The 72,089-nt window shown below is 36.0% G+C and overlaps 2 protein-coding genes across 2 annotated transcripts; both read left to right on the forward strand.

Moving 5' to 3' along the window:
- The first annotated feature begins 40,152 nt into the window (after positions 1-40,152).
- Positions 40,153-54,553, forward strand: cyp2ae1 (cytochrome P450, family 2, subfamily AE, polypeptide 1). Its single transcript, XM_079399989.1, has 10 exons — positions 40,153-40,237; positions 48,942-49,150; positions 49,223-49,385; positions 49,507-49,656; positions 50,387-50,547; positions 50,711-50,887; positions 53,080-53,218; positions 53,310-53,497; positions 53,575-53,716; positions 53,786-54,553. Exons 2-10 carry the CDS (start codon positions 48,953-48,955, stop codon positions 53,959-53,961), a joined length of 1,494 nt encoding a protein of 497 aa, XP_079256115.1. The 5' UTR covers positions 40,153-40,237; positions 48,942-48,952; the 3' UTR covers positions 53,962-54,553.
- A 9,658-nt stretch (positions 54,554-64,211) lies between these two features.
- LOC306859130 (cytochrome P450 2J4-like) lies at positions 64,212-71,685 on the forward strand. Its single transcript, XM_079399990.1, has 11 exons — positions 64,212-64,271; positions 65,643-65,684; positions 66,204-66,406; positions 66,486-66,648; positions 67,333-67,482; positions 67,614-67,774; positions 68,751-68,927; positions 69,163-69,301; positions 69,390-69,577; positions 69,799-69,940; positions 70,455-71,685. The coding sequence occupies exons 3-11, from the start codon at positions 66,209-66,211 to the stop codon at positions 70,628-70,630; spliced, it is 1,494 nt and encodes a 497-aa protein (XP_079256116.1). The 5' UTR covers positions 64,212-64,271; positions 65,643-65,684; positions 66,204-66,208; the 3' UTR covers positions 70,631-71,685.
- Positions 71,686-72,089: the final 404 nt, after the last annotated feature.

The following is a 72,089-nucleotide window of genomic DNA, read 5'->3' on the forward strand; positions in this document are numbered from 1 at the left end:
TTATGTCGAGATCATGAGAAAATTAAGTCGTGATAATGACAAAACAACTTTCGTTATGTCGAGATCACGAGAAAATTAAGTCATGATAATGACAAAACAACTTTCGTTATGTCGAGATCATGAGAAAATTAAGTCGTGATAATGACAAAACAACTTTCGTTATGTCGAGATCACGAGAAAATTAAGTCGTGATAATGACAAAACAACTTTCGTTATGTCGAGATCACGAGAAAATTAAGTCGTGATAATGACAAAACAACTTTCGTTATGTTGAGATCACGAGAAAATTAAGTCGTGATAATGACAAAACAACTTTCGTTATGTCGAGATCACAAGAAAATTAAGTCGTGATCACGAGAAAACAAGACAGAAAAATTATAATAATGCATGGCAGCTTAGAACTTCCGTAGTTTCCTCAAAAGATCAGAAAAAGCTAAATTCCTTCATGATCTGACCTATTAAGATAAAATTCTATGGTATTCTGGTATCTTTGCCACTAATTTATGCACTAATTCCAGTACAAACAGGTTTCAACCACAAAGTGCATTAAATGCATGATGTCTATGTATAGCATATATATGTTCATGTCATTTTCTGTAACCATAAAGTGTTTATTTTTGGCTTGTTAACTGCTAAATTGAAACAATTTAAAGGGACTGTCATCTATGAATTTATATTCTGTCATCCTTTACCCCACTTTTTTTCTTGACTTTATTTCTTCCATGCAGGTGAATTTCTGAATGTTTTCCTTTTGAAACTTAGAAAGATTAATCAAAAACTATCTTTTTTTTTTCTTCCATAGAGAAAGTAACAGCACATGGACTTTGGATGATTAAATTATTAAATTAAATTAGCTATTTAAATATTTATATATGATAGTGGAATTTTTTAAATATTCTATAATATATTTTAATATATTCAAATTAATATTTAAATAATAAAATACAATAATTTGTATTTAAATATATTATATTGGACCTAGCATATTTAAAAATAACTTAAATCTATTTTAGATAATATTTTAATATATTTAAATTATTATTTAAATATATATTTCTTTGTGGACAAAACTTGGCTTGTTGATCACTGCATTTAAATAATTTAAAGGAACAGTTCACGCATAAATGGGAATTTTGTCATAATTTACTCTTTTCTATTTCTTTTCAGGTGAAATTCTGAATCTTCCTCTCTGATGAAACTTGCGTCTTCCCAAATTCTCTATTTCTCCACCACAGAAGCAGCACATGGGGTTCTGATGACATGAGGGTGAGTAAATGATGATAGAATGGTCATTTTTGGGAAATGACCTATTTAGGTAGCTGCACGCTGGATTATTACCTGCATGCGCTCCCAAACCAGCTACTTTAATAACACAAACGTCTCTTTACATTTAGCAGAAGGAGCATTATAAAGAGTGCATTTGTGTGTGTGTGTATAAATTGCATGTGATTTAAATGCATCGTCTGGAATCCCTGAGCATGTGTTTGTGTAATATGATCGAGCAGCTGTGATTGAGGAGAGAAAGCCATTTCATTCAGCCATTTGTGTTTGTGTAATCATTACTTCCTTTTGGAAGCGTGCGCCTGATGGACTGATAACGAGGGTCATTATAACTCAGCCGTCAAATTACACAACAACCAATCAAAACGCAGAAAGAGGGCATGGAATTTACCAGGTTCTCACTATCACTGTCGCTCTCTCAATTTGTCCGTCCTCGCTCCTGATCTCTCCAGAGAGATGTGTGTTTCTGTGTGTGTTTGTGTCTTCTCATTTCAGAGAGAAGCCCAGCATTACTGTGAGGTGTCTGACCCTAATGTCATGAATATTCATGAGCGTATACAATCTGTCAGCTGGTGGACCGTCATTGTGTCATCTTTATCAGCTTGTGTGTCATTTCTCTGGCACTGGTTTGGAGAGGCCTGATTTGTAATTATGTTGCTCGATGCCATGGGACTTCAGTTATGAGACGCATAAGGATGGATCCCGGGCACAAGGACATAGTAAGAACTAGATGGAGTCAATTCGCCACATTAGTTGAAAGCCTATTATTTTTTTTGTTAGATTGGTGTATTTGTGAAAATGTCAAACAAGAAGTTATTCCGTACATTTTAAGGGGTCATATCATATCAAGTTGAAGTTGAATTATGCTTGATCTTTAGAAAGAAGAGAGTAGTTTTTGAGACTTTTTGGTGTAATATATTAAATGCTATAAATTATACACTATTCCCTAATATAAGTTAACCTTAGGGAAAAAATAATGACCCCTTAATGATAGATAGATTATTATTATTATTACACTAAAATATATTTAAATTTAAATAAAATATAGTACATTTAATTATCAATTAATAGTCACTAGGAAAAGGGACAGAGAGCGACTCGGAAAATTAGAAAATGAGAAGATTTCTCAAATATTTAAATCTCTGTGTATCTTATCTTTTTTCATGCTGACCATACAAACATGGTACACACATACACAGGCATTGTCTGTCCATATCTTCAGACGTAGATAAATTGCCGCTGTACCCAAAACAAATTGGGCCAGGTTAAAGAGAATACATTTGTGAGAGCGTATAGAGAGGTCGTTCTGCTCCGTGTCCCTGCAGTATTGCTGACAGTCATTTTACTTCAGCCAGCACATATTTCACATCTCTTCAGCAGCTCAGCAAGGATTCCATGTTCAGAGCTCATTACCTCGCCTGACAATTAATTAATAATAGTGGTCCGTGACTAGGCTCCGTCCGTGTGGATCACGCTCACACAAGCCCGCTCATTTGTGCTCTACATGGGACTGGGGTTCAGGTCATTGAGGTGTTTGTGGTTTGAAGGCCAGATTTGCTATGTATCCCTGAATTGGGGTACAGCACTAGTTAATTAATTAATTCACACTTGATTAATTTAAGAAGAATCTAAGAGCAATTTGCACAAACTTGTCCAAATGAACTCAAGACTCTTCCACAGGATTTATTTTATTTATTTGACTTTAATTTCATTAAATATTTTATATTTAATTTAATATTTTGTAAATATTTTACATTTTAGTTTAGTTTTAATTTTTTTTTTTTTTTACTTAATTTAGATGAATTTATTTTTAATAAATGGTTGCTAGGTCGTTTCTATGTGATTCCTAGGATAGGGTGTTCTGAGCAATTACTGGAACACATTTGTGGTTGTCAGTGTGTTGCTATGTGATTACTATGGTATTTCTAGTGGCTGCCAGGCCATTGCTATGTGGTTGCTAAGGTGTTCTGACCGGTTGCTAGAGCGTTTCTATGTGATTCCTAGGCTAGGGTGTTCTGGGTGGTTACTGGGACATTTTTGTGGTGTTTTGAGTGGTTGCCAAGATGTTTCTATGTGGTTATTATGGTGTTCTGTCTGGTTGCTAAGGTGTTTCTATGTGATTCCTAGTCTAGGCTGAGCAGCTGCCATGACATTTTATGTGATTGCTAGGCTGTTGTTATGTGGTTACTAGGGTATTCAGAATAGAAACAAAAATTCTGTCCACTTTATGATTCACCTAAAGACATCGATGCTTTAAAAAGGACTCGAGTTTAAATACAAAATTTGTAACAGCTATTTGAAGAGGTTTATACCAGTTACAGTAAGAGAAAATATAATTCTTAAGATATTTCCTGCCGTTCATGTCTCCAGACTGTGGCAAATGCGGATGTTTGCTAATGTGATTATGCACTTATCAAATAAAACGGTGGATCCTTACAAGCAGGAGCTGTTTAAATCACACTTTGTCTTGTCGCAGGCAGTAGCATTGTTGTCGCGGCGTGTTTTAATGATGGAAGTAGGCCACAGACTATGGGAGGGGGCGGACGAGGAGTGTTGCATTAGCCAGTGCTCGCAACACACACAGTTCGTGTGGCTGCGGATGCTCAGACTGTTGGCGGCGATAATTAAATTTCCCAGAATGAGCACTGGCACTGTGACACAGGGGTAACACCTAGAATATCTCCCCTCTCTCTCTCTCTCTCTCCTTCTCTCCATCTCTGGAGGAACAGATAGAGGCCGGGTGAAACAAATGCGTTTCATCAGGGGACCGCGTGCCTCAAAAAATCCTATTTGTTCCGAGTTGCTCTTTATCAGCGCTGAAGCTGAGATACGGGCGGCACTGGAAGGTCGTGAAATGACCTAATGAATCCTGTCCAAACTGCATGAAGGGGAGGCGAGACCTGCTTTTAGGCAGATATTGCAGAGAAAGATTTTGTCCAATATTTCTTTCTTTTTCTCTTCTTTAGTAAATTGTCATGACGGAAATGATTCCCCGTGAGCGCCGGCTCTTGCGCTCCTCATCTTTCCGTATTAAAATCCATGCGGATGATTCAATTTTCTCCTGCTAATTTACTGCGGCACAACTTTAATATTCTTTAACCTTTGGTGATTAAAGTTTTCTCAAGGTGGGTGGATGGGGAATGGCTAAATCAAAGACTGTTAATCTTCATTCTTAACTTATTATTTCCCATCTCACGTAGCGTAGCGGGTGTTCGGCCGTCACGCTATCACACACGTGATTACTTCACACAAAGCCTTGTGTGTTTGACATGTCTGTGATTGACAGCCTGAATGGAGAATCTTAATGACTGTACATACTTATCAGGTGAATTGTTTTTAAGCTCATGTTTACAATCTGTGCTATATTTCCTAGCTAATAGCAGGTCCAGATTTTGAAAATTGCATTTTTGTAACCATAACTAATTAAATTTATGAGGTCACCTTGAAAATGAGTTCATGTTAATGCAGTGCTTTTGAATGCATTTTAAAGATTTATTTAATTTAGATAGCACAGTAGGTGGACAGGAAGCGAAGTGGGAAAAAGAGAGGGAGTGGGGTCAGGAAAGGTCTGTGAGCTGGGACATGAACTCAGAATGCCCGAAGTGCAATGGCGCTACATGTCAGCACGCTGCCCACAAAGCCATCCCAGCAATGCTTTTGAATGCATTTAAACAAACCAAGAATTGGTTTATTTTTACATTCAATGGTACATGCATGGAATTTTTAATAATTTGAGATAATGCTTCCCTGGCATTTATGGAATATTTAATAGTTTATGAGATAATGCTTCCCCACCATTGAAAGAATTTTCCATCATTTATAAGACAACACTTTCCCACCATTGATGAAATTTGTAATCATTTATGAGACAACGCTTCCCCCAGTTAATGGACTTTTCCATAATTTATGAGATAATTCTTCTTTGCACCATTGACAGTATTTTCCATCATTTATGAGATAACGTTTCCTGCCATTGATGGTATTTTTCATCATTTATGAGATAACGCTTTCTTCCATTGAAGGAATTTTCCATCATTTATGAGTTAATGCCTCCCACCATTGACAGAATTTTTCACCATTTATGAGATAACGCTTTCTTCCATTGAAGGAATTTTCCATCATTTATGAGATAATGCCTCCCACCATTGACAGAATTTTTCACCATTTATGAGATAACGCTTCCTGCCATTGACAGAATTTTTCGGAATTTATTAGATAACACTTGTGCCAATTAAGGAATTTTTTGTTATTTATGAGATAATGCCTCCCACCATTGACAGAATTTTACGTCATTAATGAGATAATGCCTCCTACCATTGTTTGAATTTCAGAAGTCAGAAAGAGCTTTATTATCAAGTATGTTTATACACACAAGGAATTAGACTGAATTTTCCATAATTTATGAGAGAACCCTTCCCCACCACTGACGGAATTTACCAGCTTTCCGTTATAAAGTAGGAGGTGCTGTTGCACATATTTTGAAAGAGTGTTGAATATCTGGATCAAAACACGGTGAAGAAGAAGAAACCAACAATCTCGTATGTAAGCAGATGCATATGTAAAATAACATGATCACCAAACATTAAGTATTAAAGCATATAATCAAAACATCATAACATTACCAAATGAAATGATGATCCAGGAAGTGCTATAGGACTGTGAAGCTAGGGAGGTGTTGATGGAAGCACTCTGTTTTGATCATCATTCTGAATCCGATCTGGACAAAAGCACAATTCTCTCAGTTTACAGCGTTTGTGTGGTTGGCAGGGCATTGCTATGTGGTTGCTAGGATGTTCTGAGCAGTTGCCAGGGCGTTGCAACGTGGTTGTTATGGTGTTTTGGATGGCTGTGTATTCTGGGTAGTTGATGGGATGTTGTACATTTTGGGGGATCGATAGAAGCTCTACTTTCATTGTATATCTATTGATGTGTAATTAGATATACAATGAGTCAACAACTATATCTCTGTCAAAAACTGAATATATTTTGCAAACAAACCAACCGTCTGATTGTCTGTGATTGAAGATAAGATAGGAGCTGGAATCATTCATGTGACGGTTGTTAAGCAGCAATTAACAGTTAGCAGCTTAGCTGAAATATGCTGTGTCAGTAACTGTTTGTTGTGCTGATTTTATCATGTGTTTTGCTTCAGTTCAGCAGAACATCAATCTGCACAAAACAAATGGGAATAACAAGCATTGTAAACATTGGTAACAGTCTGTCTTCACTGCAATGAATTAAAATACAAAATACAGCACCGACAGATAAAGCTGATGTTGTGTCCTATCACAGACTGTTTAGTTTAACAGAATTTAATTAAGATTTGTGCTAGTGGCTTTGACTTTGAAGATTTTTAATTCAGTTGTGATGGTTTTGAAGAAAAATAATTTAGTTTTAGAAAAATTTCAAGCAATTAATATTTACATTTCTGTCCTGTTACTATATTTTGGCTGCAGGGCCCCGAATAATCATTTAGCTCTTAGTGTGTGTGTGTGTGTGTGTGTGTGTGTGTGCTGTAGTTTGTAAGTTTTAGCAAATATATATTTATTATTATCTGTAATAAATGAAGAGGAAACAACAGTGGACTAAAAGATTAAGTATCAATACTGTTATTTCTAAGTATATTTAAAATTATTTTAGGTTATGTATTTTAAAATAAATTCATTGTTTATATACACATATATATATATATATATATATATATATATGTATATAAACAATTAATTTATTTTAAAATACATAACCTAAAATAATTTTAAATATACTTAGAAATAACAGTATTGATACTTAATCTTTTAGTCCACTGTTGTTTCCTCTTCTTTTCTTTCTTTGCACATAGGCTATGTTTAGTATGAATTAAATTTAGTTTACATGTATTTTACCATGTGATAACCACTGATTTCTTCTCGATCTTCAGGGAGTTATGTGTTTTTTAGTGGCAGCATTTACACATCAGCCTTAACTGAACATGACAGGTGTCCTGTCACATGGCCGCATGGAGTTCCTGCAAAATTTAAGGCGAGTGCAGATGAAATGCTTCATTATTAGTGTTGTGTCAGAGCGAGGAGGAAATCTCTGCAGATGGACATGGGGACAAAGAGCCTTCAGCGAGAGAGATAGAAGAGCAGCGTGGGAAATGCATTACGGAGGTATTGATCACAGTGACATGACTATCAGCTGTGACTTCCACAGAAAAGGTCACACGGCTTGAGCCTGTCTCCCAGATTCTGAGAAAACGAGAGAATAAGACAGGGAATGAGGGAGACAGAGACATTCAGACAGCAAAATAATGTAGCCATGTTTGTTCATTTTAGATAATTGAAGATTTTGTAATCACTGGTGAATAAATGTTGATGAAATTTAAGTTAAGCTATCTTACGTGATTTAATATAATATTCAAACCTGTACAACTTTTTGTTTTTACTTTCATAGAACACAAAATTACATATTTTGCCTGTTCGGGCTGCTCTTTTCCATAGGATGAAACCATATAGAATGTAACCACAAAGAAGAATGTCAAGCTCCAAAAATGACAAAAAGCACCATACAATAGTCCATATTACCTATGTGCTGTATTTAAAGGGATAGTTCACCCAAAACCGAAAATTCTGGCATCATTTACTCACACGACATGAGGGTGAGTTTTTTGTCCAGTTCCATTTTTGGGTGAACTATCCCTTTAAGTTGTAATTGTGATATGTAAAGTCAAACGGTAGCCCTTTATTTTACTGTACGTGTACTTCCCTGGTACATACATGGTAAATATCTTGTACTTACAGGCAAATGAGTGGTAACACAAGGTACTTACCTGAAGTGTATGTACATGGTAACAAATAAGAAACACGGCTGTACTTAACAGTCGTACATGCATGGTAATTAGTTTGTACATACAGACAAGTGTGGTAGTGCCCATGGTAACTAATTAAATACTTTACTGTACCTACTAATGTATATACATGATAAATATGTAGTACTTACGGACAAGTGGGTACAAATAAGCATGTCTTTACAGTATCCGTATATGGTAACTAATAAGACACATTACTGTACATACTAATGGTATGTACATGGTAAATGTGTAGCACCTATGGAAAAATGTGCTATTATGTGGTAACAAACAAGACTCATATTGTACTTGGTATACACGTGGTAAATATGTAGTACTTACAAACAAGTGTGTGTTAATGTTAAATTGCTCTCCACAACAGTGCTTACAAAGTTTGAAGTATTGGTAATTCCTGATTAATGTTTATGTAAAATGGTGCACTTTATTTTACAGTCCTATTTCCATATACTTATTATGTAAGTACTGGTGTATGTACCTATTAGTTAATGTACAGAACAAGTTATGCGGTACTCAAATTGGCAGTATAAACATGGACCAAAGTACTTATTGAGTAATTGATGGTAGATGTATATAGTAAGTATATGGACTGTTAAGTACAGCCGTGTTTCGTATTTGTTACCACTCATTTACCTGTAGGTACAATATATTTACCATGTATGTACCAGGGAAGTACACGTACTGTAAAATAAAGTGCAATTATTAATTGTAATAATTGTTTGATCCAATCATAAGTGTTTCTGTAGGGCGGAGCCCCGCACCGCACGGCTCAGTTTTCCGAGCGTAAATGAAGAATATGTCCTAGCAGATCCCTATAAGTGTTTTAATCATACATTATGATGAGAAAAGTCAACTTTCATTCACACCGAATTATTGCTGACGCAACTAGCTTTCATTCAAAATCAAACAACAGGTATTTAGCATACCCAAAGTACATACCTTAATTCTATATACTACATGGGTTAATGCATCGATTAACATGCTACCTTCTAAATAATCACATCAAGTATATGAAAGACATAAGATACAACGTTACTATGTATTGTCTATTGAGTATATTGTTTTAATAGAAATAGGAATAAAGGAATATCTGTTGGCAGAGAGTCAATAAAAGTTTGGGTGTTCTTTGCACAAGAAAAAAAAAAACGCATTCCTTTGGAATGCAGGGCGGACGAAAAGGGGAGCTGTCCGGGGGTCATGAGTGTCCCGTTGGGCATGATCTGTGAGACTTCAATGCCCAGTCTCATCATAAAAACGTCTCTCCTGGTTGATACAATCATTGAATTACATGTTAAGCAGTCAGGAGGTCGTGTCCAGATTCAGAGGTCTTTGTCCTGTTTCTGGTTGAATTATGTTTAAGTGATAAGAAAGCCAAAGTAAAGTCCTGTTCTGGAATACGTCCAGATGCTCCCTCAAATTTATCCTGGTTTTTAGAGGTCTCCTGAGATAAGGCGATTTAGAGCAGGAAATCGACCAGCCAGTCAAATGCAGATGCTGAGAGTGGAAGTCTTAACTCCTGCTAAGGAATGTGCTGTCTTGAAATTATTTTGTGTGTGTGTGTCCTGGTCTACTAGGCACTACAGCAGTTTAAATCTCTGAAACCCTCTGGGCGTGAAGCGTTTCGTAAAACTGATGAATCTGCTTTTCATTATGGGATTGAAGAAGCCTTATCGGAGAAGCTGGGACGAGCACATCAGGCCCGGATGTGTCGGATTTCACTTCTCAAGGGGAATGTTTTGTTCTGCAGAGCCAAACCCTGACCCATAGTGACCGCGCTCACAGTCCAGCTCGAAAACACAAAAACCACCATAGACACATTATAAATATAGTCCTTATTTCTTGTGCACTATTTTCCAACTCTTCTGAAGCCACACAGTACTGGTCAGAAGGTTAGAACGATTAAGTTTTTGAAAGAAGTCTGCATTAGTTTAATCAAAAATAGTCAAAACAGTAATATAGTGAAACATTTTTACAGTTTAAAAGAACTGTTTTCTATTTGACTATATTTTCAAGTAGTGCTGCCAAATGATTAGTCGCGATTAATCACATCCATATATATATATATAAATACACCATGCATGTTTATTTTATTTATTTATTTAGTCATTTAGCAGCTGCTTTTATCCAAAGCGACTTACAAATGAGGACATAAGAAGCAATCAAAACCAACAAAAGAGCAACAACGTGCAAGTGCTATTACAAGTCTTGGTTAGCCTAATGCAGTACAGATAATTATATTTTTTTTTAAATAAAAAGACATATAGATAAAATAAAATTAGAATAGAGAGTGCTAGAGTTAGAGGGTCAAGTAAAGATGGAACAGATTTTTTAGCCGTTTCTTGAAGATGGATAAGGATTCGGCTGCTCGGATTGAGTTGGGCAGGTCATTCCACCAGATGGGAACCGTTAATGAAAAAGTCTGTAAAAGTGTTTTTGTGCATCTTTGGCATGGCACAATAATGCGTTGTTCACTTGAAGAATGCAAGCTTCTAGAGGGCACATAAGTCTGAAGTAATGAATTTAGGTAAAGGAGTGCAGAGCCAGTGGTGGTTCTGTAGGCAAACATTAATGCCTTGAATTTAATGCGAGCAGCTATTGATAGCCAGTGCAAATTGATGAACAGAGGCATGATGCGCGTTCTTTTCGGCTCATTAAAGATTAATCTTGCAGCGCCATTTTGGATTAATTGTAGAGATTTAATAGAATTGGCTGGAAGACCTGCCAAGAGAGCATTGCAATAGCCAAGTCTGGACAGAACAAGAGCCTGAACAAGGAGTTGTGTTGCATGTTCTGAGAGAAAGGGCCTGATCTTCTTAATATTGTATAATGCAAATCTGCAGGACCAGGCAGTTTTAGCAATGTAGTCTGAGAGATTCAGCTTATCATCAATCACAACTCCAAGGTTTCTGGCTGTTTTTGAAGGAGTTATGGTAAATGAGCCTAACTGGAAGGTGAGATTGTGATGAAGCGATGGGTTAGCTGAAAGTACAAGCAGTTGTGTCTTAGCTAGGTTGAGTTGAAGGTGATGGTCCATCATCCAGCAAGAAATGTCTGTTAGACACGCTGAGATGCGAGCAGCTATCGTCGGATCATCAGGATGGAATGAGAGGTAGAGTTGAGTGTCATCAGCATAGCAGTGATATGAAAAGCCATGTTTCTGAATGACAGAACCTAGTGATGCCATGTAGACAGAAAAGAGAAGTGGTCTAAGAACTGAGACCTGAGGCACCCCAGTAGCTAGATGTTGCGACTTGGATACCTCACCTCTCCAAGATACTTTGAAGGACCTATCAGAGAGGTAAGACTCAAACCACTGGACTGCGGTTCCTGAGATGCCCTTTCTCAATAGGGTTGACAAGAGGATCTGATGGCTGACCGTATCAAAAGCAGCAGACAGATCCAGCAAGATAAGTAATGAAGACTTGGAAGCCGCTCTTGCAAGTCTTAGGGCTTCAGCAACAGAAAGCAAGGCAGTTTCGGTCGAACGTCCACTTCTGAAAACAGATTGGTTACTGTCCAGGAGGTTGTTCTGTGTGAGAAAGACAGAGACTTGGTTGAACACAACTCATTCAAGTGTTTTTGCAATGAAAGGAAGAAGGGAAACCGGTCTATAGTTCCCTAAAAGAGTTGGGTTAAGAGTGTTTTTTTTAAGAAGTGGAGTTATACGAGCCTGTTTAAATGCTGAGGGAAAAATTCCAGTGTGAAGGGATGTGTTAACGATGTGAGTGAGTGCGGGTACAACTGCAGAAGAAATTACTTGAAGGAGATGAGATGGAATAGGATCAAGCGGACAGGTAGTAGGATGACTGGAAAGGATGAGTTTAGAGACTTCTGCCTCAGAGAGTGGAGAGAAGGATGTGAACGAGTGTATGTTTGCTGATAAGATGTGTTTGATAGATTGTGATGTGGAAAACTGTGCAGTGAGGTTTGTAATTTTATTAATGAAGAATGTGGCAAAGTCGTCAGCTGTTAGAGATGATGAAGGAGGGGGAGGAGGAGGACAAAGGATGGAGGAAAATGTTTTAAAGAGCATGCGAGAGTTAGGTGAATTGTTAATTTTGTCATGATAGTATATCCTTTTAGCAGTGGCAACATTAGCAGAGAAGTCAGAGAGCAGTGATCGATATAAATTAAGGTCAGTAGGATTTTGTGATTTGCGCCATACCCTTTCTGCAGCCCTGAGTTTAGAATTATGTTTTTGGAGAACATCAGATAGCCAAGGGGTAGAAGGGGTGGTATGGGCTGGCTTGGAAGATAAGGGGTAGAAAGTATCTAAACAAGACATCAGAGTGGAACGGAAAGTATCAGTAGCACTGTTAGCGTCAAGAGAGGATAACTGTTTAGGGGGAGGAAGCGAAGATGAAACCATAGCAGATAGCTGGGAGGGTGAGAATGAACCCAAGTTACGTTGAAAAGTGACATGTGGAGGGGTATGTGATGTGTCAGGAATCATGTTGAGGTTAAGAGTGAGGAGGAAGTGATCTGAGGTGTGTAGTGGAGTAACCAGCACATGATCAGTGGAGCAGTGTCGTGTGTAAATAAGTCCAGTTGGTTGCCTGATTTGTGAGTAGCCGTAGTTAGCACTCTCTTGAGATCAAAAGAGGCAAGCAGAGTGTGTATATATTGCATGTATATATTTAAGAGAAATATGCTACGTTTATATTAAATATATTTATGTATGATGGAATTTATATTAATATAAATATATACATGCAAATACAATTAAAGATTTTCAAAATATATACTGTATTTGTGTGTATTGTAGTTATGTATACATAATAAAAATACACAATACACACACATATATTATTCAAACAAAAACATTTATTTTGGATGCGATTAATCGCGATTAATTGTTTGACAGCACTATTTTCAAGCTGAATTTTCCAGTCTTCAGTGTCAAATGATCATTCAGAAATTATTCTGATATGCTGATTTGCTGCTCAAGAAACATTCATTATTATCAATGTCGACAACATTTGGGCTGCTTGATATTATTGTGAAATGCTATCATCGAAATTATACTTTTATTCAGCAAAAACTTTGATAATATTCACATAATTCTGAACATTGATAATAATCAGAAATGTTTATGCAAATCAGCATATTAGAATGATTTCTGAAGGATCGTGTGAAGCTAAAGATGTGAGTATTGATGCTGAAAATTCAGCTTTGAATGAGGAATATTTTATCAAATACATGCAGCCTAGATGAGTAGAAGAGACTTCTTGCAAAAACAGTCAAAAGTATTAAATCTTAGAAAACAGACATGAGGGTGAGTAAATAATGACAGAATTGTCATTTCTGGATAATGTATGATGCATATTTTCCCTCTGTGTGTGTGTGTGTGTGTGAGTGAGCGAGTGACTGAAATCTGGTTGGTGTGCATTAGATTTTCATCCCGTCTGAAGAGAAACGGCTTCTGTTAGATCTCGGTGCTGTTTCGATTCCCCCTCACGTCAGCGTGACATGCGGCTCTGAGTCATGGAGGCTGGGACGGCTCCGCAGTTCTGCAGCATCACTGCAGACTCTCTCACGCACCGACGCTTTGAGTCTCAACAGTACACGGTCACGCTGCTAGTATGTGAATGCTTTTCTCTTACACTTTATTTCCTGTTACTCTCTTCATGTTCTTGAAATCATTCATAGAAAAGAAATAGAAAACTACCAACAAAAATCCATTTTAATCTTCACATAATAATTATCACATGCTCTTGCACTCTGTTCCAAAATCTAGTCAGCTCCCTACATAGGCTGCTGCCTTCTAAGGCAGCATAAGTCCAAACAGAGTCTGATGTTAATACACAGTAAAAATGCTTTTGTAATTTTCAAAATTAATTATCTGGCAGAAAAATTATATTCAGACTTGATCCAGAAATTGCCTCAGAAATGCTTATGATGCCTTAAAATGATGTTTAGAACTTGTTAGATTTTGAAACTTTTTTTTTTGAAGAAGTCTCAGAAGTACAGCAAAAACAGTAAACCTGAAATATTTTTTACCATTTACAATAACTGTTTTCTATTTGATTATATTTTAAAATGTAATTTATTCCTGTGATTTCAAAGCTGAATTTTTTTAGTATCATTGCTCCAGTCACATGATGCTTCGGAAAACATTCTAATATTCTGATTTGGTGCTCAAAAAACATTTATTATTATTATGTTGAAAACAGCTGGGTAGAGTGACTAAAAAGTTCAGAAGAACAGCATTTACATGAAATAGAAATCTTTTGCAATGTCTTTATAATCACTTTTGAACAATTTAAAAAATCCTTGCTAAATAAAAATAGTAAATTCTATAAAAATCTTACTGTTCAAAAACGTTTGACTGGTAGTGTGCATATATATATATATATATATATATATATATATATATATATATATATATATATGCACATATATACACACACACACACATATATATATATACTGCCATCGGATACACTTTTGTAGTTGATTTGCAATTAGCACTTAATTTAAGACCCAACAGCACACGAAGTGAGCACTAAACGAGCCCCAGTGCATAAAGACAGAACAACCCCATGTCTCCCCACTGTCACTTCATAAGCACATTAGAGACAAGAGAGCTGAGCTAATTAATATCCAATTAATATGCATGACAGCACTTCAGCAGCCCTTATCGAATGAGAATGCACTGTTTAATGCTTTCACTGAAGGGTTTTTAAATCATGTGTTTCATTAATAGAGAGACAAGATGTAACATGTTTTTATTGAAACCTACACCTTCAAGTGTCAGCTCAACATGCATTTCTCTACTATAGATCAATACTTCTCAGTTATCTGCTGTATATTAATAGTAGTAAATAATCAGTAGTAAAAATTCTGTGCTGTATGAATTTGTCATGCACTCAATTAAAATTAAATAGTCAGTATTTACAACTCGCAATGCCGTTTAACTGTACTAGTTTGTAACATGAGTATGATTGGTGCTTGAATTGTTATATTAGTACTGTGTTCTTGTTAGCACTTAGGTACCATTCGCATACGATGCTTGTTTTCTGACATTGGATGTCTTTGGCTGATAAAATGCGTCTTGCTTTTTTTTTGTCAACTCACGCAATGAGTGCCGCATTTCCGCCACGGAGTAAAAAAATAAAATATATATTTTTTAAATTCCATGGCGGAAACCAAAAATTGCGAGATGTAAATTTAGAATTTCAAGAAAAGTTTAAATTATAAAAAATAATAATAATTAATAATCAAAATTAAATTCTAAATTAAAAAAAATCTAAATTGTGAGATGCAAACTCGTAATAGTGAGTTTGCATCTCACAATTTAGATTTTTTTTCTTGCAAATGATAAACTCTCAATTTTGACTTTTTTCTCAGAATTTTTACATCGCAATTTTGAATTTTATAATTTAATTTTGATTATTAATTATTATTTTTTATAATTTAAACTTTTCTTGAAATTCTAAATTTCAATTCTATTCTAATTTCTTGAAATTCTAATTTTTTTAGCTTGTAGTTATTTTAATCACCTTTTTTGCGTCGTGGAATCAAGATTCAATACAGAATCTATTATTTTTGCTCTCCTTTGATGTTTTGCTTGTATTTTAGTGAACCTTTTAGCTTTTGTTTTTTAGTGAGCAGTTTTTGTTCTTTTGCAAACTCATTTTTATTTTATTTATGAATGTAGTAGGTTATATTTTGAGCTTGTATGCTTTACTTATATCCCATAACTCTCTGAGGTGTTTGTCACAAAAAAAAAACTTTTTTCACTGTATATAGCATATGCAACTTTAGCAAGAAAACATCTAGTTGTTTTTAGTATTTCTCTTTATGCATGTACTTGTGAAATTGCTTCATCGTGCTATATTTTAGCTGCATTGTGAAACAGCAACTGCAGTGTTTCAAACATATAGAAGTTTGCCACATGGCAGAAATAAACCCTATTTCGAGTGCACTCAGTCCTCAAGAACAAATATTATCTATCACACCATTTCTTCCATCCTGCTTCTCTCTCTGGAGAACACAGCGTTTGTTTCATTGATTGAATGTCTTGGTTAGACGCATTTCACGCGATGCGATACCAAGCTGAGCTCCGTCTGCACCGCACTGCTACTCATATCAAAGGTAAATGTTTGCTTTCTGACGTAACATTCAAGCGAATATTTCATCTCTCTTTCCTTTTATATAAAAAAACTTCAGTGTGCATAAATAGATCAAATATTTCAGAGCAACTCCGGTGAAAATAACACTAGCTGTGCAGCTATTGGCAGCTGAACCTTGACAGAACTACAACAAAATGTACATTTGATGTTGCTGAACATGTGGCCTGGAGGGTAGTGCATGAATTTCAACGTTTATGTATGAGCATCCCATGGTATTTATACTGAACGCAAGTAAAAATTGACTTCAGCATGACCAATAATATATCTAACCTGACTCCTGCTGATGTAAAGTGATGTGAATGATTCAAATCAAAGGCATAGAAGCTCAAGGAAACATCTTCCTTTTTTCATTCATCGTTTTTTTAAGATGACTGATTTGGACATAAAATCAAATTTGAGATTCTAGGGCAATGCATGTATGAGTTGTGTATGTGTGCATGTGCTAATAATGACCAGTGGGAGTCTGAGACCTGTAGAACCAGGGAAAATTCCCTCCAAGGCATCTGGCTGGACTCTCCAGTCATCAGAGCTGTGATGGCGTTTTCTCTCTTTCTCATCCCGAGGGAGCGAGTGACAGAAGGGATGAGAGAAGCCGACTAAAATGTGTGAAAGAAATGTGCAGCGGACTCGAGGCTGCATCCCTTCAGCAACAGATGGGCTCCTAATGAACAATCTTCCAGCCAACAATGTGGAATGAGCTGAGCGACGTCAAGAGCCGCACGCGGAGACAGCAGGACCACCGAATGAGTCAGCGGGCCACCAGACTCCTAGTTCAGTCGTGGGTTGTTTTCCAAAGAGGAGAGAGGAGATGTCACTACAGGTGAACACAGGAGGTGACCTAAACCACCTGTCCACTGGTGTGTATCCTAGAGGCCACCTGTTTCCACAGCAACAAAGTGTTGATGGGTCACATAAAGCGCTGTCGCATTAACAAAATTTTGTGGGCAAAAAAACTCAACTGTCTATTTCAAACAAGCAGCTTTCTTTTTGTAAACATTACAAATTTTCATGACCGACTAAACGCAATACCAAATCTGTGTGAGGAAATCTTGCCCTTTCATGAAAAATTACTGTAGATTGCGCCTACGAAAATTCGCAGAAGAACATAAACATGACTGTATCTTAATTCTCACATTGCTGGACTTGCAGATGAAAACCAAGATGAACCCCTAGGCTGATACATGTAACTATGAAGTTACATATAAGTTAATAATCTAATTCTATGACAATAGTATTTCGCAGCTATAACGATAACCATTGTTGGAGGTAACACATTACAAGTAACGCGAGTTACATAATCAGATGAATTTTTTCAAGTAACTAGTAAAGTAATGCATTACTTTTAATTTACAAGACAATATTTGTGCTACTTGTTCAAATAACGTTTTTATCCATTTGTTGATGGAAAGCTCCCCTGTCTCCATGTTGAGAAAAATTGGAAGTAAGATGTTACTTTAGGTCTAGAATAAATGTCAACATGCATCAATTCATCTCACTCACAAAAAACTGATTCAGTATTCCTCAAAATGAATAAAAACAATGAAATGCAATTCAGAATATGACGCAAACCTGCAAAAATTAAATGTTAAATTATACAAATATCCTTTATGTATTTACTCCCCTTTTATTAACCAGTGTCTTGGCTGCTGATCGTCGATGAGCCAGTTCAACCATACAAATAACTACTTATTCAAGATAAACTGACATTTCTTCTTCTTTTTTTATTGCTGAAGGGCATTGAACTTTCTTCTTCTGCGTTCTACTGTACAGATGTGAATTTAGATTTCCTTCAGCCCGAGGTGTATTCATGTCACGTTTGTTGTTTGCAAAAAAATATAACTTTTTATATTAAAAACAAACAAGCCCTGCCCAAATTTAAAAAGTAACGCAAAAGTAACGTAACGCATTTTCATAAAAAGTAACTAAGTAACGTAATTAGTTACTTTTTGGGGAGTAATGCAATATTGTAATGCATTATTTTTAAAAGCCACTTTTCCCAACACTGACGATAACGACATGAGTAACAATATTATTGGAATTTCTTTCAGAACTGATGAACAATAAAAATATTGACAGCCAATCAGAATCCACTGAAGTTTAAAGTGCTTGAGCCTTTAAAACAACAAACAACAAAACTTTAGCGCGCACTTAACCAATATATAATATAGATTTTGTTGATGTGAACGGCCATTATTACTCTATATTACCAGTTTACTTTAAATTTAATGATATTTTCGCTAATAATTTGATATTCTGTTATCATTTACTTGTCGTTAGGTCATTCCAAACCAGTGAAACTGAGAATATAAAAAAAATCCAAAAATAATCCATAAAGAAACCATAAAAGTAATCTAAATGTCATGTATATTTTGTAGGCCTACTATATTCCAAGTATTTTGCAATTATTCGATAGCTTTATGTGAGGAACATGAGTTTTCCAATTACTGGCACAAGGTGGTTAAACTGTTTATTGTTTTTGTTGCCGGAATGAATACTGTAGCTATGATGATCAGCCAAAATCAGCATAGAAGTGACCAAAACATCCAGCATGTTATACCTGTAAACAACTGTAGGAGGAAATGTATTGCAGTATAGATTTCAAATCTTAATGGTCTTAAGTGTTTAAAGATAATATTCAACAGTAATAGTATCATCTGTATTACATTTCACGTTGGTTGTGGGATCGATTGTTGACATTATATCAGTTGTGTGTCTTTCTCTTCACAGTTTTCAGTGTTAGAGCGTTTTGTAATGCATGGTATTTTAGGACTTTTAACCTTCTTTGAATCTCTCAGTACAGAAGCATGAATAAAACATCTCACATGTAGATGCTGTCAGTGAATCTGGGCCAGAAGACCTCCACTGTTTAAGGTGGGCTAACAGACCCTAGATTGTATTGCAGACTGCTGAATTTTGACCTTTTGAGTTTTAGTTGTGTGCTGTGGTGTAGCAGATAAAGCTCAGGACAGTTTTGGAAACAGTGTTCAAGTCAATTTACTTCTGTAATATGGCTTATTTCCAAGCAAAACATGATATTCAGCATAGGAGACGTTGATTTATAGGTGTAAATATTGAGAAACTGATACAACAGGCATTGATAAATAAGCCACAATAAGAAAAGGAATGCATATTAAGAAAGTAGGGCCAATTTTGATTTAACAGTGTACTTATTTGGCAATTTAGGATTTTTAATTCCATAAATATTGTTTCAAAATGATTGTATGTGTCATGATCTTCATTTTAAATCGGGTAGTAACTATAAAAAGCGTTGTCTGTCAGAATAAGACCCTGTTAATCAGCAGTGGATGTTTCTCGCAGTGTGGTAATTTTAGCAGGATAAGTTTAAATGCCTTTTGGTTTTATTACGCTATGACGTAAGGCCTCTCTCCCTTTTTCAAATTAATCTTCTTAAAACGAGGCTGTCTGATTTGATACGCTTTACTATATAGAGACGAGGCTCTAGTATCTGCTCATTAGTGAAGAGGATATTGATAACCACTCGTACTCTCATACAGAGACAGTTACTCAAAGTGTGTGTGCGGCTGTTTAAATCTGTGTGTCGTCTATCTTTGACCTAAAGACACTGTGATGTCTTGTTCTAATCAGCTCTGCCTTCACAGATTTAATGACTTAAATGAACTCCATCACAGTCCAGTTTATTTTTTACAGCAAGGATATTAAACTGAGCTTAATTCACAGAGTTCAGATCAAGTTCATAATTAACAGATGGAGAAATAACAATAATGACTACCAAGTTAGGTCTGTTTGTTCAGGTATTCATGTGGGGAATTTAACTAAAAGAAATGTCCAGGCATTATTTGACATGAAAATCTAAAGAGAAACTTCAAATTAATATACAACCTGAATTCCAGAAATGTTGGGACGTTTTTTTTTTTATTTGAATAAAATGAAAACTAAAAGACTTTCAAAACATATGAGCCAATATTTTATTCACAATAGATCATGGAGAACATACAAGTTTAAACTGAGAAATTTTACAATTTTATCTACTAAATGATCTCATTACAAATTTGATGCCTGCTACAGGTCTCAAAAAAGTTGGCACAGAGGCAACAAAGGGCTGAAAAAGCAAGACATTTTGAAAAGTTTCAGCTGGGAGAACATCTAGCAACAAATTAAGTTAACTGACATCAGGCCTATAACATGATTAGCTATAAAAGGGATGTCTTAGAGAAGCAGAGTCTCTCACAAGGAAAGATGGGCAGAGGCTCTCCAACCTGTGAAAGAGTGCATAAAAAGATTGTGGAATACTTTAAAAACAAAGTTCCTTAACGTCAAATTGCAAAGGCATCTCATCATCTACAGTGCTTAACATCATCAGCATGATTCTGTCATTGACATTACTAAATGGGCCCAGGAATACTTCCAGAAACCACTGTCGGTAAACACAATCCGCCGTGCCATCTGCAGATGGCAACTAAAGCTCTATCATGCAAAAAGGAAGCCATATGTGAACATGGTCTAGAAGCTCCGTCGTGTCCTGTGGGCCAAGGCTCATTTAAAATGGACAGTATAAGTATAGTATAATATGTATAAAATTATTTAAGTAAAAATTACACTTTATTTAAATAATAGTGTGTTTGTCTGTTTATTAATTTATTTATTAATGAGAATGATACATTTTTCAGAACATTTCAATGTGCCTACTTGCCATGAAAACAAATGTCACAGTGCAAAACATTTTAATGGTCTTAAAAATAGAATTAAAACAACTTTCGATATGGAGAAATATAACACAAACATGTTCTTGACAGGTTTCATTGGATTCACCCAACCAGTGCTGTTGCAAGGAGGTAAAAAAAAACTCTTGCAAACAAAGTGTGAGGGTTTTACAATTATTACTGTCTGCTTCCTTAAACTTATCACTGCCTTCAATCCCATGATTCATAGTGCTATAAAAACAAACTGCTAATGAGTTAATCCCTATAGCGGTCTGCCCTTCCAAACTTCACTCCCTCAGTTGGAAAAACACTAATCCAGCACTGAAACGTTAGGATTTACAGCCGTGTTCCTTAAGATACATATCCTGAATATAAAACGGATGCAGTTCACCTTCTGTCCCAATGTAAACTCAAGGGGTCTGTCAGAACCTCCTGCCAAACCCAGAGGAGGTGCTGATGAAAACTGCTATCAATTTACAGCTTTCAATTTCCATACTTAGTGAGGCGGGTCACTGTCGACTGCTCATTTTTCCACCATTACTTTCTTTTCCATATATCTTATTAATTGCTTGTTTCACCTTCACTGGTCGGTATTGAGCCTGACATTGTTTCTACTGTTGATTCTTACTGTTATGGACAAGACAGACTAATATGATTTTTCTTTCACAGAAAAGAAATCAAGTCATACAGGTTTGGAACAGAGCTGGGTAGATTACTTACAAATTAGGCCCAGGAATACTTGTTATTCCAAATAACGTCACAAATTGTAGTTAGTGATGTAATGTTTTTGATTACTTTTAGATGACTTTTGACCTAACTCATTTATCACATTGATTTAAACTGGATAATCTTGTACCATATTGATATAAAAATACAAAGAGTAAGAAAATGTTCCATTCACTATAAAAATGTAAAATGAACATTTTAAAATTACATCAGTCAAAATAAAATGATTACTAAAAAATTAAACATTTCATATGTTTACTTGCATGTTATGTGAACATTAACCAAACGTAAAAGTGAAAGAGTTTGGGAATCCCTGCATTACATATAAATAAGAAATAACCTGAGTTTGTGCATTTTAATGTGTTTGAAGATACAAGGTTAAATAACACATAATTCAAATAAAAATTAATGTGTTCATCAGTAGGTGATGCCATGTTGAAACACTACTTAAACCTGAAATGATTTTTGTAAATCCAGTGGTCAACTGCTGTGTAGCCACCTGACTGGCCTTTGTGTCAAGGTCCACAAAACAGGAAGAGTGTATATAAGCAGTGTATATAGGCTATTTTAGAAAGGGGAATATATATATATATATATATATATATATATATATATATGGAAGTAAAACATGTTGTGAACAGCTTTTCATGTTGACGTCAAATTCAGTGAGATGCTCTTAAAACAATAAACCTGTCTGTAAGAGATGAGCTGCACTGATCTGAACTCAGGACTCTCATGTATTCAGGAGCTGTGTGAGTGTGGCAGAAGTCATCAGTGAGCTGTGTGGAATAGAGAGCGCATCTTTGCTGAAGGTGAAAGATTGCTGCAGAATTTCCCCTCATCCAAATGAAGCGGGACAGAATGGAGTGAAGAGGAGCAGAAGCCAGCAGGAGCTGATTGAAGATGGAGTGCTTGTGTTACTGTGTGAGGTCAGTTTCATTTCACCCCAAAGAGAAAAAAATCAACAAGGCTTCTCTTCTTTAAACCTCCAAATAACCAGCAGAAAAACACTAAACACAGTGGATGAGGGGACGTCAACCTCCTTCACATCAGGATTTAGTTTGGTGCTTACTGTATTACACACTTAAACATAAAACATACTTATTTTATATCCTTTATTTTTCAATGACATTGCATCAAATAAATAGATTCGGCGTGGGTAGTTGCCAGGGTGTTGCTATGTGGTTGTTAGCATGTTTTGGATGGTTGCTAGGGCATTTAATGGTGGTTACAAGGGTGTTCTGGGTGGCTGCCAGGTTATTATTATCCGGTTGGTATGATATTCTGAATGGTTATTATTGCGTGGTTGCTAAGCTTTTTACATTCTAAGTGCTTTTTAGAGCAATGCTGTGAGTTTCCTAGGATAATCTGTAGGTTGCCAGGGCATTGCTATGTGGTTACTAAGGTGTTAAGTGGTTGTTAAGGCATTGACTATGCAGTTGCTAGGGTGTTCTGATTTGTTGCTGTGTGATAGTTATGATATTCTGAGTGGTTGTCAGGGCATTGTAGTGTGGTTGTTAAGACATTAACTGTGTAGTTGCTAGGGTGTTGCTATGTAGTTTATATAGCATTGAATGTGTAGTTGCTAGGGTGTTCTAAGTGGTTGCTAGGGAGTTATGTGGTTGCTATGCAGTTGCTACGGTGTTCTGATTGGTTGTCAGAGTGTTGCTAAGTGATAGCTATAATTTTGCCATGAAGTTGCAATGATATTCTGAGTGGTTGTTATGGCGTTGCTATGCAGTTGTTAAGGCATTCACTGTGTGGTTACTTGGGTGTTCTTGGTTTCCAGGGAGATGCTATGTGGTTGCTAGGGCGTTGACTATATTGTAACTAGAGTGGTTTTCTGAATGGTTGCTAGCGAATTGATAGGTGTCTATACTAGTTGTTCTGGTTAAAAGAGAGTACAGTAAATGAACACAGATCTGTTACAGTACAAAGAGAATCCACAGCTGTCAGCCTTGAAGGACAGGATGCTGGCCTTGTTTAGACAGGAAGTCTTAAATAAAGTTTAGGAGATCCCTCATCATTTCTGACAGCTGCTGTGATGGATCTGAAATTTACATCACACATAACCTTGAGAGGAACAGCGGCCAGAGCGGCGACAGGCTGTACAATACAACAGCAATAAATGGAGCAATAAAAAGAGAGCGGGATTGATGGTGGAGCAGGACTGATAAATGTGAATGGAGCAGATCGCTTGTGACTCGCTGTTGTTCTTATTTTCCTCTGTCCCTGAATAAAAGATGAATAGAAAATCAAAATGCAGCTTTAGTTCTTTAGTTCGTCATATGTACATTTTAGTTATGCACAGATAAGAATTGCATTAGAACGCAATGTTATAATACATAAGTGTAATACATAAATATTTTTAAAAAGTTAATATCTTATACAAATTATGCACATTATCTACATTATTACATATATACAAATTATATATTTCATTGTAATATTATTTTTATGACAGTTAAGTACATTTTATTTCATATTACCATCTTGTGTGTTCTATGTTATTTATATAATATTAATGATTTAATTATTTAAAGTGTAAAGTATTCATGGTAGTATTTATTGCTCCACCTTTAATTTATGCAGATCTATTTTACTATAATACAGAAAAAACCTTCAAGAGTCATGAGACATTAACGAATGAGTCATATTATTAATATATGTTCTATATTTTTTATATAATATCCATTATTTTAAATGTAAAGTATTTACGGTGGTATTTACTGCACCATCTTTAATTTGCTGATCTATACTCTAGTTCCGTAAGATTTTAGGGTAAATAATGATATTTATTTAATTGCTTGTTAAATTTTAAATCTGTTTTCATGATTTTCACCCTCTCACCTCTGTGATTATTGCTTTGGGAATGCTTAAATGCCAAAGGTTTGGTCAGAAAAGTGCATTTACTGATGAGATGAACCTATTTTAATTCAATTGGGCCGTTTCTCGAGCTCTATGATACTGAAATAGAAATGTTTTTGAAGCGCCTATATAAATAATGTATATAGCTTTATCTACCTTTGATGTTCTGTGTTGAAGCCAGTCGTTTCTTGCAATCAAGGTTGATGGTTTAGTAATTATACATCTGTAAACACTCTTTTATTCTCTGTGAAATGAAGGTGCTTTGAAATGTGAATGTTGTAAGTTGGCCTTGAAATAAGAGAATATGTGTCGTGCACACATTGCCATTAGTTTTAGTTGTCACATTAGCATTTCAACAAATTGATTAACAATGAATCATAGTGGCTGTTTGCACATAACTGCTCTGATCGTGACGGAATTAGACTTGAATGCTTTCAATGTCATTTTTCTAAATATCATAGTTTAGATTTTATTTTATTTTTTTAATAAGCAAATATTCAAGCAACCGAATCACAAGATGTTGAATGGATAAACTACTTGGTTCTAGTGCACTTGAACATGAAAGGAGCCCGAATATGTTTTCCTCTCACGAGGACAGTTACGGATGAGTCTTTACTTCCTGTCCTGCCACACCAAACAGATGAGTTTAAGTCTTCAGGGCTAAATATCACCACTACAGCTTGTTCCCAAAGACTTAATCCCCATTAGCCATTAATGTTATTTTTAGAGCCCTCTGGGTCATAGTGAAACGTACATCATAAAGGGTGTCTAATGGAGATGTGGGGCGGCGGCGCTGAAATTGAATCTGATTTAGTGCTGAGCTCACCTGATGACTTGCAGTATTAAACTGAAACATTACATGAGAGGGAAAACAAGCTCTCCATCTGACTGTGTTTACACTGCACAGCAAATGACCTCACTTTCAGCCATCGCAGATGGAGACATGAAAAAAAAAAATGCAACCAGATTTGCATTTCATAAGAGAAATAACAGTGCTTGCAAAGGCAGGAGCACAATAGCATTTTAGTTTCAGATTTAGCTGAGTTTAGGCTTTAGATTTTGGTTCTCCGTAAATTAAATGTCACACTTGAACTGCTTATGTTGAATTAAATTTTAATTAAATATTAAATATTTTTCCTTAACTAAAATGTTGGAAAAATTTGGAGTGAGATAAGAAAATTATCTTAATTCAAGATATTTCTCTTTTATCCGATTCTTAAAGGAATAGTTCACCCAAAAATGAAAATTTGCTGAAAATGTACTCTCCTTTAGTCCATCCAAGATGTAGATGAATTTGTTTCTTCATCAGAACAGATTTGGATAATTTTTAGCATCACATCACTTGCTCACCCAGTGAATGGGTGCCGTCAGAATAAGAGTCCAAACAGCTGATAAAAACATCACAATAATCCACAAGTCATCCACACCACCCCAGTCCACCAATTAACATCTTGTGAAGCAAAAAGCTGCGTATTTGTAAAAAACAAATATGTCATTAATATGTTTTTAACTTCAAACCGTTGCTTCCAGCAAAAATACAAATCCTCTATTATTGCTTTCTCCAGTGAAAAAGTCATCTTATCTGAATCAGGAGAGAAATGTGCACATTTAAGCACCGTTTACAAGTGAAAACAGTCCAAAACAGTTCTAAACAAATACTGTATGTCAGTGGATTTGAAAGAAAATGGGCTTTTTCACGGGAGAAAGTGTTATTATGGATCATGGACTCGTCTTTTGGCTAGAATTGAGTCTTTAATGTTAAAACATCTTAATGGTCGCTTTGTTTATTACAAATATTTAGCTTTTCACTTTCACGAGATGTTAACTGATGGACTGGAGTCGTGTGGATTATTTGTAGATTACTGTGATGTTTTTATCAGATGTTTGGACTCTCATTCTGACGGCACCCATTCACTGCAGAGGATCCATTGCTGAGCAAGTGACGTGATGCTAAAAATTCTCCAAATCTGTTCCAATAAAGAAACAAACTTAGATATTCTGAGGGTGAGTAAATGAACTATACAACATATTTTTTCTTGTTTTAAGCAAAACCTCTATTGATATATATATTTTTTTAAACTTAGACTTAATATTAAGTCATTTTGCTTCTCAAGTAAATGTAACTTGATTTGACTTTTTTAGTGTGGAGATTTAGAACAAACTCTAACCAGAATGTTTGAGGGACATGGCTTGAAAGCACTGTAATGAATGAATGAAATTAATTTAGACCACTGAGATACACATGCACACATAGTCTTTTAAATGACAGGAAGAGGAAACAAGGACATGGAGAGAAATAGAGAGAAACACACGTGCGCGCACACAATGTGCCATGTGCTGCTCCGTCCGAGGTCATACCTGATTTAAAGGAGTATGATGAGCAATTTTCATCAGGGTATTTTCATCTGAGATAAGCAGCTCCGCACAACTGTGACTGTTTATTGCGTGTGTCACCCTTGAAGATCAGGAGGAAGAGAGGAATGCTCCTCTTCCTCCACCCTCGTATGAATCTGCGCTGATTAGCTCTGATTGGAGAATCACAAGCACCTATGAAATGCTTCACTTATACCTTTAATGAATCGTGCAATCCATCTCACGCTAAAGTCAAACCTACAACACAATTGAAACACTCACACCTGGATATTACAGCATGCGGTATAAATATACAGTAGGGTAGATCATGCAAAAATGAAAATTCTGTAATCTTTTACTCAACCCTGTATCGTTTCAAATGTTTTGGACCAGGAGAAATGTTGAAGAATCATCCTGATCTGCAAAAAATGATTTTGTCCTCAGTATTTTTTTTCCAGTATGAATATCTAAACATTCTTAAATGTAGATACAATTACTTAAGAAGCATAATCACAAATCTTTTTCTGAAAAATGCAAAAAAAAAAAAAAGTGATTTTGCATTTAAAATAAGAAAAAATGTCTGCCAATAGGGAAGAAAAATAAAAATGCTTTAAATTATATTAAATTTAAATTAAATTTATCAGTTTTTCAGAAAACAAGACTTACTGTAGTATATTAAGTAATTTTGCCTCTCAAGTATTTGTACCTTAAGAATGTTTAGATATTTGTACAGAAAAAAAGACAGAAATACTGAAGAAGAAAATCCATTTCTGCAGTGTGAACACTGGTTTGAATGTTTACATGCTGTGTAAATTTGCATTATCAGAACTTTTTATGAATGCACTAATGTGATGTAATATTTACCTCTCTCGTGACCTCCTGACCTCTTGTCTTGTCTTTTATCTGGCTTCTACAGACTCAGAGCTGAAAAACAGCAAAGTTGCACTCATGTCAGTGAGGGACTGCGACTAACGTCTCCTCTGAGGACTTGGATGATGACCTAGATCTACAAAACACCCAGATGTGCCGTCCCAGGCTGGGACAAAAAGGTTATGAATGAAACATGATAAGAGCAAACAGAACAACTGTCTGGAACAAACTCTTTCAAAGAACCGAACTTGGAAACTGTTGGATGAAGGTAGAACTCTAGATGTGATTACATTACAATTAATGTTTAAATGTTTGCATTTTTCATATTTGTTCTTTAATAGATCAATCGTGTAATGGAGAATTATAAACTATTTAAATGATCAGATAGGTATGATAATGAGGAAACAGCTCTGAAGCCATGCTATATATGATACTACAGTATGTGTCACAATTAGCTGAAAAACTTGCACGTCACTTTCATAAAATAGGAAAAAAAGTGGTTTAGACATTCCACTAAACATTTTTTGGGTTTCCAGAAAATAATAATATTAATAAGACAGATTTAGATTTGTGTGTACTATTCATTTAAATCCAACAGATAGATATTTCATTAGGTTTCAGATATCTGTTGCACTACCATAGTCACCCAAGTCCAGAATTGTATTATTTTAGTAGGTCATGTCCAAGCACAGAATCTGCACATGCAGAACCAGTATTATTTTAGTGTTATTTGTATACTATTAGGGTATTTATTAATTAAAAATGTATATTTTTTCAGTTTTCATTAGTCGAAGTTTAAGCAATTTTGTGTTTTTAATTATTATTATTTTTTTTATGTATTTATATTCCCAACCCAGGTTCATTCGAAAATACGTGCCTCTGCAACACCAGGTATAGAGGCATATATTTCCTATGTTGCATATTCCAGTTATTGCTTTAGTAATTTTAATATTTAGTTTAGTTTTATATTTTCAGCTTTCATTTTATTTTTTAGTAAGGTTTAGATTTTTTTTTTTTCCTATTTAGCTTTCATTTATTTATATTTCAGTTTTAGTTTTACTAATTTTAGTACTTCAGCTTTTTCAGTTAGCTGCCAAGGCAACATTTGTAGTTTTTTTTTTTTCAAGTTTTTCCATCTAATATGCCTTGCCTAATATATAAATTACACACACACACACACACACACACACATATATATATATATATATATATATATATATATATATATATATATATATATGTATATATATATATATATGTATATATGTATATATATATATATATATATATGTATATGTGTATATATATATATATGTGTGTGTGTGTGTATATGTATGTTTTTTTTCCAGGTTTAGTTCGGTTTCAATGAATGAAAATAAAATAATTATCAATAATTTAACAAAGAATTTCTGTGTGAAACTCAGCAGAACTTCCTCTAAAATCAGAGAATTCTCTCTGGGTCTACTGGCTACTCATTACTGGATATCGGTCATCAATTTAATGTTCGGTGCTGCTCATCTGCCATAATGCTGAGTGAACAAATGCAGTTTATGTGCACATCTGCAGACCTGCACATCAAATGACATGGCAGCGCTTGAAATTAGCACACTTTTTGAGAGGATTAGAATGTTTTTTGAATAAGCCATTCGGCTCAGATTATCCGCCCAGAATATATCCATTTTCCCTGTGCATGCCTTTAAAATGATTGCCTTGAGAAGATGGGAAACCTTTAATCTACCCTGAGGTAGCTCACTGCATGATGGCAAGAGAGAGAGAGTGTTTTATTCTTGCAATGCAGAGGTTTCCATCGGACAGACTACTAAGAGGATATTGTATCATTGCAGAGATTTCGGTGTTACAGACCACTGTAGTTAACAGTAAAACTTTGTTTAAACACAGAACACATAGTTTGATGCATATCAGAATGTTGTGTTATGATACAGCTCTGTTGAACACTGATGGAAGTGCTGCCTATGTAGTATTACAAATAATGAGGTTCTTTCTGTTAGGATGCTGCCTTCCTCTATAGGCATCATGCTATACAGCAATATCACTAGATTTTAGCTTTTATTTTAGGAAATCAAATAAGATTGAAGGGGAAAAAAAATCTATTTTCAACACCATATTCCCTAAAGTGATAACTGGGTAGCTCTAGTGTTTGTTGTAAACCTGTTGTGGCATGCAATCAATATTACATACTGAAATAATGTAAAGTAATAATAAAAGTAATTAATTTCCAAGACATATCTTGATGGTGATAAGAAAATCAATTGGTGTGGTTAAAACCCCCCCAGCTAAATATGCAGAAAAATGTAATAAAACATGTTTTTTTCTTCACTGTAGGATGTTAATCTTACCTGAAGACAAGGAGACAGATTTTTTTATGGAGAATTGCTGGATTCAGCCAAGCTTTAATAAATGGTCTTTTGATATTTATCATCAAACCCGCAACCGGGAAATCCATCACGTCTTGCTCAGACTTCAGTTGCACACGCCTCCCTCTACCTGATTCAGTCCTTTGCTGCGAGGTCACAGACTCCCGTCTCTTCATCTTCTTCTTCTCGTTGAAAGCTGTGATACGCTCTTAATTGACTCCAGTCCACCAGAAAGGGGGGGGTTGGCAGCAAGGCCAGCGGACACAAAGGTGTGCAAAATATCACAGAAGGTAATTGACAAATGCAAACGGGATGACCTCCTGTGGAGTAAGGTGACAGGGGTACTTGAAAAGAGAGTCTTGTTGGGGGTCAGTGGTGGTGAACTCTTTGTGGATGGTGTCCAACATCAGTCAAAAGTTTGAAGTTATAAAATGTATACTTCCAGAATCTCTGTGGTGCTAAAATAAATTATAGTTATGACGCAAAACTATTAAACTTAGTTTAAAAGTCAGGGACATGTGATTTAATACTATGCATAATGGTGTTTCGGTCAAATAATTGTCATTTGTCTTTTGATAAGACAGTTGCAGGTTTGAGTCCTGCCGAAATTAATGATCGGGAATCTGGATGTACTAAATCATGCAGCAAGGGCACAGCCCTACCTCTTCATTCATGCATTACTCATAAAAATAATGTTTTTTCATGAACTGGGTTGATTCTGAAATGTGCTATAAATCTCAATCCATAACACATTTCTCTTGGGAAGTAAAAGGTCTGAGCATTTAGTGATGTCTTATTTGTCTTGGGGGAAAAAGGCTAACTAAACCAATTTATAATGTTGCATTGGTTATTTCAGGTGACATCACTAATGAGCAGTTTTGAGTTGCATTAAATCATCTTGATACCAAAACATCTTAAACCAGCATCACTGGTTTTAGCTGGTCTCACTACCTTTCCAATCAGGTGTTCGGCAAGTTAGCCTCTTGTATTCCACTCTAAACAACTGTGCTCAAAACCCCTCTAAAACTTTAAACTGCACAGTTAGAAATGCTAACCTGCAAGTTTAACCTTAAAGAACCATTTCCAATCTGATTTCAGCCCAAAAAACGTTGTTGTTCTAAACCTGTATGAATTTCTTAGCTGTTGAACACAAAAGAAGATATTTTGATGAATGTTGGTAACCAAAAGGTTGAAGGTAGCCATTTACTTCAATTGACTGGAAAAAACTAACTATTATGGATGTCAATGGCTATCAACTGTTTGGTTACCAACATTAGTTAAAATATATTATTTTGTGTTCAACAGAAGAAAGAAATTCATACAGGTTTGGGACAACTTGATGGTGACTAAATGATGCCAATTTTCATTTTTGGGTGAACTGTCCCTTTGATGAACTTAGGCTGATTCAGCGATACTAAAATTTTGAGTTAAAACCAGTTAATTTAGATGTTACCAATTTTTTATGCCTGGTGTATATAAGCTATATATATGGGCTATATATATATATATATATATATATATATATATATATAAATTCAGTTAGCTCACGTACATTCATGCTTATAATGTTGCTCAGTCAGGAAAGTTGGTCACATTAAGATAATATTAAAGATAGGCTATGTATGTCTCTCCAGCTCTTGGAGTCGTTAGGCACGGGTCAGCATGTTTTTGCTCTGTCTCCTCATCTCTTATCAGCAAAAGCTAGAGGATATCTCACGACGTGATCAGAAAAAGGGAACACGTGATTTTTTTATGGCGCGCACGGCTAGCTATAGATGAGTGTAGTTCGGATGAGATAACCACAGTGATTTCTCTGGGGGTTTGAGGTCCTGGACCACCATTATTACCCTGCTGGTGATGGTTAAAATGTGATTATTTTGTATAAATGATGTCTCCGTCGACTTTGCATAGTCTCCTTCAACCTTGTCCTTCAACGAATAAATGGTTAATGGCTAAAAAAAGAGACCCCAACCTATTATTCTGCAAAGAAGTTGTCCTTTCCCCTTGAATAGTTTATACATGTCGCCAAAAAGCTAATGTTTAAAGTGTTTTATTAAAGTTATACCTTCGAGTAGCTTAAAATGAGGATTCCTCACCGCGCTCCCTTCAGCAATAGTCTGCGCGCGCTCTCAGTGGTGGCGTGAAGCGCGAGCGAGTGGCGCGTCGTCCTTATTGTACCTTGAGAAAAGGATGCAAAAACCTCACGAAACCCGTTTCCAGGTCAACATGGGGTTAGACTCGCTGAAGGCGACTGTCGTTGCGATCTTGAACGCGCTCGCTTTGAATCCCCCGGCCACCCACTGCATACAAAATTAACGCGCGTGTTTGGAGCTGGTGAGGAAAATGCTGACGCGTTGACGCTACATTTGATCGGCTCGTCAGCGCGTTTGACGTGTAGACCGCTGAGGGATCTTTATTACTCTTAACGACTTTTTATGGACGCGAACGATTGTCACAAGGATCGTGTTTATGTGGAAATACTTTACTGGGAAACGCTGTATTTGTGAATGTTCTGGCGTTCATTTAGACGCAGGTATGTTTTATACTCAAAACTCCTACCATACTGCTCAGTTTTTCGTTTACAACGTTTGTTTGCATTTTCTCTTATTAAACAAGGAAATACTTATTTAATTATTAGAGACTTGCCTCTATGGCAAACAAACTCGAATGATCATCACAAACATCCCGTTTATGTGATACTTTCTTGACTTGTAATGAAAGGTATTAATTTAAACGACGTGCTTCACGTGTTACAGAATATTCCTGGCTCTTTGCGACTTTTAATGGATTCGAACGATCGTCGCGTACGTGGAATTTGGGAATGTTCTGAATAGAATACAGCGCGCTTATGATTATTTATACGCAAAGCTCATACTGCAGAACAGTTCTATTTGATCTCATTAAAAGAAGAGAATATAGCCTAATACTCGTGACAACCTACTGAATTTTGGAATAATATTGTGAAATGGTAGCCTGCTGCTGTTTTATTTCCAAATCATTTTAACATTTGTAAGTTAAATCTTAATAAACCAGGACATTCGTGTATGAGGAAACTGATAAACTGAATGAGACTTCAGCAAGAGTTTGGCGCAACTACATCCACTGGTGATGCCGGAGGTCACTTCCACCAGAACTGATAGGCTAACATCCAAAGGCATTATGTTTTTATGCAACACCACAGCCATCAAGGACTGGAGCTATTTTCTCTCTCAAATCTTGCCTCTTGTGAATAAATCAGCGGGATTTGTTCATCAGAGTATGGACCGGGTGGAGGCGGTGACGAGCACCATGGTGACGGCTCTGGAGCCCGACCTGAGTGGCATGAGCGCCAGTCACCCGCCGCTCAACTCCAATCACACGTCCGGAATGGAGCACGTCTTTCAGTACTCGTACTCCGAGAGTGACCTGCAGTACACAGACTACAGGACGCCGCCGAGGGACTCGATACCGCTGCCCAAAGCGGTGCTGTATCTGGTCATGGCCGCGCTGGTGGTGGTGGCCGTGGCGTACGCGATCGTGGGGCACCTGGTGAAGGATCTCGTGCATGAGTTTGTGGGTAAGTGCATTCTGGAAATGTAGTGTGCTTGATCAATCAAACAACTCTCTTACTAAAGCATGCATTTGAGTGTTTTGGCTATAATAGTAAGAAATAGGTTTGGTATATATTTAAAGGCTGGTTTCCCCAAACCAACAAACTTGCAGATTAACAGGTTAAAACCCCTCTAAAACCAGCCATATAGTTTTCTTTCAAGTTTTCATTCTAAGTCGGTATTTGTGTGTTTTGACTATGCATTTATAACAGCAAGCTGAATAAATGCAACTCCGTCTGCATCAGTGCATTGTTGAAGAAAAACAAGACCAACCATACGGTCTGACCTGGTTTAAGATGGTTTCCCAGCTGAATAGTGCTTAAAACCCATCTAAAACCAGCCAGCAGATCAACCTGTTCATGCTGGACCATCTAAGGTTGCTTATTGTTTTTCAGCAGATCATACATATCTGCACTGCAGCCTATGGTAATTTTATTGTGGAATCGTTTTCTGTAAGATATAGCATGTGATTTGGAAATGCATTTTTTTTTACAGTGAAATTAAATACATTCCATCTGCATCAGTTTTGTATTGCACTGTTGAAAAAAACAAAAACAAGAGCAGTTTATGGGCTGAACTGATTTAAGTTGGTTTCCCAGCTGAATAGTGCTTAAAAATTCTGGACCAAGGTCTTTTTTTTCTCAGCAAGTCATACACAGCTCATTAATTCATTAATTGAAGCCACTAACCCACACTATAACAGTACAATTGTCATTTTAATTCTAATTATTTTTTAGTATTTGTATGTGTTTTGGGGATATTGTGCGCTTTTGGTTTTTGGTGTGTTTAGGCATAGTTTGGCTGAAGTGTGTTTTTTGGATATCAATGTTTGATATGTACACATGTGAGTGTAATGGACTCATAAAATTCTGTTTTTAGGGCCCTTGATGGAGCACACAACGGTTTGCATCAGTTCAGACATGCAACTCTGTTGACATTCACATTCACCTCCACAAGCATCCCGACCCATTCTCTCTCAGTGCTTGAGTTGAGTATCCGGAAGGGGATGAAAAGAATTACATTTAATTCCTTCAGAGTCCCTCACTTGTGTTTTTCAAAGACCTTGACGTTTACCTGAAGCGATGAAGCTGGCAGGTCACACACACACACACACACACACACACACACACACACACACACACACACACACACAGGAGAAGCAGAGAGGGGGCATGGGCACTCAACAATACCTGAGAGATTTCTCCAAAACCCCTGGTTACATCAAGTACTCTTCTGTAGATGGTGCTCTGTGCTTTTGTGTCGGTCCTGAGAGGTGTAAATGTGAAGATCATCGGTTTGGTGAGATTCTCACTGTAGTATCTCTCTCTACAGGGTCAGACAAGGAGAAAGCTCGCTTTTGCTATTGTAGTAAATTACAATTGTGATTTGTATTTGACTTGGTCCAGAAAAGTCACACACTCTCTTTAGTTTCCATTTTGTCTGATAAGGCAAATAAGGTTAGGGCTTTCTTCAAAATCCACTTTTGTGCCATTATTTTTCTAAGTGACAGGAGTTGAATTTTTTTCTTTGTGGACAATATAATGCCTTGGGAAAAAAGGAACCGCAGAGAATACTCAGAAATCACCTTTCAACCACCCAGAACTCCCTAGAAACCTCTTCGCAACCACTCAGAACACCTTAGAATAGTAGCAGTGACTTTTGCATGCACTGAAATAAGTGAAACTTTTGTGCATTTTAATATTGGTCTAGTCAAAAATAATGGTTTCCAGTTATATGCATGTATGAATGTATTTATTTATTTATTTGCACTCGTCTGGAAGGGAAAAAATTAAAATAATTTTTGTTTAAAAAGCATTTTCAGTTGACACCAGTGTGATGCTGTGCAGAACGCATATAGCTGGCTTATGACTGTAGAAATTACTGTGGTTTTTATTCAGTTTTCCGTTTTCTTTTTATTGCATGCGTATTTTAAAAAGACGTTGTATTAAGCATTATAGTCTTTCAAAGTTATCTTTATTTAGTAAACTAAATTAAACGTTGATATTACTTTATACTTTCATTGCTTGCATATTGTTGCTTTCATGCTCTTTTGTTGGTTTTGATTGCTTCTATTGCCCTCATTTGTAAGTCGCTTTGGATAAAAGTGTCTGCTAAAGAACTAAATGTAATGTAATGTAATATTATAGCTAATTTATCTTTTGTTTATGGTGAAATTATGTTAAAAAAGACGAAAAATTATTATACTGACCTACATGAAGTAGTTTTTTTTAAAAGAAAATACTGATTAGGTGTTTGGTGTTTATGATAATCCTCTTACTTTGTGTGAGTGTTTTTGTCTTCAGGAAAGCAAATATTTTTTGATTAATATTAAATGTACAAAATGTAACACAATTCAGTGTAATACAAAATGTAAGGTTTGAGCCAAACCATAATTTAAGAAGAACTAATATAAAAGCTGGTCCAAAGTATAATATTATCAAGATACATTTTTTTTTAGTTTATTATTATTAGTCACTATTTTTCTAACTAACTAAATGACCACTTGAGATAATTTATATAACCTTTCAAGGAAAAAAAAAAGTCAATGCAAGGACAACATTATAAAACTTTTCTTACAGCGTGAGAATTTTATTTTATTTTATTTTTTTTTTATTATAAAAATCCCTTTTAACGTCCTGACTCCTGATCATTTTGTCATGCTCATTTCTTTCCTAATTGGCATACATTCATGGAAAGTTTTTATCAGCCACATTTGTTTACTCGCACCCTTCAGACTGCTGCTGTATCTGCTCATCTATTCCAGGATGCTTTCTGAGTCAAAGGCGAATGTGTTTAGTACAGCCTTTGGCTGCATATATAGGCTGGTGGTTTCAGTTAGTGTTCAGTTTGATGGAGCGTTCAGACTAGATGACAGTACATTACAGTTGTATGAATCATTAATCAAGTAGCACTTTAATTCTCAAAAGGTGAACTGCAAAGTGTTTGATTAATGCAGTCAGACAGCAGCCTGAGGCTCATATATAATATGTAGTGTGTATTGCATTACAGAAAGATGCTGTTGTTGCTTCTTAATTGGAATATCAATTGTGAAGTACGATCCGGACGTGCTCATGACAGATTTAGTGAGATTCACTCAGCTTGTTTCATAAAGGAGGGCTGCATATAATTTAAGTTTTATTGAATTTTTGAAATCAGACCTGTTAATCAACACCTGGTCTATTTTTAACTTAGTTTATGTCCTTGAATAATAATGTGTGTAATGTTTGAATAATGAGTCTGTGAAAGTGTGCATGGCTCACAAAAGTCTTGGTACATTAGTGTCATCAGTAATCAGATGTATGTGCTTGAGTGCATGTGTGTTCATCTCAAACTTGCATGATTTCTGCATCTCTCTCAGTACAGATTACTATGGTTTAACCTCTCACTTCTGCTGCCAGAGGCTGTTTACTGCCATTTCTGGTTTGTGCTTCCTATCATGTTTTTTGCTATTAAAGTTATTTGTTACCTGAAGAAATGGTTGCCATCCAAACAATTAAAAAGTCCCTAAAATACAGAATAATAAAATAAATACTGAATAATAATAATAATAATAATAACAAAACACCTGCTGATTAAAATCTGTATTTTCTTTTTTGTTTTGTCAAAAACTGAGGTTGAATAAGCCTGAAATGAAAAGGTTATGCAAAGCTTGTGCATGTGTATATTACATATTACATAGTTGTAACTCCAAGGTTCTTCATTGTCCAAAACAGTATTCTACACAGGCTCTTATACATGTGCTTCTGCTGCAATGATGTCAAAATGTGGAGAGGATAAGGTCACATTCGTTTGAGACGCACTATTTTAACATCCTCAAGCAGACTTTCTCCAAATGTGAGCACATGCGGTGGTTAATTTTTGCCATTTAGTGTTAAAGAGAAGAAAAACAGGCCTTTGGCTTGTTGTGCCCTGCAAGTTATATATACAAGTTTATATACACACTTCTGATCAAAAGTTTGGAATAATTGTAACACTTAAGATTTTTTTGTATATTTTTGAAAGAGGTCTCTTATGCCCACCAAGGCTGTATTGAGTAAAACACAGTATTATTGTGAAATATTAATACAATGTAAAATAACCGTTTTCAATTTTCAATAATATATATATTTTTTAAATTTATTCCTCTGATGCAAAGCTGAATTTTCAGCATCATTACTCCAGACTTCAGTGTCACATGATCCTTCAGAAATCATTCTAGTATGCTGATTTGCCTCTCAAGAAACATTTCTTAATATTATCAGTGTTGAAAACAGTTTCGCTGCTCCATCATTTATGGAACCTTTTTCAAAAACATCTTAATCTAAATGTTTGACTGGTAGTGTGGTCTCTATGGATGCTGGAGAACAGGCGTTTAACATCAGAGCTGTTACTGTATGTCCTTCAGCATGACGAGAATGCTTTTTTGGCCAGTCAGCATCCAGAATAATTCCTATCTGTTTTTATATTGTCCTAGCTTTTCTGTCACAAAGCAAATGTCCCTTCTGGATCCATTTGAGTCTCGGTGTGACTGATAATCATTTGTAATCTGTGTCTCTCATCAGAGTGGGTGTTTGGGCCCCGTTCAGACAACCGCAGGAACAAGAGTGAGGTGAACTGCATCAGCAGCAGCATGAATGAAATGAGCGAACTCTCGCATCCAATGGACACTCGCTGCATCGTGTACAATCACTCCGACTGCCCGAGCGCCGTTAAGCCGGAAGAACTGGTGGTCACCATCGATGAGACCTCGCAGCTACCTCGTGAAGCTTACAGTGGGACCTAACTGAGACCAAACTATCACCATTTGATCCAGCCATTTATTATGAGGAGAAAAGCACGTTTGCTTCAGTTTGATCAGCATCTGTGATGTTGAAAGCCAGCGTGTTGAAGTCACATGGCGGAAGACTTATCCTGGGATGAGAAAAACTGAAGAAACTGGGAGACTTTAGAAGGAATGGAATCTCTTTAAAATAGATTAAATGTTCCGTATTGAGTGCTGTGAGACACTTTATATTTTCAAATCAAATAGAGAAAGAGAAAAGACACTTCTGTATCATTCATATCAGTCTTGTCACACTATATTTTGGTTTATTTTTCTTGTTTTGTGGAGACATGCACTGTGAATCTAGAATAGTGTTCTGCTGTTATCCATTTACTACTCTATACAAACTACTATGGTTTGATTTTCCCACTTTTTGCAGATATTTATGGATGAGTACTTATGGTATTTGCAAATACTCACATTTTATTCAATTTCAGGTTTTCTGCAATCGACTATGCTGTTTAAAAACAGAAATGCTTAGAGATCTTCTCCCTACAGGTTGCTTGAAATTTCAAGAAATGAAGATGGTTTAGATAAACAGCCCTTGATGAAAAAAATTATCAATAGTTAATCCACAATGGCTTTTTCATCTAAGGCCGTGTTACCAAAAATGTGTTTTATAATGGAGAGAGATGCTACACACACACACTTCTCACTGAAAAATATATATTTAAATGGTAGAAAACTGCAGTTAAATAGACTTTTGATAATATATGTGAGTTATATGTTGACAAAATGGTCTACAAAATTCATATCTCTGTTTACTTCACAACTAAAAGGGCTATAATTTCAGGTTTCATCACAGATGGTCGTCATGAAACTTCAGATCTGATCATCAAATTTTTAAACACAGATATTAAAGTCAGTGTGTATTAAAAAGGCATAATTGGCAGAATTATTACTTATCAAATGTTTCAAACTGGCAAACTTTGCCAACTTCTGCTGTCCTCTCTTTCATACATTTTCATACAAAAAAAAAAAAAAGCTCTAGGCAATTTACCTGGTCACTCCTGCCATATCAACAACTTATTTTGACCTTTGTTATGTCAGATGTCACAAAAATGCAAAAAATACTAAAATGGTTTTGTTGTAGGCCTAATTCACATGTCCAGTCATGCCATGTAACAATAATCAAAATATGTTACAAAAGTTGTAGAAAAACACAGAAAATATGTTTTTCCTGTTGTTCATGTCATGTCCTGCATTTAACACGAATGCCACAAAAGTCACCTTAATAAATGTGACATTATGTCTAATTTATCTAAAACAACTTGCTTGGTATTCGTTTTTACGTAATTGTTTCTGCTACAAAAACAAAGCCTGGCACATTTTTAAGAACTTAAAAATATACGGAAAAGTTATTAGTGGGTACTTTTTCAGTGATATTAATGCAAGCAGAAAAACAAGTTAGTCTTCAGCACAGAAAAGTTGCGTGCAAAGGTTTCCAATATGATCATTTTTAATCCATTTATAATTCAATTTTATACATCTATTATAATTATCATACTTTTACTACACTGTTATAAATATTAAATAACTCTTATTTTCCCACTGTTTTATTTTTGTGTATGCGCAATGACGTTAAAGAGTAGGCGGGCTACCACAACTTTCCACATTTCCTGGTGCTCGTGCTCGCAGACGGTCACCTCGCCTGCAGCTTTTGCGCTTATGTTTCTAAGGCTGTTCATTTTTTGATCAATAAACAGAGTGCTCGTAAGTACAGATATCTATATCTATGCAGTGTTTAAGGTTAAGATGCGGTTTCTGTTGTAGCTGCGTTTGTGAGGTGAACTCTCAGTCGGGGAGAAAGTCCAACTTTGTTGTGTTTTTATGATAACATTAGCCAACTTGTCTTTACCGTCAAGGGACTATTAGCTGTTTGTCTTCTTTGTAACGTTACAGGTGGCAAAAGTCACTTTTACCTTATTAAAATGTTAAAAGATGTTAAACCTCTGAGGCAGAGTTTCAAAAGCAAGGCTTTAAAAGGATGTGCAGGAGATTCTGAAAGAAATACTAGTGATACATAAAATTGGAATATATTTTAATATTTAAAAACATTTTTTTATGACTTTTTAAATAAGAAATGTAAAATTATACCAAAGGTAGACCATAACGTGTTATTGAGATATAGCATACAAAAATGAATAAAATGAGTTAAGTTAGTCGGATTATTCGATTCATGCTTCCAATTTCTGAATGGAAATGTGTGTGTGTGTGTGTGTGTGTGTGTATGTATGTGTGTGTATATATATATATATATATATATATATATATATATATATGTATGTAGTTGTGCTCATAAGTTTACATACCCCTTGCAGAATATGCAAAATGTTAATAATTGCAACAAAATAAGAGGGATCATGAAAATTCAATTCCATGTTATTTTTTATTTAGTACTGTCCTGAATAAGCTATTTCACATAACAGATCTTTACATACACTCCACAAGACAAAATAATAACTGAATTTATAAAAATGACCCCATTCAAAAGTTTACATACCCTTGAATATTAATACTATGTGTCATTTCCTGGATGATCCACGACTGTTTTTATATTTTGTGATAGTTGATAATGAGTCCCTTGCTGGTTCTGAGCAGCTCGTGCGCATTCTTTGGTTTTCCTGCATCTTCTGCATATTTGAACCCTTTCCAAAAGTGACTATGATTTTGAGATCCACATGTGACCCTGGACCACAAAACCAGTCTTAAGTCGCTGGAGTATTGTAGCAATAGCCAAAAATACATTGTATGGGTCAAAATTATATATTTTTTTATTTGGACATTAAGTAAAGATAATGTTCCATGCAGATTTTTTTGTAAATTTCCTACTGTAAATATATCAAAACTTAATTTTTGATTGGTAATATGCAATATAACTTCATTTGGACAAATTTAAAGGTGATTTTCTCAATATTTAGATTTTTTTGCACCCTCAGATTCCAGATTTTCAAATAGTTATATCTCGGCCAAATATTGTCCTATCCTAACAAACCATAAATCAATGGAAAACTTATTTATTCAGCAATAAATACAAATTGACAAATTTGGACAAATTGACCCTTATAACTGGTTTAGTGGTCCACAGTCACATATTTTCACACTGAGGACAACTGAGGGACTCATACACCGCTATTACAAAAGGTGAAAACATTTACTGCTTATTTGCATGTATTCTGTGCTTTTTACTTGGTTACAGTCAGGTTTAAAAAAAAAAAAATATATATATATATATATATATATATATATATATATATACTGCAAAACTGGCGCAGATTACATTTCTAAGAACTTGACGGTTTTTTTTCGTAACTATTTTTCCTTTTTATAATCTCTGATATCCTTATCTGTCACCTACACATTTAGGGCTGGGGTTATTTCCAGAAAAAAAAATATATGTAGTTCAGAATTCATGCCAGTTGGACCGGTTTTGGATATTGAGTGTTAGGCCTATAGTTTGCACTGTATAAAGAGGTACATGATGTGCACAGCAGATTATGTAGTAGAGATGCACCGATGTATCGGCCAACAATTGGTATCGGCCGATTGTTCAAAATCAACCGATGATCAGGGCCGATTATATCCTGTCAATCAAAAGGTGGCGGAAAAACATGTTAGACTGCAACTCATACTGTGAGTGAAGAAAATCTCTGTTGAATTTAGGGCTGTCAAAATTAACGTGACTAAGGCATTAACAGTTAAAAAAGCGACATTAAAACAGGCTCTATTTGACCAGATGAATCACCCTTAGTTCAAGCCAGCATTGCCAGATCCGCAGTTTTTCTCTACACCAAACATTTGTACCACGCCTCGCATCCAATAATCACAAAGAGTTCGGTGCTTTCTTACTTCTGATAAGAAACAAACTCTCAGCTTTCAAATCCTGTACATTCTTTCACGAAATACAAACAATGAATGCTGTTTTGACGCTTTTCAATGTGACGTGACAGATCGCTATTGCACGTCAGTTCAAGTTCAAGTCTGATCCAGTTTAATAAGTTATAGCGCAAAATACACTTGAAAGTACTTCATAAGATGTTGAAATATACAGTATGGTTTACCAAAATGTATCCTGTCTGTCTAATGTAATGGAGGGGGGGGGGGGGGGGGGTCGTTTGAGTTTTCCCTCTTTTCCTCGCTTTCCTTCGGTTTTAAATAGCCTGCAAGCGCCGTGTGCGTTTTACTTTCACTTTCAAATTAGTGGCAATTCAGCAGTTGTTTGCCTTTAGTTCGTTTGAGTTTTCCCTCTTTCCCTCACTTTTTTTCACTTTTAAATAGCCTAGTTTAAAAAAGCACCGTGCACATTTAACTTTCACTTTTAAATTTGCGGCGGTTCTGTATCAAGCACTTGTTTGTTTTTAGTTTGAGTTTTCCCTCTTTCCCTCACTTTCCTTTGCTTAAATAGCTTATAAAAGCATCGTGCACATTTTACTGTCACTTTTAAATTAGCAGCAATTCGGAATCAATTGCTTGAATTCAATTCAAGCAACAACAAAATACAATGTAGAACATAGAACTTTTATTAACAAAATGAATAAAAATACACCATGCTATGCCTGATATAAAATAACAAATAACTTACACAAAGTTTAAATAGGTATACAAAACTAAAAATCAGTTAAGAATGAGGAACAAATAATTATGAAACGTAGAACGTTTATTAGCAAAACGAGTAAGAATGTTTGTAGGCACGGACGACATACACCATGATGCAAAATAATGAAAAAATAAAATAAAACACACAGTTTAAATAAAGTAAAAATCAGCAAATACTGTGGAACCAAATAAATGAGAAACGGCTGTTTAAAAAAACGTCCATTATCACGTAGATTAATGGCAGAAGTCAACAGGCTTTTCAAAATCCAAAATATTTTTAATACAGGCGCTTTTACATTTAGTTTTGAAACTCTTCCGCCATCGTCTTTTTCACCTCACTCTTCTTGTCAGTCAGCTCGACTCACTTTCCACACGTGATAAATTAAATCTGATCTGTGATGCGCGACTGTTCAGTTTTAAGCCGCGTTCAGTTTTAATTGTAGTGTCCTCTAACTGCACAAAATGAATTTTATTACTATAAAAAAAATCTAAACGACGGTGCCACGGTGGGCAAGTGATGTAACTATCACAGCAAGCCTAAAGAATACAACAATAATAAAACAGTTCGTTACAAACTAACTTATAAAATGTAATTAACATAAACGAATAAGATGAGGCATGGCATAGGCTACACCAGAAAGTTTAGTAAACACTGAGGAATCAAATAAATAAAGAACATTTAAAGAGAGCCTCTATAGCGTACCGTGAGATAAACAGCAAAGACAAAACCAACATGTTCACCTTCTCTGGTTTAAGAAGCAGTTTTTTATTTTACTTTCACTTGAAAACCAAATCCTCCATCCCGTCCGCCATCCTTTCCTCAGTATTCACGTCATTTTTGCCGCTGGTGCTGACGCGGCGAGTATAAACCAGGCTCTGCTCCCAAAGAGCACTCGTACATATTTTACGAGGTGGCTAATTCTTACGAATATGTACAAACTCACTCGTACAAATTCATATGATTTTTACTTAATCGTACGTATTTTACGAGTTGCCAATTCGTATGAATTTGTATGAATGACCTACACCTAACCCCACCCCTAAACCTACCCGCCACTGGGGTTTAGACAAATCATACTAAATCGTACGAGTGAGGTCGAATTGCCCTGAGATAGTTGGAAATCTTACTCCTGCTGCATTGTGCGGCTGCTCTTTATGCATGGAGCAGCGCAGACCATGCACTGGCACAAATGTCACCACGTCATATTTTTAACTCACATTAATATCGGCCGATATCATTCTGAATAATCGGTTATCGGTATCGGCCGAGAAATTCAGTATCTGTGCATCTCTATTATGTAGTATAAGTTTGTAAGGGTTAGGCCATAAATGTGTGTGTATTTAAACACGAAATGCAATGAGCAGAAAGTTAAGTTGGTATGTCATTTAACATTTGTCACATTGTTTGTGTGTGTGAACTCGCACTCCTCAGTTTGAGTCTGATCTGCTGCGGTTTGTTGTGACATTAAGAACAGCCAATTATCTCCACTATTATCTTCATTTATTAAAATTAATGAAGTGTGTTTTAGCACAATAATGAAATGTTACCACAATTCCATAAGCCTTAAATGGGATCAAGCATGAAGGCAAGTGGAGAAGCGATTGTAATTAGCCCATATTAACATTAAGATAGTTGTGTTTCTGGCCCAACAGCCATCCTGCTTGTACTTGATTATTCAGCTTTATTCAGTTAGGAAGTAGTTGTCAGATGGAGCCGAAGGAGACTTGAAGGAAGTTTTTCTCTTAAACCTGCTAATAAAACAATAATACACTAAACATCCGTTGGAAAGTAGGCCACCTCCACTTCATACGCATCAGGTGCCACAGAAATATGCCATAAAAATTCATAATTGACAACATTTGTGTGTTTGCAAGGTCAAGAGTGTAATATAATGTCTTGTGTGAATTGATTTATCAGATCTGAGTTCCTCGATGGGACCGGTATGATAATTAGCAGTATTTTCTCTCTGACATGTTTCATATTCAATGTCCTAGTTCTGTAGGCAGTGTTCGAAAGATCAAGACTATTAGTCAGAAACTCACTGATTCTTCAAATGTGAGACACAACACGTCCTGCAAATTTATGGGTAACTCTTTACATAAGGTCGAATTAGTTAATGCATTGGTTAACATTAACTAACAATGAGCAATACATTTGATGCAGTATTTATTACTCTTTGCTAATGTTAATTAATACAAATACAACTGTTTAGTGTTAGTTATCTGTTAGTTAGTTATCTCAGGTCCATATTATCAACAGATACACTTTTGATTTTAGTAAATGTTGAAATGAACTTTTATTTATATTTTTATATATATATATATATATATATATATTAAAGGGGACCAATTATGCCCCTTTTTACAAGATGTAAAATAAGTCTCTGATGTCCCCAGTGCGTATATGTGAAATTTTAGCTCGGAATACCTCACAGATACATTTTTATAGCTTGTTAAAATGGCCACTTTTAGGGTATGAGCCGAAACGTGCAGATTTTGAGTATGTTGCTTTAAATGCAAATGAGCCGTTGCTTCCGGAGAAGAGGGCGGAGCTTCAAGAGCTCAAGCTTCTGCATTAGCAGTTCTAGCCTTTGCAAATAAACATTACACTATTAATACAAGCCTGTTACCTTTACAGAAAACGTACTCTGTCTCAAAGTCAGTCATCTGATTCTGTGCATAATAAATTCTCGTTTAATACACAGACTGGGAGCACGGCGGGATAAAAATAACAACATAGCTGGTCTCATGCTATCACAAACTTTATAAGTCCCACTTCTGATTATGAGCTCGACAACTTCAAGCGATCGACTCACATTGCTTTCATATGCACCTTTTAACTACCACATTCCTATTCACGATCATTCTGGCAGCATCAGTGTAAACAGGCAGAGACAATGGTAGTTTTAGCATCATTAGCCTTACAGAGTGCCGAGAAGCTCTTTCAGAAAGGCAATTTGGAAAACAAACGCATGATACTTACTTTGTCTGGAGCTGACGTTCGTGCACGAAGCGTTGGTATTGATTCCTACACATTTAGGGGATGTTACTGATTTTGTCCTGGTTACTATGGCTCCAGCTGCCTTGAGATCATTGACAACACCCTCCCGTGTAGTTCTGGGCTGATTCCTCACCGTTCTTTATGATCATTGAAACTCCACGAGGTGAGATCTTGCATGGAGCCCCAGTCCACGGGAGATTTTGACAGTTATTTTGTTTCTTCCATTTGCGAATAATCGCACCAACTGTTGTCACCTTCTCACCAAGCTGCTTGCTGATGGTCTTGTAGCCCATTTCAGCCTTGTGTAGGTCTACAGTCTTGTTCCTGACATCCTTGGACAGCTCTTTGGTCTTCGCCATGGTGGAGAGTTTGGAATCTGATTGATAGATGCATTGCTTCTGTGGACAGGTTGTCTTTTATACAGGTAATAAGCTGAGACTGCCTTTAAGAGAGTGCTCCTAAACTCAGCTCCTTAACTATATAAAAGACACCTGGGAGCCAGAAATCTTGCTGATGGATAGGGGATCAAATACTTATTTGACTCATTAAAATGCAAATCAATTTCAAACTTTTTTTTTTTAAATGCGTTTTTCTGGATTTTTTGTTGTTAGTCTGTCTCTCACTGTTCAAATAAACCTACCATTAAAATTCTAGACTGATCATTTCTTTGTCAGTGGGCAAACGTACAAAATCGACAGGGGATCTGCGGTATAAGGAAGTGACGTCTTTGTTCCTCTGACATTTCCGGTTAGCATTTGAGCGCAATCGAAACAATGGCGGCAGTCGCTTGCTGCACAGAGGGATTGCGATTAATTGATTTAATCCTGCTGCTTAAAATGTCGAAATTAAAATTAGATCCTTGTTGCTCGGTGGTTGGGTGATCCCTCTGGGCTTGAACTAACATTAATTTATAAATAATCGGAAATTAATGGGTTAGCTGTCCGAGAAACGTGCCTGGATTGCAGCAGTGAAGCAAGAAGCAGGAGATTATAAATTAGACACTAGCAGCTCTGGGATATACAGCGCACATTTCCATTCAGGTAAGGAAAAGTTCTTGTTTTTTCCATTTGATTCTTTGTATTTATTTACGTTAAAACTTCAAGTATGATGCAGCATTGTGTTTTCGTCATTGTTTACATATGCGCCTAGCGTTTTGATTCTTTTTTTTAGTGAAAAAGGCCAAGCTTTTATTTCCGTTTTATTGCAAGCGTTATGTGGGCTATATACTGATGTATTAAACAATAATAGTATCATTTGTAAATATTGTGCATTAAATAAAATAATTGTTTTTCTACTTTTGTCTTTAGGAAAGTCTTCATCTGTAAGGTAAGACACCTAAGACAGTGAGTACTACAGGGAGACAGGACCGTGCCAAAGCACATGTGACCATATGAACACCCAGATGTGTTTGAGAACTTGAGGATGAAATGCAATGTAGTACTCAAAGCTGCTGCTTTTGATATTGATCACGTTAATAAATATGCTGGAAACAGTCTCTGTCTTTTGTTTATATGCAGTACTGGTCAAATGTCTGGACGCATTACAATTTTTTTGGTTACTATGTTTTTGAATGAAGTCTCTTATGCTCATCTAGCCTCTATTTATTTGATACAATATTTGAAAATAGAAAACCATTGTTTTAAATTGTAATATTTCAAAATATTACTGTTTTTGTCTATTTTTGATCAGTTAAATGCAGGCTTGATGAGCATTGGAGACTTATTTCAAAAACATTAATAGTGGCCACACTTTTTACCTGTATGTGTATTTACAGTAAATGTGCATAAAAATATACATACCCACATATATACTGTATGTGTATGTGTGTGTGCACATTATAAAACGAATGAAATCAGTAATGATGGCATGAAGTGATTACAAGCATTCATTTAGCGTTGTAATAAATATGCATGTTCTGCAAAGCTGCAGTGAAACGATATGTATTGTGAAAAGCGCTGTACAAATAAAAATGAATGCGTAGACATACAGACTGACCCAGCAAGGCAAGTGAAATGTCCACCAAAAACCTCCCCGGACATTTTAGCACAAACCATGATAAGATCGTGAGCAACACTGTTTGTCTTGCTTCAGTTTAACCGAGCATAAGATTCATGTCATCCATTGTACAAACAAATGATCCCAGCTAAGGAGTTAATTGTAAGCATCCAGACTGCGATACGCGTTTACCGCCATCTCTCATGTACATGCACGCAGTATCAATCAGAGCCGTCCGGAACACTACTTTTAATGACCTTTGTAAGTTTGCACCTCAGTCATATTTAAAGGGTAATTCAATTTTAAATTTTTTTTAAATACCTAACTTAACTAGAATTAAAAAGGATGCGCTGTAGGTTTTGAGAGATCTGAGATTTAAAAATGGCTATACCGGAAGTGCTTCAGGACCAGACATGCGCAGTAGCGTTCCAACGCCTTTGTTATTGTTTACGTCCTTGAACTGGTCTTTATATATCTATCTATATTTCATTCATTCATACATTTATGAATGAATTAATATTATTTGTTAATTGAATTTCATTTATATTATTTCCATTTTCATTTTAAAATTTCCATTGCATTTAGTAAAGTTTTAATTCCATTTTTTTATGTATGTGCATGCTACAATTTAAAATAGCCATTTTTTTATTTGAATATATTTTAAAATAGTCTTCAGTCTCCAGTCTTCAGTGTCACATGATTATTATTAATGTTGAAAACATGTGCTGATTCATATATTTGCAGTTTTGCCTAAATTTATTTTTATGTATATATATTAATTGTTTGTTATATATATATATACATTTTTGTGTAACCTGCCTCTAGTATCAGTAAGCATGGCGTCAGTGCTGTCGCAGCTGATGGGTCAGTGGATGGATGTTCAGGGTCTCCTGATATTTCTGTGTGTGCTGCTGTTGGTCAAACACCTGCGAGATGTTCTTATTAACAACATGCCGCCAGGACCCTTCCCTCTGCCTTTGGTTGGAAACTTTATAAATATAGGCTTTAGTGATCCACTGGGCTCCTTTCAGAGGGTAAGTCACATATCAAACACAAATGTGTTAAATGATTCTGAATGTTTAACATGTACAGATCATGTTGCTTAGATTGCTGAGAGGTATGGAGATGTGAGCACTCTGTATCTGGGAAACAAACCTTGCATACTGCTTACTGGATACGAGAGTTTCAAAGAGGCGTTTGTGGAGCAGGCGGACATCTTCACAGACCGGCCGTACTTCCCTTTAGTTGACAAGCTCAGTAAAGGGAAAGGTACAGATGCAGAAAAATTGCTATATTACAGTATTCAGATTCAATACCGGCAAAATCGTAAACATTACATGTAATTTTCATTTTAAAATTGACCTTTGCCCACTTCATTCTGTCTGTGTAGGTCTGATTATGTCTAGCGGACACATGTGGCGTCAGCAGAGGCGTTTTGCTCTGGCGACTCTCAAATACTTTGGTGTGGGGAAGAAAACTCTAGAAAACTTCATCCTGCAGGAGTGTCGCTTTCTCTGTGACTATATACAGACTGAACGAGGTCAGTGAGCAACATTTTAGGGCTAAACACCATTTCTTCTCCTTCACAAACAAGATTGTTGTCATTCTTTTACTAAAACTCAAGAAATTCTAAATGAAATGACATTGAAATGTTTCAAGACCAGGGAATGACATTTTAGTTTAGATTTGTCAGTCATGTCTTGAAGGGCCGTATGTACATACTGTCCTCTAGAGGCCACCATTTGCAAGTGCAAGTGTCCTTCGAAGGTCAAATATCTGGGAAACCACACTTGAGAGCTCATCTTTCTGAATTTTTCTCTTTTCATTTAAATAAACAAACAGTGAGATCTAAAAGTCTGAGACCACATTGAAAATCTGGGATTTTTTGTACCTGTAAATAAACAGAATTTTTCAGGATTTTAATGTTTTGATAATAATAGTTAATATTAATAATCACAAAAATAATGTAATGATAATACATAACTTAAACAATATAACAGACAATAATTTAATAATAATTATTAAAATAGAAATAAAATACCATAAATACATTAAGTGATAAAATAATGATAATAAAATAAGTAAAAACAAAATAATGATCATAAATGATTAAAAAAATATAATTTAATAACAGTAAATAAAAACAAAATAAAATGTTAAAATGTTAAATAAATACATTAATGACTTAATTGTGAGCAAATGTGTTGCATCATGTGAATGGAAGCATTTTGATCTCATAACATTGTTCTTTTCTTTCTTTGTGTTTCTAGGTTTGCCCTTCGACCCTCAGCATTTTGTGATGGATGCTGTAGCTAATATAATCTGTGGGTTGGTGTTTGGTCACAGATTTGAGTATGATGACCATAAATTTCATCTGATGCAGAAGTATTTAGATGAATTCTTACAGCTTCCCATCTCGAACTGGGGTCGGGTATGAGATCAGCCTGCTATCACAAGAACTAACAGTTAAACTAGTTAAACTGAAAGGAAATGAATGCTGTAGCATAGCACTTGTCAATAAAGCCCTTTTCATGTTTTATTAAAAATATTGCATTGTTTGAACATATGCTTGTCCTTTATTTGTCTCTTTACAGTTATATAATCAGTTTCCCACCCTCATGTCGATGCTGCCAGGAAAACACCAGACGGCATTCGCCAGCATGTCGAAACTTAAGCCCTACTTACAGGAGGAAATCCGAAAACACAAGGAGGAGAGAGACCCGTCCGACCCCAGAGACTACATTGACTGTTATCTGGAAGAGATTGAGAAGGTATTGGTGTCCCAAGATGCCCTTGTGTATTTATATTCCTTTAAGAGACATTTATTGGTAGTCGGGACATGCATTAGCACCTCCTTTGTAAATATTCATGTCTGCCCTACAGCGAAAGATGCTTTTTGCCTCATAATGGTGAAGTTACAACATTTATATGTGGGGGCTTAGTGGAACATAACTACTGAAGCTTGACTACTTGTCACTAGTTCCTAATTCAGCTTCTTTCCTTTTTCCAGGGAAAAACTCCTCTTTGGGTGCTGCAATGGCATCAGTTTCTTAAGAATATGAACTTTTCAAATTGAATATATGTTTTGTTTTAATTGTTTCAAACTTCAAATGCAAAATACATTCTTCAAGTGAACTTTTTTTCCAAACTTGAAACATTTTAGATGCAATTAAAATGTATTTTAAGTATACTTTTTGATTAAATAAATATATAGATGAACGGTATATAAAGATGTAAATACATATGCATAATAAATATGTAAGTTAATATATTTATTATATATTATAAAAGGAATATACAATACATTTATAGGGAAGGGTTAAGGAAACATACATTAGCAAAAAGTATATATTTTTGTATATTTAAATTATATTTTGAAATAGATAAAAAAAAAAAAAAATATATATATATATATATATATACATACATACATACATACACTCACCTAAAGGATTATTAGGAACACCTGTTAAATTTCTCATTAATGCAATTATCTAATCAACCAATCACATGGCAGTTGCTTCAATGCATTTAGGGGTGTGGTCCTGGTCAAGACAATCTCCTGAACTCCAAACTGAATGTCAGAATGGGAAAGAAAGGTGATTTAAGCAATTTTGAGCGTGGCATGGTTGTTGGTGCCAGACGGGCCGGTCTGAGTATTTCACAATCTGCTTGGTTACTGGGATTTTCACGCACCACCATTTCTAGGGTTTACAAAGAATGGTGTGAAAAGGGAAAAACATCCAGTATGCGGCAGTCCTGTGGGCGAAAATGCCTTGTTGATGCTAGAGGTCAGAGGAGAATGGGCCGACTGATTCAAGCTGATAGAAGAGCAACTTTGACTGAAATAACCACTCGTTACAACCGAGGTATGCAGCAAAGCATTTGTGAAGCCACAACACGCACAACCTTGAGGCGGATGGGCTACAACAGCAGAAGACCCCACCGGGTACCACTCATCTCCACTACAAATAGGAAAAAGAGGCTACAATTTGCACGAGCTCACCAAAATTGGACGGTTGAAGACTGGAAAAATGTTGCCTGGTCTGAAGAGTCTCGATTTCTGTTGAGACATTCAGATGGTAGAGTCAGAATTTGGCGTAAACAGAATGAGAACATGGATCCATCATGCCTTGTTACCACTGTGCAGGCTGGTGGTGGTGGTGTAATGGTGTGGGGGATGTTTTCTTGGCACACTTTAGGCCCCTTAGTGCCAATTGGGCATCGTTTAAATGCCACGACCTACCAAAGCATTGTTTCTGACCATGTCCATCCCTTTATGACCACCATGTACCCATCCTCTGATGGCTACTTCCAGCAGGATAATGCACCATGTCACAAAGCTCGAATCATTTCAAATTGGTTTCTTGAACATGACAATGAGTTCACTGTACTAAAATGGCCCCCACAGTCACCAGATCTCAACCCAATAGATCATCTTTGGGATGTGGTGGAACGGGAGCTTCGTGCCCTGGATGTGCATCCCACAAATCTCCATCAACTGCAAGATGCTATCGTATCAATATGGGCCAACATTTCTAAAGAATGCTTTCAGCACCTTGTTGAATCAATGCCACGTAGAATTAAGGTAGTTCTGAAGGCGAAAGGGGGTCAAACACAGTATTAGTATGGTGTTCCTAATAATCCTTTAGGCGAGTGTATAAAACATGTATTTTACTTAATATATATATAAATATTAATTAATTAATGGACCAAAAATGTATATAAATACATGTATAATATAGTGTGTGTATATGTAAAATGTGTATATATAGAAATATATAGTAAATAAACAGATAAATACAACATAATATTTTATGTAACTATTAATATATTTAGGTAAATATTTAAAATGTATTTTATAAAAGTATAATAATCAAAATAAATTTTGTAAATAAATAATCATTTAAAATAAGTAAATTATTATTTTTTTTTTTTCCTATTTGTATTGCATCATTCCCAGTGTAAGGACAGTGAGGCAGAGTTCACAGAGGACAACCTGATGTACTGTGTGGTGGATCTGTTTGGAGCAGGAACAGAAACCACCTCTAACACACTCAGATGGGCCTTACTCTTCATGATCAAGTACCCAGAAGTACAAGGTAGGATAGCAATCGATCACAAATGTCACTTCCTCTTGCTTGCCCTCAAAAACTACCATCAGCATGCTCTTTGTTGACCATTTTCTGTCAGAGAAAGTCCAGTCTGAGATCGATCAGGTGATTGGACAGACACGCCAACCACTGATGGATGACCGGACAAATCTGCCGTACACCTACGCGGTGATCCATGAAATCCAGAGGTTCGCCAACATTATTACCTTCACTCCTCCCAGAATGGCCAACAAGGACACGACAGTGGGAGGACGTCTCATCCCGAAGGTCATTTAGTTTTCGTTACGTACCATACAGCATTTATGTGAATGAATCAATCTGCAACTTCTGTTTGTTTATCACAGGGTGTGGTAGTGATGCCATTGCTGAAGTCAATCCTACAGGATAAGAATGAGTACAGCACTCCGTATGAATTCAATCCTGCTCACTTTCTGGATGAAAATGGCAAATTTTTGAAGAAAGACAGTTTCATCCCATTTTCAATAGGTAAGTCGTGTTCATACAGCTGTAGTACCATAAGTTTACTCTGAGTTTACTGCAGACCCTGATTTCCAGGTAAGAGGATGTGTCCTGGTGAGCAGCTCGCTCGAATGGAGCTCTTCCTCTTCTTCACGTCTCTGATGCAGCGTTTCACCTTCCTGGCTCTTGAGGGACAAACGTTGAGTCTGAAAGGAACTATCAGCGTCTCGTCTGGTCCTGAACCCTACCAGATACGTGCTGTACCTCGATAGTGTAGATTTGAATCACTCAGAAATCAGCTCTGCTCCAGAATCATGTTCAACCACCAGTGTTCATTATATGGTTCTTCTCCCACAGGAATCCACAGCTACGCCTCACAGACATTAATTACTGAAAAGAAATTGATCCGATTTTCTTCACTTCTGCTCATATACTGTCTGGTCCTCAAATGCAGGGAAATCAAATTTAGTAAGATAAATACAGTAATATTGTGAAATCTTATTACAGTTTGAAATAACTGTTTTCTATTCAATATATTTTGAAGTGTAATAGGAATAACCTGTGATCAAAACTGAATTTTCAGCATCATTACTCCAGTCTTCAGTGTCACATGATCCTTCAGAAATTATTCTGTTCTACTGATTTGCTGCTCAAGAAACATTTCTCATTATTATCGATGTTGAAAACAGTTGTGCTGCTAATTTTTAATGAAAACTGATATATTTTTAGGATTCTTTTATGAAAGTTCAAAAGAACAGCATTTATTTGAAATAGAAACCTTTTGTAATTTTATAAATGCCTTTACAGTTACTTTTGATCATTTTAATGCATCCTTTCTGAATAAAGTTTTTAATTTTTCCCCCAAAAAGGTTTCTTTACAGTAGTTTTGCAGTAAATTTGACAGATGTCATTTAGAAATACTCCTAACTAATAAGGATTTTAATGTTCTGCAGACAAACATCAGTTAAATCTTTTTGCATAGCCCATATTAAAGGGATGCTTCACCTACATCTGAAAATTCTGTCATTAATTACTCACCCTTATGTTGTTCCAAACCCATAAGACCTTTGTTTATCTTCGGAACACAAATTAAGATAGTTTTTGATTAAATCTGAGAGCTATACAATATAACTGAAATGTTCAAGGTAAGTAAGAACATTGTTAAAATAGTCCATGTGACATCAGTGGGTTTTATGAAGCTACAAAAATATTTTTTGTGCACAAAAAGAACAATTTTGTTCAACAATTTCTTCTCTTTTGTGTCAGTTTTGGACACTTGTTCACAACAGTACACTTGTTCACAAACTTGTTTACAGGCAGAGGAAGACACACTGTTGTCTTTGTAAACATGTGAGAAGATTTTGACAGATTTTTTTGCCTTACCTATCTGAACCAGAATATACAGACGATGAACGATGAAGAGAAATGGATGTTCTATGTCAGCAACACCACACGCATGCATCATGGTACTGTCGTGAACACATGATGGATATTGACACGGAAGAGAAGAAATCGCTGAATAAAGTCGTTATTTTTGTTTTCTTTGTATTCTCGTAGCTTGTCCTTGTTACTTTTCTGGGCCTTGAATGTTTCAGTTGTATTGCTGTCTATGCAGGGTCAGAGAGCTCTCTTATTTCTTCAAAAATATATATTTTTTTTTTTTGTGAAATTTGTGTTCCAAAGATGAACAAAGGTCTCATGGGTTTGGGATGACAAGAGCGTGAATAATTAATGACAATTTTAATTTTTGGGTGAACTGCCCCTTTAAAATATTCACTGGTATCTAGACCAACTGTCAAGTACAACTAAAATCCATCATAATAACATAGCAACTGTTATGTTTACAGTGCCAAACACATTTGAGGTTGGCTGTGCATTATCTAGAGCAGGGGTAGGCAACATCAGTCCTGGAGTGCCAATGTTCTGCAGAGTTTAGCTCCAACCCTGAAAAACACCTCACCTGCCTGTAGTCCTAGTGATCCTGAAGACCTTGATTAGCTTGTTCAAGTGTGTTTGATTAGGGTTGGAGCTAAACTCTACAAGACAGCGGCACTCTAGGACTGACGTTGCCTACCCCTGATCTAGAGACACACGTGACAATGTTTTCAAGAATGGCTCATAGGGTCACACTGGTCTGAATTGTGTATCTTGTGAGCACCAGGACAATTTGAAGACACTGAATTTCATGATCCCAGGGCTTTGTCATGATATAACTCAAACATACTTGTAGATTATGATTAAGGAAGTTGACTTTTGTGTTTTTTTTAAATTGCATTTTGAACAACCTTTGGATATTAAGCAAAAGTAAATGATCACTGGCTATTTTTTAATGCTTTAATTTTTAAAGCGGTTTTATTTATTTTTTCAAGCATAATATTTCATTATGGATTCTTTTTGTGAAAGATTTCAGCAAATGCACAAGCTAGTCTGGTAGTGGATTTCAATGCCAAGTTGGCATGGTACATCTACAAGACCACACAGCTCATGCATATCTTCAGAGCATGATAGTACTACTATGGGTCATGAATATTAACTAGGTGACATGATGGTCCAGGGAGGGCCCATGATCATTAAATTAGTTCAGTTCACAAGTAATTGTGGGATTTCCACTCTGTAACTTTTGACAAAATCAACAAACCCTTGAAAATCAATTAAACATTGGCAGTGATCTAGACCAGTACCTCTGAATATGTCTTTGGTGATGAACAAACAACTTGGCCATAAAAATTCATCACTGGCAGCAGGACGAGGTCAAGGGTGTAATATCATTTTTTGGCGCTAATGGCTTTCTCAGTTACAGATGCCACAGTGAGAGCTGAATTACAATTAGGTGTATTTTCTGGCATGGTGCATCATCTCTGAAAATGTGAAATTGACTTTAAAGCAGTAGTTGACCCAAAAATGAAAATTTGCTGAGGATTTACTAAGCCTGAGGTCATCCAAGATGTTGATGAGTTTGTTTCTTAATGGGAATAGATTTGGAGAAATTTAGCATTGCATCACTTGCTCACCAATGGATCCTCTGCACTGAATGGGTGCCGTCAGAATGAGAGTCCAAACAGCTGATAAAAACATCACAATAATCCTCAAGTAATCCACACCACTCCAGTCCATCAATTAAAAAAACGGCATGTTTGTAAGAAACAAATTCATCATGAAGGCATTTTAACTTTAAAATATAATTTCTGGCCAAAATACTAAATCTGGCCAAAGTCCATTATCCATAACACTTCATCCAGTGAAAAAGTCCATGCCCTGTTGTCCTCTCACATCAAAATTCACCAACATATTTGGTTAAGAACTGTTTTCACTTGTAAACAGTGGTTGATCTGTGCATATTACTCTCCTGATTCAGAAAAGATGACTTTCACTGGAGAAAGCAAAAGTATAGCTAGATGACTCATATTTTAGCCAAAAATGACAATTTGAAGTTATAAATGTATTTGTTTCTTATAAACACAGCTTTTCACTTGACAGGACATTAATTGATGGACTGGAGTGGTGTGGATTACTTGTGGGTTATTGTCATGTTTTTATCAGCTGTTTGGACTCTCATTCTGACGGCACCCATTCACTGCAGAGGATCCATCGGTGAGCAAGTGATGTAATGCAAAATTTCTGCAAATCTGTTCCTGTGAACAAACAAACTTCTCAAACTCATTGTTTTCAATAAGTATTTCAGCGTTGCTAATATAAATGAAACAAAAAATATGGCTTACTGTAAATATGTTGATGGCATGTATTTAAGTTTACATCTTATTAACTGTTTAATTGAATTTGATTTGGATACTAAAATATGACCTTTTCCCTCTTTCATTCTGTCTATGTCCAGTGGCCACATCAGCAGAGATATTTTGTTTTGTCAACACTCCAGAGAACTCCATTCTGCAGGAGTGTCACATTCTCTGTGACTCTGCATAGTCCAGGGCTGTCCAAACTCGGTCCTGGAGGGCCGGTGTGCTACAGAGTTTAGCTCCAACCATAATTAAATGCACCTGAAGCAGCTAATCAAACTCTTATAGGCATACTAGAAACTTCCATGCAGGTGTGTTGAGGCAAGTTGGAGCTAAACTCTGCAAGACACCGGCCCTCCAGGACCGAGTTTGGACAGCCCTGGCATAGACTGAACGAGATCAGTGAGCAACAGAAGACTTTATTTTACATGCAGATTTTATGTTGGTGTTTTATGTAATGCACTGAACGCTACAAATATATACAAAGAGAAAACCAGGTCAGATCACTGGAGAGATTTTAGGTTGCATTTCAGAATCAAGTGTTGCAGCACCGCTGCATGTAATGAAAGTTTTTACTGCCTTCTACAGGCCACAATATGCAAGTACACGTTTCTTTCTGAAGGCCAAGCGTGAAGAGGTAAAACTGTTTTGTTGAATTTTTGAAGAGTTGAACTTTTCTGAAAACATAGTATTGCATCTGGCTTTTTTTATTTTATTTTTGTGTTTCTATGTTTCCCCTTCGACACTCAGAGTCTCTAAGCAACTCCGTGACTAATATATAAAGTTTAAAAAAAGTTTTATTATTCAAATTAGTGAATATTTAATTTTTAACATAAATCTGAACATTTAATAAAGCCAGGTTCAAAATTCTTGTTTCGTTTTGTTGACATAATTATTAGAGTTACAGAGGGGATTTTGGAGTTATATTTTTTTATCACATAAATAAGAAATACTGTCGATAGATAGATAGATAGATAGATAGATAGATAGATAGATAGATAGATAGATAGATAGATAGATAGATAGATAGATAGATAGATAGATAGATAGAGTTACCATGTATTTAGGAATAAAATCTGACAATTTAAATTTTTGTGTGGACTATCCCTTTAAATTGACTAATCAAAAACATGTGTTGATCTAGTAGCACCACCTAGTGGAGAAGATCATTACAGAAAACCAGGTCATAATTTATTGCAGGGCATAATTTTTTTGCACACTTCACATTAAGAGTGTTCACTTTACTTCATTACACAGAGATTAAAGGAATCACTAGATTCTGAATTACTGATCTTTTTGCACATTCATGCAAATTCAAATGCAAAAAACACTCATGCATCAATGTAATTCTTATAGTAATTTGTAAAATGTGCTTTAAATCCTTTTAAGGGATCATGTCATACAATAGCCTTTCTTGAGCCCTCCAAAGCAATTGCTGCTATATAATGAAAAAAAAATATTTATAAAATAAAACAGCCTTTTATATGCTATCAAAGCTGGAAGAATACAAACCTTGAAGGGCAGCAAATGTAAAAAAAAAAAAATTATTAATTGGAAAAATCATAATTTTGTTTAATTTCAAATAGTTGCCGAAGCAATCTTTATTTAGTTTCACTAAATGCAGTCTACTAAATGAACTAAAACTGAAATAGAAATGAAAACAAATTAAAAAATCGGTCCCACTTTATATTAGGTGGCCTTAACTACTATGTACTTACATAAAAAAATAAGTACAATGTACTTATTGTGGTCATATTGTATTGCAAAACACATTTGCTGCTATTGAGGTGGGATACGGGTAAGGTTATGGACAGGTTTGGTGGTATGGGTAGGTTTAAGGGTGGGTTACGGTGTAAGGGATTGGTCAACAGTGTAAATATAAATGTAATTACAGAAATTAATTACAGATGTAATTACATATAGGTATTTTAAAAAATATAAGTACAATGTAAAAACACGCATGTACACAATAAGTGCATTGTACCAAATGATTAATTGAAATGTAAGTACATAGTAGTTAAGGCCACCTAATATAAAGTGGGACCAAAAAATCTAATAAAATGTCAAAAACACACAACAAAATTACTAAAACTTTAAACTTAAAATGATGAATGTAGAGAATACAAAAAACTATAAAATATATTGAAAACAAAATCTCAGTGATGTTAAAATAATCCTGCTACATGGATTAGTTGCATCTGAAATTCAAGTAATACTGAACATGCTGTTTCGCTGCTTAGTGCAATATGGCCTTTTGGACTATAGTATGTTTTTTGTTCTGAAAGTTACAGAATATTCAATAAGCTCTTTTATTTCAAGCAGGAAAATTCAATTCAATATGATTATTATCTGTCTCCAGAATGTCTGCACTATTCATTTACTATGTCATATTGGTCAGTATAAACATCTATAAATGGATTAAAAAAAAAAGTGTGTTTTTATAACATATTTGACACATCATGCTTTTATAATTCATATAGTGTAATATAATGGGAATATCTCATAATTTTTGATCATGTTGATAATTTACAGGTACTTTTTAGTGAAATAAATAACAAAAAACCTGCAGAATTTCATTGCAGCAAAACATTTTTTCGTCTCATTCTGGGTACTAAAAGATATAGCAAGTTCTTGAACTTGTATGTTATCAGCTCTAATGTCACAGATATTATCCACAGCCATATCACCCTGCAGCCCAAGACAGGTTGCCCACTGAAGCTAAGCAGGGTTGAGCCTGGTCAGTACCTGGATGGGAGACCTCTTGGGAAAACTAGGTTGCTGTTGGAAGAGGTGTTAGTGAGGCCAGCAGGGGGTGCTCACCCTGTGGTCTGTGTGGGTCCTAACACCCCAGTATAGTGACGGGGACACTATACTGTAAAAAGCACCGTCTTTCGGATGAGATGTTAAACCGAGGTCCTGACTCTCTGTGGTCATTAAAAATCCCATGGCACTTCTCGTAAAGAGTAGGGGTGTAACCCCGGTGTCCTGGCCAAATTCCCTCCACTGGCCCTTATCAATCATGGCCTCCTAGTGTGTGGTGAGCGCACTGGCGCCGTTGTACTGTGGCTGCCGTCGCATCATCCAAGTGGATGCTGCACACTGGTGGTGGTTGAGGAGAGACCCCCACATGATTGTAAAGCGCTTTGGGGGTACGGCAATACACAATAAATGCGCTATATAAATGCATCATTCATTCATTCATGTGTGTCTTTGTAGATTATCCGGCTGGATGGCAACTGACGAAGGCTGTAAGATCAAACCCTTCACACTACAGAGAGCTGGATCTGCGCTCCAGTCACCTCACACAATGCTCAAGGAGCCATATACTGTCAGAGAAACTCAAGTATGCTAGGCATTTGGTTTACGGTTAAAAGGTGCGGTTTACCGCTGCTCAGAAAAATTTCAAAGGAGAAATCCAGTCATTGTGAGATATAAAAAAAATATAAAGTCGCAAGTTTCATGACTGAAACAAGGCTGACACTTTCTTTTCACAGTTCAGACATTTCTTCTCAAAACTGTGAACTTATGTTTCACAATTCAGACATTTCTTTTCAAAAGAAGAGATGTGAGTGAGTGAAGTGATGTGTGGCCAAGTATAGTGACCCATAATCGGAATTTGTGCTCTGCATTTAACCCATCCAAGTGCACACACACCCAGAGCAGTGGGCAACCATATTGCTTTGGCGCCTGGGGAGCAGTTGGGGGTTCAGTGCCTTGCTCAAGGACCTTGCTTGAGGGTGGAAGACAGCTCTGGTTATTTACTCCTCCCACCGACAATCCCTGCCGGACCTGAGACTCGAACCCGCAACCTTTGGGTTACAAGTCCGACTCTCTATCCATTAGGCCATGACTACCCCCTATTTTCTGGAATATGAACCACTGCTTCTGGCCACAGTACCTCTGGCGGTCTGAGCATGTGCCACCCTGGATTCGAACCCACGACCCTTCGGGGCCAGTGGCTTAGCAGAGTGCACCACTCAGTTGACGCATGTTTGTATCTCCCAATTCTTTTCTTCTCAGAATTGCACGTTTGTATCTTACCGTTCAAACATTCTTCTCAAAACTGTGCATTCTTAAAAGTTAACATTCTCAGATTTGTGAGGAAAAAAGTTGCATTGACATTTTTATTTTTTAAATCCATGGCGGAGGCAAGCTTGACTATGGTTTTCTTGCCATTGCGAGTTTATATCTCACAATTCAGACTTTTCTTAGAATTGCGAGTTAACATATTGCATTTCTCAACTTATATCAGGCAATTCTAAAAAGTGAGAGAAAAAAATGGGAGAAAGACACTCAGAATCGCAAGAAATAAGAAGTACGAAGTTCCATACTATTGACAACAGACCTTTTCTTGCTTTCAATATTTTGTTGAAATTTTACTGTAACTGTTTTTTATTAGGTTGCAGCTAATTTGAGGATCATGGGAAAATCAAAACCCATGCATTCATCAAAACCACTGGCTCTTTGTCAGGTACACCTTTCTAATATTAGTTTTCCCATTGGAATCACTCGAATTCTTCATGACCTGTATTCAGCAAAGGTGCTAGAAACTTCCCAGAGATTCTGCTGCGTCATGACTTGATAACATCAAGCAGATGCTGCAGTCGGCTGCACATTCATGCCTCAAATCTGCCGTTCCACCTCAAACCAAAGGTGCTCTATTAGACAGATCTTATGACTGTGGAGGTCATTGCAATACAATACACACATTGTGGAAGCAGTCTGAGATGACGTATCCTTTCAGACATGCTGCTTAGCCATCGAAACATGGCTGGTCTGTGACCATAAAGCACTGCTGGGAAGTTTAAGCATTACGCAATTGGTGTTAAAAGGTTACTCCACCCTAAAATTTAAATTTTGGCATTAATCACTTACCCCCGTGTCGTTCCAAACCCCTAAAAGCTTTGTTCGTCTTCGGAAAACAATTGAAGATATTTTGGATGAAAACCAGGAAGCTTGTGACTGTCTCATTGACTGCCAAGTAAATTACACTGTCAAGGCCCAGAAAAGTATGAAAGTAAAATAATCCATCTGCCATCAGTGGTTCAACCGTAACGTTATGAAGCTACGAGAACAATTTTTGTACACAAAGAAAAGAAAAACAACGACTTTATTCAACAATTCGTCTCCTCTGCATCAGCATAGCGCCTTTTTTGGAGAAAATCCCCTGGACACAAACTGCGTATGCTGTTCTGTGTCAGCTGCACCACACGGATACATATTCTACGTTTATTTACACTTTGATTTGAACGAAAACAGGGTATCCGTGTGGTGCAGCTGACACAGAACAGCATACGCAGTTTGCGTCCAGCGGATACATAAAGACGATGTTTTTCTACACTACTTTTCAAAAGTTTGGAATCAGTAATTATTTCTTATTTTTGTTTGACAGAAATGGTACTTTTATTCAGCAAGAATGCATTAAATTGATCAAAAGTGACAGTAGAGACATGTATAACATTAGAAAAGAGTTCTATTTCAAATAAATGAACTTTCTATTCATCTAAGAATGTTATATCATGGTTTTCACACATACATTAGGCGGCACTACTTTTTTCAAAATTGATAATGAGAAATGTTTCTTGAGTAGCAAATCAGCATATTAGAAAGATTCAAGAAGGATCATGTGACACCGAAGGCCGCAATGATGCTGAAAATTCAGCTTTGCATCACAGGAATAAGTTACATTTTGAAATCTATTCAAATAGAAAATATATATTAATAAAGACTGAAACCCCGGTTGCTATTTGCTGAAAAGAACAACACCGATAACACTGAGTGAGTGAATTTGAAATTTATTGAATTGTGTTGCATTTTAATGTTATTTAATGTCATTTTTAAGGAAATAATTGTACTTGACAGTTCTTAATGAAACAAACTTAAATCTGGTGACATACAGTGCATTTAAGGTACAGCTAGTCACCCTTTTTTGTGTTCTCAGAGAACCATACAAACTCACGGCCTAGTTCATCAAACACAAGCAGAACGAATTTGTGTGTAAATCATTTGTACAAACACACTTGCATAACTTTAATCATTTGTACAAACACACTTGCATAACTCACTGAATAAAGCAATTTACGTAAGAACTGATTTATGAACAATTTATACAGATATTTGTTCTGCTCTTGCTATCAATAAGACCCACTGCAAAAAAAGGTATTGCAATGCCATACTAAAATAAAGTACGTCAAACCAATTAAAAATTTGTTGAGCCTGTTGATTTTTCTGTTTTAGCAGAACATTTGACTCATGATGGGGGAAATCTGACATATCTATTAGCTCTGTTTAACAAAGAAGAGACCTGAAGCAACACAATATGAGCATGTTGTAGATTATACCTGATTTCACCCAATAAATTATAGAATTTGTTTATACTCTGGCCAAAAGTTTGAAATAATTAAGATTTTATTTATTTTTTAAAAAGGTAGTGTCATAGCCTACTTACTGAGGCTGCATTTATTTGATCAAAAACACAGTAAAAACTAAAATATTATGAGATATTATTCATAAAAAAAATCTGTTTAACGTATTTTAAAATGTAATTATTCCTGATGCAAAGCTGAATTTTCAGCATCATTACTCCAATCTTCAGTATCACATGAATCTTCAGAAATCATTTTAATATGGTGCTCAATTTAAACCAAAACCTTTCCAGTCTAATGATTGTGGTCAGTAATGAACTAAATGCACCCTTTGTAGCACGTCACAAGACATCCAGCTCAGCATTGTTGGTGAAATTAAATTCTTCCACAGTCCATAAATGGAACAACAACCAAGAGAAACACACTGACCTCGTTCTCATTCACAGCATCTTCAGCCAGCAGCCACTGCTCAAAACACTGAAGGTAAGATTTTGAGTCTTCCTTTGATCATGCAGGCTCAATAATGTTAATTCTTCTATTTTACTAATTTATTTCTAGATTTTATGAGACGCGTTTGTCAAATAATGGAGGACTCTAATATATATGATGATACTAAAAATGTTTGTAAAGGAAAACTTTATTAGACAATAGTTCAGTCCAGGTCAAGGTTGAATGTCCTAACCTTTGTACTATGCGCTGTCTCTCAGATGGAAGAGGTATGTTTTCCAAGTTAGAGTTCAAAGAACTTAGCACTCAATACACACATGCTATCTTTCACTCAATGCATACATTGTATATCAATTAAGCTAAAAAGATATGGAAGATAATTAGATCAGAACCAACACGGTTACACAGGCATCAAAACTAGACTATAACTGCACACTTGTTAGCAGCTCAATCCTATGAATGACTATTCAGATCAGTTTTATTTTGTTTTGGAGATATGCATTTATTAAAGTGATAAATAATGGCAATAGGCTACTTATTATTTGTTGCTAAACCATGCTGACACTACAGCTATGGTTATCTAAAAGAACGTTCTTCATTCTAATAATTGGCACCTAGTGAAAATTCGTTCCCTAATTGCTTTATGGAAGCACTATCTGAAAACACTGTTGATAAGCTGATTTTGTAATTATGGATATCTATTTATGATATGATCAGAATCAGATGCTGGGGGGGCACAATCGACCTTTGTGCGCCCTATTTCCCTGATGCTCAAGCATGAACACATAATGCACACGCCACACGTTAAAGATAACAGAAGAATACAAAAGACAAATGATCCGAACCCACATCATAATTTCACACCTAGCAGCTTAATCCTAACTACTACTCAGATAACTTTTTATACTAAAAAACCTTTGTTGTTGCAAATGTTGCATGCATTTTAACTTGTGATATGTAAAAATGTATAAATTACGCGGGAAACGTTCGAACGGACTTCTTCTTGGGAACGTCAATTTGGCGTCAGGTGAAACTTTTGAAAAGAAACATTCTCGTTATATTAATTCAAATTTGTGATAGTTATTAATTCCGCGGGAAACGTTCGAGGTCTGTTGTTTTATAGTAGCCAACCTTCTTGGCGTCAATTTGCCGTCAGGTGAAATTCAGAAATATTTTTAAAAAACTCTGTCGAAATGTTCGTCCTGAAATATCCACAATATCTGGTCCGTTTAACGCATCTCGGACGTCATAGATCACGTTTATACCAAGAACGAATCAAGTAGCCTACCGAAGCGAATTGGAAGCAAAGTGAATTGGGTTGTTTTGAGAAGCTTCTGTATTAATCTAACTAGTTATCAGACATCGCAGACCATCTACAAATGTAGTAAATGGTCGTGTTTTCTTCAGGTTTACTAATGAAATTCGGAAACCATCTGGTCTGAACATTGGGTAAGTAATACAACCTTGTTCCCTTCATCTGATATTTTGCATGTCCTTCTCAGTAGCATATTGTGAAGTATAAAACAATACTACACCTTTGTGAGCATGCCTAGCAAACGTGTTGATGCTATTTATTCTGAAAGTGTTTGGACATGATGCTCAAAAATGTCCTAAAAGCTCATTATTGTTTGCATTATTATTGTGTGTGTATGTATGTATGTATGTGTGTGTGTGTATATATATATATATATATATATATATATATATATATGTATATGTGTGTGTGTGTGTATCGCACTTTAAAAAGTAATCTCTCTCTCTCTCTCTATATATAGTACTTTTTAAAGTGTGTAATACATAAGCTGAATTTCAAGTTGATAGTGGCTCATGAAGCATTTGAGCGCACAGTTCATTTCTTTGATATTCCATCTAATGCATTGACAGTCAGATATGTGTGGTCATATAGGGGAATTCTCTAAAATATGTATATAAGTATTCTTCATGTGTATAACCCATCTCTCGTCTCAGTTAACATGGCGTCAGTGCTGTCACAGCTGATGGGTCAGTGGATGGATGTTCAGGCTCTCCTGATATTTCTGTGTGTGCTGCTGTTGGTCAAACACCTGCGAGATGTTCTTATTAACAACATGCCGCCAGGACCCTTCCCTCTGCCTTTGGTTGGAAACGTACTGAGTATAGGCTTTAGTGATCCAATGGAGGTTTTTCCGAAGGTAAGGTTTCAGTCGTATGAAGAGCAGTAATAACTTGGCTACTATAGTTGTGTACATTACAAGATATCATGTTGCTTAGATTGCTGAGAGGTATGGAGATGTGAGCACTCTGTATCTGGGAAACAAACCTTGCATACTGCTTACTGGATACGAGAGTTTCAAAGAGGCGTTTGTGGAGCAGGCGGACATCTTCACAGACCGGCCGTACTTCCCTGTGAATGACAAGATCTGTAAAGGGCAAGGTAGAGGAACACAGTACACACAGCCAACACATCACTCTGAATAACACCATTTACACTTTAAAATGTTCAGAAATATAACTGTTGATAACATTGTTGAATCAGCAATTTTGTAGAACATCATGAAATATTTTTTAATCCTGCTTTAATATGGATTCACAACATTTCAGACACAGCTAATTTGTTTATATTTGCTCTATCAATAAAACAGCTTGTGTATAAACCGTGAAAAGCTGCAGTGATGGTGGTATAATTTCCTTCAGCAATGGCTACAATAGCAAGCTTTGTAGTTAAAGATATGCAGAACTATTCATGACATACATTCTGTTCATCGTTACGGTGATTCTGATGTAGCGAGAAATCTAATTTTCCTCTAATGAAATAAAGTTCATTCTTTCAGTACTATAAAAACATTCTGTAGATTTCGCAATTCAAAAGTTCCATATATTGAAATTATGTGCTGTAAAATGCTCCACTCTCATCAAACCGCCGTTCATCAACACGACTGACCATATTTACATGCCAACATTTTGTGTTCTGAGTGACATAAATTTGCCATTGTCATGGTGTAGGAAAGTTTGTCAGACTTTGTACTGTTCTTGGCACAGATTGATTAACTGTTACTGATTTCACTTTAGTGATCATGGATTTAGCTCTTTTTTTTTTTTTTTTACCTTTTGCATGTAGGTCTGATCTTCTCCAGTGGACACATGTGGCGTCATCAGAGGCGCTTTGCTCTGGCTACGCTGAAGTATTTCGGTGTGGGCAAGAAAACTCTAGAAAACTCCATCCTGCAGGAGTGTCGCTTTGTCTGTAGTGTTTTGCAAACCAAGCAAGGTCAGTGAGCACCATTTCTGTGTCAAGTAATAAATCTCAACAGGCTTCGAGTACACACTGCGCTCTACAGGCAAGGATTTGAAAGTACTGTTTTTAGCTGTAACCAATCTTTCTTTCTTTTGCTTCCCAAGGTTTGCCATTCAACCCTCATCACCTCTTGTCCTACGCAGTGGGCAATATAATATGCAGCCTGGTTTTTGGCTACAAGTTTGAGTATGACAACCATCATTTTCATGATCTGCTGCAGTATTCAGATGAAACCTTCAAGCTGCCCATCAATGTCTGGGGCCGGGTATAGGACCAAATTTATTATACTGGACCCTTTTCACAGACTGATGAGAATGTGTTCCCACAGTCATTGAACGCATAGTTCACCCAGAAATGAAAATTCTGACATCTAGTCACTCTCAAGTTGTTCCAAACCTGCAAGACTTTCTTTTTTCTCTTGAACATAAAATATATTTTGAAGAATGTGGGTAACCTCCATGTGGGTGACTTCCATGGTATTTTTTCCATTCTATGGAAGTCAATGGTGACCAACAATTGCTCGGTTACCCACATTCTTCAAAATATCTTTGTCTAACAGAAAAAATAAACTTATTTATATTTATATAAACTAACATATTTAAAACACTATACTTTTCATACCTTGGCATTAAAGTAAAAAACAAACAAACAACTAGTTAACAGACCCGTGTAAGTGTTTATAATACAACGGCTAAAGGAGCAACTGCAAATTTGACATCTGTTGACCAACGTTATCAATCTCTTGAAAATTTTCCCCCATTTGGTTAAGACATAGAAACACTATTGTGAATGTTTTCTTTTGGTGTTTAGAAATTGGGAATGCAAAAATTTATTTTCCATTCACCAATATATAACTATGATGGTTTCTGCTTTTGAGATCTCTGGAAATGTGATATGTGTTCATAAAAATAAAGGCATGCTGTAGTTGCTGAATATCTTAACTGGAATTCACAAAGGCGTCTCTTTCTTTTAAGTCAGTATGAATCTGTTTTGCAACCCATTTGGATCTTAAAAAGACAAATGCTTGTTCTTTGGAAAAACATGCACTAATACATGCAGAATAAGACTAGGAAAGTAATTCTCAATTTTGATTTTATATTGACTTGAGGGAGATTTGATGTTGGAATATGTTTTTCAGATCAGCCATTTCAACTCATACATTAAATTTTACTTATATTTTAATAAGTCATTTCCTGCAAAGATTTACAACCTAATGACCAAATATGTTTGTCCCTGAACAGTTGTATAACACGTTTCCCGCTCTGATGTCCCTACTGCCAGGAAAGCACCAGACTACATTTGCCAATCTTTCCAAGCTTAAGTTATTTTTTAAGGAGGAAATCAGAAAGCACAAAGAGGACAGAAACCCATCTAATCCTAGAGACTACATTGACTGTTATCTGGATGAAATTGAGAAGGTGACTGGTTTTAGCAGATGCTTGCATAATAATAATAATGCAGTCATTTTAAGGCTTTTCTTGGATTTTTATACACATTGGCTAGCTAATAATTCAAGCATTTCAAATGAAACGCCATGCATTTGTACTGTGCAGTTACCTCTTTGTAGGGTCACTCTACTGTAGCCATCTCTGTGTTTAAACCTTCTTTTTGTCCATGGTTATAAGCCCTTCCTCATCCTTCCATTTTTCCCAGTGTAAGGACAATGAGGCGGAATTCACAGAGGAAAACCTGATACACTGTGTGTTGGATCTGTTTGGAGCAGGAACGGAAAGCACTGCTAAATCACTGAGCTGGGCTTTACTCTACATGGCCAAGTATCCAGAAGTGCAAGGTGGGCCGATCCGCTCCTATTACCTGTCTACTTGTTAGGCGGATATGTATATGCATGTCCACCTACTCTGCACATTCACTTTCCGTAGAGAAAGTCCATTCTGAGATCGATCAGGTGATTGGACAGACACGTCAGCCGTTGATGGAAGACAGGGCACATCTGCCGTACACCTATGCTGTGATACATGAGATTCTGAGGTTCGCAAATGTTCTTGCCTTCATTCCACCAAGAGTTGCCAGCAAAGACACCACAGTAGCAGGATGTCTCATACCAAAGGTAAGTCATAAATTACTGTTTGTAGAATCCAGGTCATATTTCAACCAGAAATCTAAAGGAAAAATTAAATGTAGCAACAAAAAAAGAGATTTTAGAACCATTAATCTCAATGATTACTTAGATGCAGCATTGTATTCGAGGATTATGGAAGAGTGGAAAGAACTGAAACATACTTTCAGTTTTGTTTAATGTTCGAATTCTTACGTTTTGTCCTATGACAGGGTGTGATGGTGCTGCCAATGTTGAAGCCAATTCTAGAGGACAAGAATGAATATCGCAATCCATATGAATTCAATCCTGCTCACTTTCTGGATGAAAATGGCAAATTTCTGAAGAGAGAAAATTTCATTCCCTTCTCAATAGGTAGGTCACAAGGAGGACCATGTAATATATAAACTACAACTAAAATATATAAATGTATATATATGCACACATACACTACTGTTCAGAAGTTTGAGGTCAGTAGATTTTTTTTGTCTGTTTCTGAAATAGGTCTCTTATGCTCACCAAGGCTACATTTATTTGATCTTACAGTAATACAGTAAAATAGTAATATTGTGAAATATTATTACAATATCAAATAACCGTTTAACATTTGAATATTTTATTTATTCCTGCGATACAAAGCTGAATTTTCAGCATCATTACTCCAGTCTTCAGTGTCACATGATCCTTGGAAAATGTTATAAATAATTTTTATTAATATATTTTAGTTTTTTTTACAATTCTTTGAATGTAAAAAAAAAAAACGCATTCATTTGAAATATAAATCTCTTGTAAGATTATAAAAATCTTACTGACCCCCAAACTTTTGAATGGTACTATATATAAACTAATAATAATAATAAAAAAAACTGATCCAGAGCCTTATTTCCAGGTAAGAGGATGTGTCCAGGTGAGCAGCTCGCTCGTATGGAGCTCTTCCTCTTCTTTCTCTCTCTGATGCAGCATTTTACCTTCCTGCCACCTGAGGGAGAAACCCTGAGTCTCAAAAGGACAGTTGCCATCGCTTCTGCTCCTGAACCTTTCCACATTTGTGCTGTACCTCGATAGTGCCACACGATTGCAACATATACAATAAAAGAATACGCTCATTGAAGCTTGCTGTGAAGCACAAATAAGCATTTGTTTCTATTTGGTAACATAAAACACACATAGTATTAAAGTTATGAAAATAGCTATTTATTTTCGTTTAATACACAAGGTTTATTTATTTTGCTCATGTCTGATCATATATCCTACATAATGTTAGTTGTGTCTCAAACTGAAGGCAGAGCATCTTGATAGCCATCCAAAAGTAGCTACATATTTTGATACCTTATAACATGAATCACATATTTAATCAAATTAGTAGATGATTTACCTGTAAAAGCATGAATATGACTTGTATTTTCTGCAGTTCTTGTCTTGACACCTCAGAATAGTTGTTTATGAAGGGTTTGAGTCTTTTTATGTTTTTGTGGTGCTTTGTCATGATATCATTTCCCTGTAACTGCTGAGTCATTGGTCACATGGCATTTACGCCTCGGGTGATTGGTTAAAGCATCCTTTCTGGCCAGCTGCCATCTAAACGAGTCGGTCAATCTCTTCATTTGGCTGTTGAATATCTTTTTTATATTCAACAACCACTGTGTATTAATCGACTTTTTTGGAACTCTTTTATCCAAAGCGATTCATTCATATTCTTACACAGCTGCTATTATTTCACATCTGCAGTTGTCTCGGGTAATAAAATAACTTTCACTTAAATCAGTATGTTATGTCTGTGTATTTATTTGATCATCATCCTCATCCCGTTTATTACAAGACTAATTATTGCAAAATAATCTCCAGAAGAGTGATTCAAGAGCCTGTTTGGAGTTTAATATGTAGTCATTATTTCATGTTGGTGGACGATACCTTTTTATTCCCTTATTTATACTTAATTTTAAGCAACACACTGTTTGTTTTACATTTAGTTTGACTAAATAAAATGCATCAGTAAAAGTTAAGCGTAATGTTTTTCTCTTTCTGGTCAGATTTGTTCATGCTATATAACTGCAAGTACAGGTCTGTTTGTTATGGGGGAAAGATGGTTTTAACTGTAAAAATAAACAATTTACTCATGCATTCTTTTTAATGCTTTTATTTTCCATTTGTGATTTCTTTATACTTTTAGCCTCATTTTTCCAGCTTCAAGATTAGTCTCAATTCTTGACAGACGAATCTGAGGATTGAAACCTCGCAGTCCAACATAATCACAGCTTTCTGTGGGTCAGTTGCAGTGGGAGTTGATCACATCCCGGTGTGCAGCACACACACTTCCACTTATTGACTGGGAATGAGACGGACCCTTCATTTCCACAATGTCTCCAGGATTCATAGCCATCCTGAATGACGGTCTTGACCACATGATCATGGCATGATGTCAGGTTGCTGCAAGGGTTGTGTTGAGAAAGCGGCTTGATGCAGCCGTACACCTTCTTTCCACACACTCCACTGCCTTTACAGTCATCCTGCACCACAACAGCCT

The sequence above is a fragment of the Barbus barbus genome, assembly GCF_936440315.1.
Source record: "Barbus barbus genome assembly, chromosome: 40".
In the NCBI taxonomy this organism is placed as follows: domain Eukaryota; kingdom Metazoa; phylum Chordata; class Actinopteri; order Cypriniformes; family Cyprinidae; genus Barbus; species Barbus barbus.

What these genes read in the sequence shown, in the direction of transcription:
- cyp2ae1 (XM_079399989.1), top strand. Translation starts at nt 48,953, where the DNA reads ATGGCGTCAGTGCTGTCGCAGCTGATGGGTCAGTGGATGGATGTTCAG. An exon ending in ATCTGGAAGAGATTGAGAAG is followed by an intron (nt 50,888 to 53,079) that starts GTATTGGTGTCC and finishes CATCATTCCCAG; the next exon opens with TGTAAGGACAGTGAGGCAGA. An exon ending in TTTCATCCCATTTTCAATAG is followed by an intron (nt 53,717 to 53,785) that starts GTAAGTCGTGTT and finishes CCTGATTTCCAG; the next exon opens with GTAAGAGGATGTGTCCTGGT.
- LOC306859130 (XM_079399990.1), top strand. Translation starts at nt 66,209, where the DNA reads ATGGCGTCAGTGCTGTCACAGCTGATGGGTCAGTGGATGGATGTTCAG. An exon ending in CAAGATCTGTAAAGGGCAAG is followed by an intron (nt 66,649 to 67,332) that starts GTAGAGGAACAC and finishes TTTTGCATGTAG; the next exon opens with GTCTGATCTTCTCCAGTGGA. An exon ending in ATCTGGATGAAATTGAGAAG is followed by an intron (nt 68,928 to 69,162) that starts GTGACTGGTTTT and finishes CATTTTTCCCAG; the next exon opens with TGTAAGGACAATGAGGCGGA.